The 60,948-nt window shown below is 49.7% G+C and overlaps 1 pseudogene and 4 gene segments (V, D, J or C); all 5 read right to left on the bottom strand.

Moving 5' to 3' along the window:
- Positions 1–6,608: 6,608 nt before the first annotated feature.
- On the bottom strand, positions 6,609–7,359 carry LOC120380460. The segment is given in 2 exon segments: positions 6,609–7,163; positions 7,266–7,359. Coding segments are annotated over 2 exon segments (420 nt in total).
- A 6,286-nt stretch (positions 7,360–13,645) lies between these two features.
- LOC120380795 lies at positions 13,646–14,376 on the bottom strand. The segment is given in 2 exon segments: positions 13,646–14,166; positions 14,261–14,376. Coding segments are annotated over 2 exon segments (567 nt in total).
- A 457-nt stretch (positions 14,377–14,833) lies between these two features.
- LOC120380793 lies at positions 14,834–24,502 on the bottom strand (annotated as a pseudogene).
- A 16,252-nt stretch (positions 24,503–40,754) lies between these two features.
- Positions 40,755–41,603, bottom strand: LOC120380456. The segment is given in 2 exon segments: positions 40,755–41,423; positions 41,518–41,603. Coding segments are annotated over 2 exon segments (429 nt in total).
- Positions 41,604–60,319: 18,716 nt separating this feature from the next.
- On the bottom strand, positions 60,320–60,780 carry LOC120380792. The segment is given in 2 exon segments: positions 60,320–60,618; positions 60,735–60,780. Coding segments are annotated over 2 exon segments (345 nt in total).
- Between the last annotated feature and the right edge of the window lie 168 nt (positions 60,781–60,948).

Genomic DNA, 60,948 nt, shown 5'->3' with positions numbered 1-60,948 from the left:
CCCTAGCCTCTGTTCGTCAGAGGATGGAGATGGATGGCAGGAGAGAGATCACTTGATCATTGCCTGTTAGATTCACTCCCTCAGGGGCACCTGGCATTGGCCACTGTCGGTAGACAGATACTGGGCTAGATGGACCTTTGGTCTGACCCGGTAAGGCCTTTCTTATGTTCTTATGTTCTTAAGCAGGGAGCTAAGTAACCATATTTGCATATCCTGGTCTCAGTAAGGGGCTGATAAACCCAGACTTTAAATCCCAAAATCGGAGCTCAGACATGAAAGTGTGTGACTATGTCATTAATACACGCCTGATACTTGATCAAAGAGTCAACGGTGTCCCTAACAGAGAACTCTTGGTACCCAGGTCCTATGGAAAGTGAACGGTATTAGGGCCCCAGCCTGTGTTACACCTTTGAAAATTTCCCCTACAGCAGAGATACATGGTAAGCAATATTTTGGTCTAGTTCAGCCCCTCATTCTAAGCCAGGGAACGGCTCATGAAGTTGACATTCTATGTACCCGGGCTTGGTGGAGATGAATAAAGTTCAGCCTGTGAAATGTTACTAACCCGTTTCTGTGGAGTCTTCACCAGCAGGTTATTTATGTTGTGACTCCGATCACCTGACAAATTGGGTTTCTGCCCCTGTTCTATACATCAGTTGATGTCGACTCTAGAAATGAGAGGTGAAACTTGATCCTGTTCTTAAGTATAGGAGGCGCTGAACATCAGAACAGGATCACATCCCATCTGCTTTGCAGAGGTTAACAATGGAGCACATAGGGCAGAGCAGGGGAGAATCTGGATTGTTCATCTCTGACATCTGCCTGGGATTGGGAAATTCCTCTGGGTGAACTATGCCTTGTGTTTGGAGGTGATGGTATAACGGAGGCAGCCGAGTGCACGTGTAAAAGTGGATCTCCGTAAACATTTATTTTGTTATGAGTTGGTTCTATGAGGCCGAATCTTGGGCAGAGAAGGCAACACCTTAGGGGAAATGTGGTAAAAACAGAGAAGTTGGCTCCTGTAAAGAGGGCAGGACCCGGCCTGTGAAATATTAAAGGACACATCATACATAGGTGGGGCTCACTAGGGGTCAGGCCTTTGCGCTGGGCTCTTGGCACTGGGGTGAACTTCACCCACAGAGATTTATTAATGGGTTGAAGGGGAAGAGATTTATCCTGCTGAGCACCATGCAGGCACAGAGCCAGAGTGAGGTGTTGGCTGTTTGCTCTTATCAATGTTCTCTTGAACCAATGACTCAGACTTTCTCCCCCATGAAACAGAAGGCCTGGGCTCTGTTCTCACCTCTAACATAATAGTAGGGCTCTAGTGTCTGGACTCTGTTCATTGCCTAAGCCATGGGATGGAAGAATAATCAAGTTGATATAGCCTGAGTCAAGGTATGAACATTTCTGGGGTCTTTCGTTTCACTTCTGAGCAGACTGATAGAAAAATTGGTAGAACAGGACCCCTGGGAGTCAGGACTCCTGGGTTCCATGCTCAGTGCTGGTATTTCTGAATCACGGAGTGACTTTGGGTGATTCGGGGTTTAACTCCCAAGTGCTTGTAACTTGATGTGGAATCTGGAAGCAAAAGATTAACCAAGCAGAGAGATCGCGGTCTTGGCAGCTGCGCCTCACACGGGAAGGCTGCTTCTCTGCAAGGTTGGTATTAGTGGGGGCTGTAATAGGTTTCCCCTCACTGTGTGTCCGGCACAGTGGTACACGGAGGTGTCTCCGGGCTCCAAGCCGGTCAGTTGCAGGAACACTTGGCTTTTGGAGGTGTCTCTGCTGATGGTGAGCCGATTTTTGAAAGCATCATTATAGTTATTGCTTCCATCAGTCCAGATAACTCCCAGGCAGTCCAGCCCTTTCCCCGCGGGCTGGCAGGCCAACTGCACCGCGTAGCTAGTGAGAGAGAATCCGGACATGGTGCAGGCATGACTGCGGCAGGTCAACCGGAGCCGCGGGACCACGGCACCCGCCGCAGTCATGCCTGCGGCAGGTCCAGTCGTCCCGGGCTCCGGTCGACCTGCCGCAGCGGGAGCTCAACCGGAGCCGCGGGAAGAGGGGACCCGCCGCAGGACCGGGGAAGGGCGGCGCAGCGCACCGTGCTGCTTGGGGCAGCGTGATTTCTAGAGCCGCCCCTGTCCATCAGCAGCTGGGAACGGGTACCTGGGACAACCGCTGGGAGAAATTACCCTTCAAGCTGCTACAATGAAAAGGAATTGCAGCCAAAGTCTCATTTTGCCTGGTGTGGGAGGGGAAAGTTCTCAGGGGGTTGTTGAGTGTTGGCTGGTAACCGCTTGTCTCTAGGCCCGCAGCCTGGGCATGGAGAGAGAGAGATATTTAAACAGGAACCTGTCACCCCTATTTGCATGTCCCCCTCCTTATAAGAGACTCAATCTCCTTCCCTTACTGGTATGAATGACTGCACTCGGTTCAGAGACCAGTCTGGCTCTTGCAGGGAGCGGCGAGTTCCTCATTTTTCCTTTGCATAAGGAAGACATGAATGTCTTTAAAGACACCGCTCCCCATAACATGTGTTCAGGGCCTGCTTATAATGAAGTTACCTGGTAGTGGGAGACTCCTGGGCCGTGAGGCTGTGGAACGGCCGGTCACTGGGGGTCAGTGACTCGGGTGGGGTCAGGTCACAGGATCCAATTGGGCTGAGACTCTCTAGCAGGTGAAAATTCCTCGGTGCACTGAGCGAGGCCTGGGACTGAATTCCCTGCCCATCCGCCTTCCCAGCAATGTCCGGCTCCGCTGGAAAGTGCAGGCAGGGAGCAGAGGGAAATGTGTCCTGGGAAGTTCAGACAGGACCGGCTGTAGGAAGTGTGGGGCCCGATTTAAACAGTTTCCTCGGGCTGTCAGGGATGACTATAAAAAAATGTAAAAAACCACACGGGGCTTGTACTCACCGGGCAGGGCTCTGGGTCTTCCGCCGGGTCCTTCTCTCACTCCAGATCTCCGGCGGCACTGAAGGACCCGCTGGCAAAGTGCTGCCGAAGACCCAGAGCAAGCGAAGGACCCACCGCGGAAGACCCAGAGCGCTGCCAAGTGAGTTAAAATTGAAAAGGGCCTCTAGCCAGGGAAGGGATCCTCACTGGGCACGGGCCCTCTGAGGTGTGGGGCGATTCTGGGGAATTGGTGGAATTGGCCTAAAGCTCTGAACTGTTCAGATGTGGGTCAAGGGCCAAGTGCTGCTTTCTTTCCTCTCTGGGAGTTTCCCATTTGTCTCAATGAGGCTTCTGGTTTGAGGAGAGCTGGTAGCGCTCAGAGAAGGGTCCAGAGCTGCCTGCGGGGGAGAGGGGGAAGTGAGGCAATTTGCCCAAGGCCACACAGTTTTTCGGGGCCCCCGGAGCCTCTTCCGCTCCGGGTCTTCGGTAATTCGGTGGCAGGGGGCCCCCGCCGTGGGTCTTTGGGGCACTTTGACAGCGGGTCCCGGAGCGGAAGGACCCTCTGCTGCCGAATGGGGCCCCCCACTGCTGAAGACCCCAGGCCCCCTGAATCCTCTGGGTAGCCCTGGAAGGGTCTGTGCTTTGAACTGCAGGGGGCTACACCCCCCCCTGGAGTTAAACAGTGAAAACATAAAGGACAGTGGGTTTTGTTTGGTTGTTTTTTTGGAGGGGGAGGGAGGTATTGGGTTTTTTTACCCAGGGCTGCCCAGAGGATTCAGGAGGCCTGGGGCAAAGCAATTTTGGGGGCTGCTTCCATAAAAAAAAAGTTGCAATACTATAGAATCCTGTATTCTCGTGGGGACCTGGGGGCAGATTGCCCCACTTGCCCCCAGGGCGGCCCTGCTCCCCTCAGGTGCCTTACTGCGCTCTCACGTTATAAACGTTACAGGGATTGGCAACATTTGCACCAGGCCCTGGGGTAAGCACACTGGTTGGCCGGGCTGTGGCTGCAGGTTCGGCCCATAGTGCTGCTAAGGCCACTGGGGGCGGCGGGAAGCGGCGGCCAGCACATCCCGGCCTACGCTGCTTCCCGCTCCCCCCATTGGCCAGGAGCGGCAAACCACAGCCAGTGGGAGCCGCAATGGGCTGAACCTGCAGAGCAGTAGGTAAACAAACCGGCCCAGCCAAAGGTTGCCTATCCCTGTTATTAACCATGGCAGTTCCAAGGTATCCCAGTGAAGGGACCCTGCATTGGCTGACACATCTGTGCTAGCCCCTCTGTGCTCTCCTCTTCCCAGATGTGCTGGTCCCTCGCACACCCCTGAAATTCAGGACTGAGGGCTTCTGAGCTTGATGCAAACTGGTTAGCTTGGAAACGGTCCCGATTTCCATTTAAACCCTACATAGATTCGAGCCCAGAGAGGCAAACCTGATTGGAAACAGTGAGCTCTGCGCTCAGAGAGGTTCTTGATTTCAGCTCCATTGGGATTTTGAGAGTGGCCCTGCAAACGCTTCCTAGCCTAGTAATCCTTGCCCCACAAATTGTTCCCCCGGAGCCAGTGGGGTCAGTCCCATTAGTAGGGATGGCAAGATCTTAAAGAGAAATAGACCCTGCAGACGTTTGTCTGGTCCAGCCCCGGGCTCTGTTCCTGGCACTCTGGGGGCAGTGCAGAGGAAGAGCGGGATGGAGGGACCCGGAATTCCAGGGGCAGCAGTCCAGGAGGTTGTTTTATTTTGCTTCGGTAGTTGCTCTCTGGGAGGGTTTTTTGCTCAGGGTGGCAAAAGACCTAGAGCCAGCCCTGGCAGAGATTTATCAATGGGCTGAGAGGGGAGAGATTTAGCCCGCTCACAACCTTGCAGGCATAGAGCCAGACTCCAGAGTGGGGTGTTGGTGGCTTTTTCCTTTCTGTCCACAGGCCCTTGAGCCAACGACTCAGACTTTGTCCTCCAGGAAACAGAAGGCCTGGGCTCTGTTCCTGGCTCCCATATGACAGCCGGGCTCTAGTGCCTGCAGCGGGCACCAGTGTAAAGACTCCGTGTGTATTACCCCAGCCATGGTGGGAGGGAAGAATAATCTAGTTGCTATAGCGTGAGTCTAGGTATGAATATCCCTGGGGTCTTTCCTTCCCCTTGTTAGCACAATGATAGACACAGGGGTGAGCTGCAGACGGTTCGCAACGGTTCGCGCGAACCGTTTGCTAAAATTAGATGCCGGACAGAGAACCGGATGCTAAATTTTAGCAAACGGTTGGCGCGAACCGTAGCGAATTCTGCCTCCACCTCCTGCCATGAAGCTCCTCCTTGCTTCTCCTCCCCCACAGCTTCTCGCGAATCAGCTCTTCGCGCGGGAAGCCTGGGAGGGCTGAGAAGCAAGCAGGCTTCCCCGGCCCAGGAAGACGACCCTAAGGTAGGAAACTAGGGGGGCGTGTGCCCCGGCCGGTCCCTGGCCGCGGCCCGTCCCCACCTCCCCGGCCATGACCCTGCCCGGCCCCGTCCCGACTCCCGAACCCCTCCCGGCCGCCCGGCTCGGCCGCACCCCGGCCCTGCCGTGCCCCCACCTACCGTCCCCGGGTCCCCGCCCGACCCTCCCTGGCCGCGTCCCCCCCCGCGTTCCCGGCCCCGCGTTCCCGGCCCGGCCCCCCCCCCATCCCCGGGTCCCCGCCCGACACTCACCGGCCTCCCTGGCCGCGTCCCCACGTTCCTGGCCGCGACCCTGCCCAGCCACCCGCCCCGGGTCCCCGCCCGACCCTCACCGGCCTCCTGGCCGTGTCCCCATGTTCCCGGCCGCGACCCTGCCCGGCCACCCGCCCCCCCGGGTCCCTGCCCGACCCTCCCTGGCCGCGTTCCCAGCCCCGCGTTCCCGGCCCTGCCCGCCCCGTCCCCGGGTCCCCGCCCGACCCTCACCGGCTGCGGCACGGCCCCGGGTCCCCGAACCCCCCCGAACCTCTCCCCAGCCGCCCGGCTCGGCCGCACCCCGGGCCTGCCGTGCACCCACCTACCGGGATGCTCGGCTCTGGACACGGCCCCCACCTCCAGCCCGGCCTGGCCCGTGGCTCCAGCCGCCCCTGCTGTTTTGCCAGGGGCCGGGCTCCGCAGCGCGGGTCTGGGCGTGGCGGCCCCCGGCTTCCCGGCTCCAGCGCTGGCCGCTTCCCTCCCTGGCTCCTGCCGGCCAGCCACGTGGCTCCGGCCGCTGGGCTCCGGCCGCATCCTCCGGCTCCGGCCGCGCGACTCCTGTCCTGGCCCAGCCACATCCAGGCAGCGCAGTAAGGGGGCAGGGAGGGGGTGTTGGAGAGAGGGTAGGGGAGTTTGGGGTGGGGGTCAGAGGGCAGGGAACAGGGGATTGAATGGGGGCAAGGGTCCGGGGGAGCAGTCAGGATAGAGCAGGGTTGGATGAGGTGGTGGGGGCACTCAGGGACAGAGAGAAGGGGTAGTTGTATGGGGTAGGGGTTCTGGAGGGCCATTGAGAATGAGAGGAGGGGTTGGGTTGGGTGGGGCGGCAAGGGGCAGTCAGGGGACAGGGAAGGGGGGGATGGGTCAGGGGTCTCGGAGTGTGTGTGTCAAGGAACATGAGGGGTTGGATGGGGCACGACCCCCGCCCCCCCCCAGGGGAGGGGAAGGAGGGAACCCGTTGTTAAAATTTTGGAGGGAGGAGGGAACCCGTTGTTAAAAATTTGGCAGCTCATCACTGGATAGACACATTGGCAGAGCAGGGCCCTGGGAGTCAGGACTTCTGGGTTTTATTCCCAGGCTCGGTGTCGCTGATTCACTGTGTGATTTCGGGCGATACAGAGTTTATCTCACAAGCGCTTGTAACTTGCTGAGGAATCTGCATGAAGCAAAAAACTAACCAAGCAGAGAGACCGCGGTGCTGGCAGCTGCTGCTCTCGGCGCGTCACACGGGAAGGCTGGTTCTCTGCACGGTTAGTTTTAGGCCGGGCTCGGATAGGTTTCCTCTCACTGTGTGCCTGGCACAGTAATACACGGAGGTGTCTGCGGGCTGCAGGCCGGTCAGTTGCAGGAACACTTGGCTCTTGGAAGTGTCTCTGGTGATGCTGAGGCGATTTTTGACAGCGTCATTATAATCAGTGCTTCCACCCGACCAGATGGCTCCGACCCATTCCAGCCCTTTCCCCGCTGGCTGGCGGACCCAGTTCACCCCGTAGCTCGTGATAGAAAATCCGGACACGGTGCAGGTCAGTCTGAGGGTCTCCCCGGGCTTCTTGACTCCCCCACCGGACTCCACCAGGTTGATCTGGGAATAGACACCTGCAGAGATAAAGGGGGAATATTGCAGTGATTCCCGGAGTCGCAGTTATTAGGGAAAACGCGGTACCGGGCGCCCAGTGGCAGCGCAGATCCCGCCCGTACCAGCGGGGAGCAGCAGGAGGAAGGCGATGGCCAGGCTGGGGGTCATGTCTGCGGCTGGCGGCTCGGTCCCCAGGCGGGATGGGAAGCTGAAGCCCGGCGCTGGCTCTGAGCGGGGTGAGCGGCCAGAACTGGGCTATGAACAGGGCCCCGGGGAGCTCATTTGCATGGGCCGGGGGGTGGGGGCGGGGGGCGTGGAGACAATATAAAATGGGATCCAGGACGTGTGACGCTGAATCGTGTTGTTAAATGTAACGGCAGGTGGGTCACAGAGTCCACTAACTGCATTTCCTTTGCACCTTTTAATTTGAAAATATATAACCACTAAATGAAAGCAGTTGAGTGATCTATCTATCTATCCCCATCCACCCCCTCTATCTATCTAATCTCTGTCTTTATTCCCTTCAGTGCTGTGGCCAATGTTACATACGAGCAATTATTTATATCACCGAGCCATTCCTTTGCAGGACGATTTGCAGAATGAGTATGGAAAGAGTTTACAAAGATGCTTCATGAAACTTATGCTCCAGGTTATAATGATCAAAAGGATATTGGAGTCAAGTTGCTTAGTGCCACAGACAAAGAATAAAAGTCACGCAGCCACGGGCGGCTTAGGTGGGGTTCAGTAGGTGCAAAGGCCTTTGTGTTGGCCCCTTTACAAAGAAAGTCCTTTATCACAGCCCCCTCCCTTCCTGCGATAAATGTGTGTGGGGGGGTTAGCATCCTTGTGTAACTCCCCAACCATTCACTTTAGCTACAGAATCCTCCTTAGCAGCTGTACCCTAATTGCCTTACCTGTAAAGGGTTAAGAGGTAAACTTAATGTGAGTTGGCACCTGGCCAGGGGAACCAATAGGGAAGCTGAACCCTTTCAAATTGTGAAAAACTGCTGGGTGTAGGGGTCTTTTGTTCTCTCGCTGCAGAGGGACAGGGCACCAGCTTTGCTGTAAGAAGCTTGGGCCCAGGTATAAAAAATCATCAGTATCATACCTAGAAACTACTCATTTGGAACCCCAGATATGGAAGTAGAAATGTTAGACAGGAAATGTTAGAATGACACAACCAGAGATCTTCTTATTTTGGTTTGTGGATTCCTCTGTGCTAACCCCAGGTGCTTTAGTTTCCTTGTTGTAACCTTTAAGCTGGACCCCAAGAAAGTTATTCTTGGTTCTTAATCCTGGCAGTTGTTCTTTTAAAATCTAGCAATAGCCTGAGTGCCCAGATGTATTTTTCTTTTCTTTTATCCCCCCCCCTTTTTTTCTAAATTACCTTTTTAAAGAACATGATTGGATTTCTGTGTCTTCAGAGGTTTGTGAACTTTTCTTTTTAGTTAGCTGGTGGCAACAGTTGATTTTTTATTTTTATCTTTTCCTTTCTCAGCTCTTCAGGCTGTGTGTGAAAAGGCTTGGGTGTACCTCACAGAGAGGAATTCGCAAGTGCACCTTCCTGGGCTCTGAAAGGGGTTCTGCTCTTGGGTGGTGTCAGCTCTACTAACCCAAGGCCAGGTAAAGCTGTGACCTTGGGAGTTTAATACAAGCAGGGAGTGGCCAGTGTTAATTTTTAGGGTCCTTGCGGGCTCTCACCTTCTGCACTCGGAGTCCCAGAGTGGGGAATCAGCCTTGACACTTCCAGTCAATGATCCTCTCTTCAGGAAGAGGTTTTTGTTTCAGCTCAGACTAGCTTCCCCTCGCTGTGTCTCTAGCACAGTAATACAGGGCAATGTCCTCGGGTTTCAGGCCAGTCATTTGCAAATATACCGTGTTGACAGAATTGTTTCTGGAGATGGTGACTTGCCCTTGGACAGCCTGAAAATGCCATTGGCTCTATCCACTTGGGGAGTTAACCCTAGCCAGCCACTCAAGACTCTTCCCAGGAGCCTGATGGACCCAGTCCATATCCATAGTTTTCTAATCTGAACCCGGAGGCTTTGCAGGAGAGGCAGAGAGAGTTTCCCGGCTTTTGCACATCCCCTCCGGACTCCACCAGCTGCACCTGAGACCGGGCACCTGGGAATAAAGACACTTTATAAATGTTAGTATAAAAAGAGTGAACATTCAATTGTCACCTTTAAGCTGGACCCCAATAAAGCTATTCTTGGTGCTTAATCCTTGCAGTTGTTCTTTTTATGACTCTGCAAATTACTGAGGGTACAAAACTACCTTTAAAAGATGTTATAGCAAAAAGTGAGTGAATCCAAGGTCCCATTTCCCCCGGTGATTGAAGGGGAAGTTCTCGGGGCGGGGGATTGGTTGGTAATTGCACAATTGCAGAGCTCTGGATTATCTCTGCGGGTGCAGCCTTGGCAGAGTGAGACAAATTTAAACAGGAAAGTGTCTTCTCCATTTGCATATCCCGCTTCTTATAAGAGACACAAACCCCTTCCATTGATGTTCTGAATTACCTGCACAGGAGTTCAGATAGAAGGAGTTAGACTTCTCCGTTGCTATATGTTTCCAACCAGTGATGTGATGTTCTACCTCCGTTGCAGCAGAGAAATAATGACAGGAGGTCAATGAAATCCCATTCTGAGACATTAATGGCTAGAGGTTGAACCAAAATCTTTTGTGGTCAAAGGAAATGTCCTCTCTGGCCTGAGTGGCTTTGGATCACCCCCGAGAGATAAGAATATTTGGCTACCTACCTGGCAGGACAGATGAAAATTAAAGTACCTGTGGTTATTGGAGTCAGATATGTGTGACAATTTATCCTCTCTTTTTAGACGGGATTGGAAGTAGAGCTGTAGACTTGCAATTCCAATGGAGGATAACGGAGTTAGGTTCCCAACTCCCCCTGACCATCACAAGGATTTTGGCACCTAACTCTCTTAGGCTCCTTTATAAATCAGAGCCAGAGTTTATAGCTCATCTGCAGTTTTCACCCCCAAACAGTCTCTGGCTGCATTGTGCATTTTCAATGTGGTGTATAATCACCTTTCTGACCCTTCACTGCTGCTGTGATTGTCAAAGGAACCTCAGGGAGTCAGGCACTCAGTAAGCCCTGCGTTCCAGCATCAATGGAAATTAAAGGCCTAATTCCTCCAATTCCCTTTAAAAAACACTCCTGTAAATACAACTATTTTCTTTTAACTGATTCCCGAGTGATAATGTACCAGAACAGTGGAAAGATGGTGGAAAGGTTAATTTTCACATGTAGCAGAAATCCATTTCTGTATATTTATAATAGGCTGGATCACCCAGGTTTCCCTATCTGGCACAGTAACACAGAGCAGAGCGGTCAGATCTCAGGCTTCTCATTTGGAATCCAACGGGTAGTTGTATTATTGTATCATGCTGTTCTTTGGGGGAGGGTGTTTTTGTGTTTTTTAGCCTGCTATAAATTCTCGCCTCTCCTACCCACATTCCCTGTAAGCTTCCTCTTCATTGTTTTGGTTGTGTTTTTCGTACAGGGTGTGGTTTGGGGCTGTAATGAAATGATAAAAAGGCTACTTAAATATATCAGAAATAATTCCACCACTCCTTGAGGGGCAGAGAGATTGTGACTGGTGGGAAAGGAGGGGGCGGGGTGCTTCAGAGAAGTTTTATATTTGTATAAACTGCTCACTGTTATCTGATGTTTCTGTTAAAAGATCCCAAAGAAATAAAGAAAAGAAGCAATAATTTGGGAGGCTATGGTAACATAAGTGACTTCCTACAGCCTTTAGAGAGGCTAAAGTTTTCCTTGGGAAATTGATAACGTGACCAAAATCTCATCTTCCTGGAGGTGGAGAAATGAATGTGTCCAAGGATGGGGAGTAAATGAGAAACTGTTGAGAAGCCAGAGCCCCTGTATAGGGGGAGATTCAAGACTGATTCCCCACTCTGGCACTTCAAGTACAGAAGGTGGGGGCCCACAAGGACTATAAAAATTAATACTGGCCACCAGCGGCGGCTCCAGGCACCAGTGCTCCAAGCACGTGCCTGGGGCAGCAAGCGGCGGCGGGCACCCTGCCGGTCCCTGGAGGGCGGCAGTCAGGCAGCCTTTGGCGGCACGCCTGCAGGAGGTCCGCCAGTCCCACGGATTCGGCGTCAATTCGGCGGTGGGTACGCCAAAGCCGCGGGACTGGCAGACCTCCCACAGGCAAGCTGCCGAATATGCGGGACCGGGGACCTCCCGCAGGCAAGCCACCAAAGGCAGCCTGCCTGCCATGCTTGGGGCAGCAAAAAAGCTAGAGCTGCCCCTGCTGGCCACTCCAGGCTTGAGTTAAACTCCCAAGGTTGCAGCTTTTCTCTGACCTTGGATTGGTAGATGCTGCCACCACCCAAGTGCAGAACCCCTTTGAGAGCCCAGGAAAGTGCACTTAGGAATTCCTCCCTGTGGGGTACCCTCAAGCCCTTTCACACCCCACACCCCCTGGAAGAGCTGAAAAAGGGAAAGAAAAAAGAATCAGATGTTGCCACTAGCTAACTAAAAAACATGTGCACAAACATCTTAAGACACAGAAATCCAATCATGTTCTTAAAAAAGATAAATTTTATTTAAAAAAAGAAAGAAAGAAAATACATCTGGAAACTCAGGCTATTGCTAGGTTTTTAAAGAGCAACAACAAGGATTAAGCACCAAGAATAGCTTTCCTGGGGTCCAGCTTAAATGTTACCAAGCAAAACAAAAAACACCTATGGTTAGCACAGAGGAATCCACAAGCCATAAAGAAATAAAAAGAAACAAATCTAATCATGTCTTCCTAGACATTTCTTGATCTACTTATATATCTGGGGTTTTGAATGAATAGTTTCTTGGTATGATACTGATGATTTTTCATACCTGGCCCCAAGCTTCTTACAGCATAGCTGCTGCCCTTTCTGCCTGTCGAGTCAAAAGAATAAAAGACAGACAGACAAAGGGGGAGGACCCACCTCTGTCCATTTTCTTCCATCCATGTAAACAGGGTGGCCTGGGCCTCCTCTGGTCCCCTCTGGCTGGAACCAGCTGGTTAGGTCACTGGGGTCCTCTCCTCACAGCCCATTGTCCTTTCACTAGCCAGAACCAGCTGCAACTCCTGAGCTGGGCCTCCCGGTGAACAGTTGCTGGGATATGAATTCTCCAGGCCATTGGCTGGGGTCCCAAGTTCCCTCACTGGTCCTCTGTAGCAACATACTCCCTCGCTCATCTTCTCCTTAAACCAGTAACCCCCAGGGAAACAGTCCCTCCCCCTCTGCATGCAAACCATTAAAAAACCAAGAAAAACCAAGAGAACCCCCACTTCCTCACAACTGCATGGGGAGGTTTTGTCCTAGCTCACAGCAGCTTCCCCTCACTTTGTGTCTGGGACAGTAATACAGGGCAGTGTCCTTGAATTTCAGGGTGGCCATTTCCAAACACAGCAGGTTGTTGGGATTGTCCCTGGAGATGGTGAATCGGCCTTGGACCGAGCTGGCGTAATGTACAGCACTGCCAGCCCAGTAGCTTATACAAGAGATTCACTCAAGGCCCCTGCCAGGAGCCTGATGGACCCAGCTCATCCAGTAGTCTCCAAAGATGACTTTTTCACACCCCCTCCAGATTCCACCAGCTGGACCTGGGGCTGGCCACCTGTCAATAAAGGCATTTTAAAGCATATTGATGTTATATTCAGCAACTGAATATTCTTCAGGGCATTCAGGGGAGAACATATCTTCCAGAGCTGCTACAATGAGAATGAAATGGAGCCAAAGTCTCATTTCCCCTGGTTTTGGAGGGGAAACATATCAGGTGGGTTTGTCTGGTAACTGCATAGACAGCAGAGGGGCCATGGATTGTCTCCAGGTGCAGCCTGGGCAGAGAAAGAGACAGATTTAAACAGGAAACTCTCCCCCCTATTTGAATATCCCGCTCCTTATAGGAGACACGAACCCTGTCCCTGAATGCTCAGAGTTATTTGGCTGGTGGCTGTAAGGGAGGGAGTCGGACTCATGTGAACTCTGTGTCTGGGCAGCGCCCAGCGAGTGCGGAGCCATCCTGACCACACTGCTGCACAAAGAGCTCCATTGAATCCCCTCCCATCCTTCCAGGTGTAAGGGATGAGCTACAGTCTGTTGAAGAGATGGAAAGACCCACCACTGGCTTTAGTGAACTCTGGATCAGGCCCCTAGAGGGAAGTGAAAAGGGAAGAATCGGGGGAGAATCTGTTTTTCTGTTGAGTCTAGAGGTGTTTAGAGCCTCATGTACCCTTTTCAGTGTGTGTTAGAGCTACACTGGCATTTTATTGTTTTTCAGAGGGATTTGAGAGCAATTCTACCCATCCCCCCAACAAACAACAAAAGCATTTGGTCAGTCATCACTTTTAGGCAGCTTTGGAAGCCCAAATTCTTATTATCACACAGAACAATCGGGTCCCCGAATATTTCTCTGGTGCAGTCTGCATTGTTACTTCCGTGTCTGACGAGTGCCACTGTAGGCGTGTGATAGTCAAGTTGTTGCAGTTGTTATGGACACGTGATCATATATGCATACAGAGATCTCAAACCTGACGAGAGATGATTTTTTCGCTCTGGTTGTAGCTCCCGTTCCTGTGCCCAGGGCTGGATTGTTCGGGGAAGTGCTGCCCCCGCGCGGCGCACGGGAGAAAGAAGATTCTGCATCTTGAGTTTTTGTATTAGCAGTATCGGGATTCCCCTCACCGTGTCTCGCACAGTGATACCGGGCGGTGTCCTCGGGCTTCAGGCCGGTCAGTTGCAGATACAGCAGGTTGTTGGGGTTGTCCCTGGAGATGGTGAAACGTCCCTTGAAGGGCTGTGCGTAGTTGATGGTAGATGAAGTTGGGTGTATTTCCCCGATCCACTCCAGCCCCTTTCCGGGAGCCTGGCGGACCCAGCTCATCCAGTAGTCGGTGAAGGTGAACCCGGAGGCTTTGCAGGAGAGGCGGAGAGAGTCTCCGGGCTTTTTCACATCCCCTCCGGACTCCACCAGCTGCACCTGGGACCGGACACCTGGGGATAAAGATGAATTACGGAGAACATGAGTATCTAGGGAAACAGAATAACAATTTCCTGACTATCCAACACACGGGAAGGGAGAAAATACCTTCAAACGCTGCTGCAATGAGAACGAGATACAACCAAAGCCTCATTGTCCCGTGTTTGGAGAGGACAGTTCTCAGGATGGTTGTCTGGTGAGTGCCCAGAGACAGAGGCTGCGGATTGTCTGTCCGGCTTCAGCCGTGGAAGTGAGAGACACAGTTTTAAACAGGAAACTCTCACTGCTATTTGCATATCTCCCTTCTTATAAGACACTCCAATTATTTCCTAGAGCCAATTCAGTTTCTTTGTGTGTGGCTGAGAGATGGGCCCGCAATTTACTTCTGGGGTACCCGCCTCTCCCAGTCGGTGTATCTGAAGAAGTGGGGTTTTTACCCACAAAAGCTTAGGCCCAAATAACTGTTAGTCTTTAAGGTGCCACCAGTCTCCAGGTTGTTTTTGTGAATACAGACTAACAGGGCTACCCCCTGATACAGAAGGATTTAGGCTCTATCTTGTTCAGTGGGAGCCCCGCTCTGTGTCTTTCCTGCCCCCACCTCTCTCCAATCCACGTCTGCTTCCCCCTTTGCGTCAGACTCTCTCTGAACTGTTCCAGTAACTCCTATCTTAGAACCCTTAGTCACGTGATTATCCTCATTGACCTGAGGGCCAGCACTGGGTTGAGAGGCCCCTGGACAATTGCCCCCTTTGCCGCTGCCTTTCAGCAGGCCTGGCAGAGACCACTCAGCTGCTAGCACAGGGCTGGGAGTTTCAAAGGGGCCTCATGGCTAAAGGAACCCACCTCACATTCTGCAATCACAGTCCAGAATTTCTGCTGCTGTCCCAGGGGAAGGTAAAGACCCAGATATTTAACATAGTAACCGGGGACCGGCTGCTCTTAATTACAGAAAGCTCCCCAAGGTTGGTGCTGAGGGAAGTGGCTGGTGAGGGTACCGGGAGGAAGTCTGGTAGGGCTTACTGGGATCATGCAGAGACAGGCAGCAGCCCCACAGAGGAGGTGTCAAGGGTCTTTGGGTCAGAAAGTGCAGGGCTGGAGGCCTTGTCTGCTGGCTGCTGGCCTGGGGACCCTCATTCCCCTTTCGATAGATCTGCTCTGGGGCTGATGCACCCCAGCCATGACATGCAAGAAGAGAACTCTGTACACGTAACGAAGCTATGAAATCCGCGCTTTCAAAACAATGTCAGAAACACAGAAGGGGAGGTCTGGAGAGGAATGGGGGGAGCAGGAAGATGAGGACTCTCGACTTTTTTTTCCCTGTGAACTGGCCACCAACAAACACCTTTCCAATATTGGTTCTTGCCTGTCACTGGAAACAGGGGCGGCTCTAGGAATTCCCCCGCCCCAAGCAGGACGGCATGCCGTGGAGCGCACTCTGGTGGTCGCGGGTCCCGCGGTTCCGGGGGACGTCTTGCAGACGTGCCTGTGGAGGGTCCGCTGGTCCCGCGGCTCCGGCGGACCTCCTGGCAAAATGCCGCCCCAAGCGCGCGCTTGGCGCGCTGGGGTCTGGAGCCGGCCCTGACTGGAAACGTGCAGAGATGAGAACGCAGAAAGCCTGGCAGAGTGGGGCAGGTTCCTTTCCGTGCTGTCATACCCTGACAGCAGTTACAGACACTTCCCTGATTGCCAAAGGGAGACTCGTGTCCACTTCAAGGGTGTCAGGGCTGGGACTGCAGACCGAGCATACACCATCTAGCAAGTTGTCAAGGCAGCAGCCAAGGCTGAGCGTCTGTTAAACCCTTGAGGAGTTCAAAGCTTCTCCCAACCTTTTTTCTCCAGTAATGAGTCTAGCTCCCACTCTTGGATCCTCAGACCAAGATGTGAGATCATAAGAACTGAAGAACGGCCAGAGACCTTTCCCCTCCCACACCAGGGAAAATAAATCTTTGGCTCCATTTAGCTTTCGTTACAGCCGCTTTGGAAGGTGTTTTCTCCCCTTGTACGGATAAGAGAGACTGACCTGTACCACCTCAGGGTTCAACATAGACAGCTACTGAATTAATTGGATCTCTCAGGGTGGGTCCCGGTCAGGGGCTGCAGTGGGTATCAGCAATTTGTGGAGCAACCACCTGCTATGGAAATTCTGTGAAAGGGCGATTCATCCTCCGCCCCCACCTGTACGAACACTCCAGCTCACCCTTCCCTGCACGCTGCGCTAGGACACGTGTCTATGTGTGTCTGTGAGTCTATGTAGAGATGGGGAGAGAGAGAGAGAGAATAGTTAGATCAGTGGTTTGCAGAGGCCAGTGCCTGTCATGCTGACTAATATTAACTTTTTGTTCCTTGTGATATCCCATCTGTTCTCTCCTGTTTTTTACCTAGATAATAAAGTCTTTGGGGGGCAGGGATCCAATATTAACTAGAATATTAAATGTTATGGAACCTTTTAAATCTGAGCCTAGAGGCTTTAATTCTTTCCAGAATAAAAGCACAGCTGTGAAGGGGATGTTTATCTAGTTCTAAATGTATAGCTGGAACCTCTTCCTATGAAAGAGTCGATTTTTCAAAGGAACCTAAGGGAGTTAGGCACCCAAATCCCATTGGATGAATAGCTCCCATGTGTTTATTAGAGTGTTTAACTGTTTGAATAAAAGTTCCAGATTGCCAGATGACATAATTGGGGGTAGCTGCTATATTGAATTCAGTGGATCTGTGATCATTGATTTCAGCTGTGGATCTGCTCTCATCGTGTAGGTCTTTCTTATGGCCACAACAACCGAAGTTGTGTGAAATCAGAGGCGAGAGTTTCATTGGTTCCAAAGGGCTGTAGATCAGCCCCATCATCACCCATTTCGGTTCTCTGAGGTGACAGCCCCTGCCCAATGAGTCTGAGGGTACGTCTACACTACGGGATTATTCCGAATTTGCATAAACCGGTTTTGTAAAACAGAATTTATAAAATCGGGTGGAGCGCGGCCATACTAAGCACATTAAATCGGTGGTGTGCGTCCATGGTCCGTGGCTAGCGTCGATTTCTGGAGCGTTGCACTGTGGGTAGCTATTCCCTAGCTATCCCATAGTTCCCGCAGCCTCCCCCGCCCCTTGGAACTTCCGGGTTGAGATCCCAGTGCCTGATGGGGCAAAAATCATTGTCGCGGGTGGTTCTGGGTAAATGTCGTCAGTCACTCCTTCGTCTGGGAAAGCAACGGCAGACAAGCATTTTGTGCCTTTTTCCCCTGGATTGCCCTGGCAGATGCCATAGCATGGCAATCATGGAGCTTGTTTTGCCGTTTGTGACTCTCACCGTATGTGTACTAGATGCCGCTCACAGAGGTGATTCAGCAGCGCTACACAGAAGCATGCTTTTGCTTTTGCATGACAGCAGAGATGGTTACTAGCCATATTGTACCATCCAAACCCTTCCATAAATTGGAACTGAGGATGATCATGGCTACCAGTCCTTTTGTACCATTTACTGCTAGTGCCCCTGGCCGATCAGCCAGGGGTGCAAAAGCCAAGATTGGTTACTAGCCATATTGCACCTTCCATCGTTTTGTACCATTAGCTGCTGTCATAAGTGCCCCTGGCTGATCAGCCAGGGGTGCAAAAGCAAAAATTGGGAATGACTCCCTGAGTCAATCTCTCCTTTTTGGTATCTAAAAATAGAATCAGTGCTGCCTAATATAGGCAAGTGTACTAGAGAACCACCGTATCATAGAACCAGAGAGCACAGCTGCTCTGTGTCAGAGCCTGCAGAAATCTGTATGCTATTCACAGGGGGTGCTCCTGTAACAACCCCACCTGTTGATTCCGTTCTTCCCCCAGCCTTTCTTGGCTACCGTAGCATTGTCCCCCCACTTGTGTGATGAATTAATAAAGAATGCAGGAATAAGACACACTGACTTGTTAGTGAGAAATGAGTGGAAGGCAGTCTCCAGCTGCTATGATAGTCCAGACAGGACATTAAGCAGTGTGTAGGAGAGAAGCCCAGCATCCCACTGCTAGTCCAGGGGCAACTGAATCTTTTCTTTACACATGAAGGGTGGGGGCTGATGGAGCTCAGCCCCCTGTTGCTATGATGAGGATGGTTACCAGCCATATTGCACCATCCATCCACCAGAAAAAATTAGGGCCAATAGGCTGATGATGAGGATGGATTTCCAGCTTATTGTACCATCAGCTGAGGCTGATGATGAGGATGGATTTCCATCTTTTTGTACCATCAGCCACCCATGGCGGGGGGGGGGGGAGCAAGGATACTGGTGTTGAGTGCTGCACTATCGCGTCTATCTGCAGCATTCAGTAAAGATTGGGTGACATGTAAAAGAGTCAGAGGATTGTTTTACCTTTCGCTTCTGGGGGTGGGTGGGGGGTGGGTGAGTAGATTGCCAAGCTATGCCCTGACCCGCGGACACTGTGTTTGACCCTAGAAGCATTTGGAGCTCAGCCAAGAATGCAAATACTTTTCGGAGGCTGCAGGAACTGTGGGATAGCTTCAGTCCTCCAGTCCATGAGCATCCATTTGATTCTTTGGCTTTCCGTTACGCTTGTCACGCTGCAGTGCGCTGAGTCCCTGCTATGGCGTCTGTCTGGAGATTTTTAAAAAAGGATTCTGAATTTCATCTTCTGTAACGGAGCGCTGATAGAACGGATTTGCCTGCCCTTACAGCGATCACATCTGCATGGTCCATGCGGGAGCTCTTTTTTTATTTTGATTTCGGACTGCATCACCACCCGTGCTGATCGGAGCTCCACGCTGGGCAAACAGGAAATATTCAAAAGTTCGCGGGGCTTTTCCTGTTTACCTGACCACTGCATCTGAGTTCAGATTGCGGTCCAGAGCGGTCACTGGTGCACTGTGGGATAGCTCCCGGAGGCCAATACCGTCAATCAGCGTCCACACTAACCCTAATCCGATATGTTAATACCGATACTAGCGTTACTCCTCTCGTTAGGGAGGAGTACAGAAACCGGTTTAAAGAGCCATTAAAATCGATATAAGGTGCCTCCTAGTGTGGACGGTTTTGGCGTTAAATCGGTTTTACGCTCCTAAAACCATTTAAACGCCTAGTGTAGACCAGGCCTGAGATAATAATGGCCAGAAGAGTGAACGTTTCCCTGCTACCAGGAGCAGGGACGTTTGTGTAAAAGGCCCCTGAGTGTATGCATGGAACTCGCTTCCTCTTTTTGTGCCAGTCCCTGCTCTGCTCTGTGTCACTGTGTCCCTGGCGCAGTAATAGGTGCCGGTGTCTGCAGCTGTCAGCGAGCAGAGCTGGAGATAAACTTCACCCTTCGAGGTGTCCCTGGTGATGGTGATCTGGCTACTGAAAGCTGAGCTGTAATCTGTGCTGCCTCCCCCTGCGGTGCTCTGGATGCGCCCCATCCACTCCAGCCCTTTCCCTGATGGCTGCCGGACCCAGCTCCAATAGTAGCTGCTGACAGAGACTCCAGAAAGCTTTCAGGGTGATACTGAGGGTCTCTCCGGCTTTCACCGCTTCTGGGCCAGTCTGGACCAGCTGCACCTGGGAGAGGACACCTGGGGAAAAGAACAGAGCTGACTCTCACCTGGAACTGGTGCATTCCCCACCTCGGTGTTTCTCAGCGTCCCATGAAATACTCACCTGACGGGGCAGCGAGTAGGAAAAGGGAGCAGAGCAGTGACAGTGATGGCTAATGGAGACACTCCCCAGGGTGCAGGACCGGTTCCGTGTCTGGGGAGAGACTGAGGATCCTAGAACTAGGGGTTGGTATTTAACAGAAACCCCCCGGGGAAGGGATTTGCATGAGGGTTTCCCAGGGTGGCTATTAGAGGCAGCAGAGGATGAGCGCTCAGTACATGGTGATGTCCCCTTTGGACAGGGGTCCCCTTTACACCCCAGAGAGACCAGGCGCTCAGCTCAGCACAGCTCAGCACAGCTGTGCATTAGTCTGTTGAATTGCTTGGAGCCCTAGAGACAAGACAGGGGTGGCAGGGTCAGTTCTTAAATCACCCACTCGCTCCCTGTTGCCGTTGGGTAAATCCGTTTAGGGGCTCTGTGTGCACAATTCCCACTCTTGTTAGTGGGCAGTGGGTGCCCCAAACCCCAAGGCAAGTTGGTTAATTTCCACTTTTGAGACTCTGGGACTTATTTCCTTGTCTGTAAAATGGGGTTAATGAGACTTCCCTGCTTCACGTGCGGACTAGAGGGTGAAATCCAGGACTGGTTGTGAGTCGTTAAAATGTTCCGGTGACAAGGAGCAGAGAAGAATAGAGGCAGGTAGGTGGCTGCGCATCCAGCCGCCAGTGAAATCCAGTGAGATTGTGGTTCCTAAATCCTCCAGGCTTCTTAAGAACATAAGAACTGGTTAAAAAATAGCTACAAAAAGATCTCACAAAACTGGGTGACTGGGCAACAAAATGGCAGATGAAATTTAATGTGGATAAATGCAAAGTAATGCATATTGGAAAGCACAATCCCAACTATCCATACAAAATGATGGGGTCTAAATTAGCTGTTACCACTCAAGAAAGAGATCTTGGAGTCACTGTGGATAGTTCTCTGAAAACATCCACTCAATGTGCAGCTGAAGTCAAAAAAAGTGAACAGAATGCTGGGAATAATTGAGAAAAGTATAGATAATAGGACAGAAAATATCATGTTGCCTCTATATAAATACATGTTGCTCCCACATCTTGGATACTGTGTGTAGATGTGGTGCCCCATCTAAAAAAAAAGATATATTTGAATTGGAAAAGGTTAGAAAAGGGCAACAAAAATTATTAGAGGTATGGAACGGCTTCCGTATGAGGAGCGATTAATAATACTGGGACTTTTCAGCTTGGAAAAGAGACAGCTAAGGGGAGATACAATTGAGGTATTTAAAATCATGACTGGTGTAGAGAAAATAGATAAGGAAGTGTTGTTTACTACTTCCCATAACACAAGAACTAGGGGTCACCAACTGAAATTACTAGGCAGCAGATTTCAAACAAACAAAAGGAAGTATTTTTTTCACACAATGCACAGTCAACCTGTGGAACTCCTTGCCAGAGGATATTGTGAAGGCAAGACCATAACAGGGTTCAAAAAAGAACTAGATAAATCCATGGAGGATAGGTCTATCAATGGCTATTAGCCAGGATGGGCAGGGATGGTGTCCCTAGCCTCTCTTTGCCAGAAGCTGGAAATGAGTGACAGTGGATAGATCACTTGATTATTCCCTGTTCTGTTCATTCCCTCTAGGGCACCTGGCACTGGCCACTGTCAGAAGACAGGATACTGGGCTAGATGGACCTTGGGTCTGACCCAGTAGGGCCATTCCTATGGAATAAAAGCAAATACATGAATGAGAGACAGAGTTATAAAGAGAAACCATTCATTCCCTGCTGAAGGAAAGACCAATAGAGGATAAAAGTCTGTTAGGATTTCACATTTATTTGCAGATATTGTGGAAGACTGTGTGAAGGAGATATCCCTGTATGAATATTGCTGTGTCTAGAATCAGAGCTTTGTATTTAAACAGGGACCCACTCAGGCAGGGCCATACAGGTTGGCTTGACCCAACTGAGGGTGGGGGCGAGAGGTGAAAGTGGCTGACAAGATTTCAGGTTAAAAGAGGCTGCGCTCTCAGGGACTTGTCCTCATTTTACAACAGAAGTAGAAAATACATTTCAGATTTGAAGGACTCTCGGCCCAAAGGAATGTGGGGTGGGGGTGGGGGGTATAACATAACACCTCCACGGGAGTTAGGTGGCTAACTCAGGAGCTTTTGAAAATACCACTGGGTGTCTCTCTTCATCTTTGAGCACCTCCATATATTTGAAAATCCTGGACCAGATGTCACAGACTCACAGATCGTGCCCACTCATGGTCCCGTGTGGTCTGTGGGCAGTGCCCCTTTCAGCGCGACAGCCCTTCTCGGGGGTCCACTCTCTCTCTGGGGGTCAGGCCCCTACACCTCCTGGAGCCGCACCTTTCTGAGCCTTAGCACATCTGTCTCTTGCCGTGGGCCCCCTCAGGGAGTCCCCTCGCTCTGGACTACCCCCCCCCGGGACCTCCTCATCCCCAAAGGGGTTGATGCAACCCTGTTCTCTAGAACAGAGTGACTCTCAGCCAGCATAAAACAGCAGAGTTTATTAAGAGTTGAACACAGCACAGGAAACTCTCAGGGCCTCAGGCCTGGCCTCCCTCAGCACCGCACATCCCAGTTCCCCTGCAGACAGGTGGGCTTTGCCTGCTCCGCCTCTCCAGCCCAGAGCCCCCCTGCTTCCTAGCTGGGCCTCCGATATCCCGGGCCCCAAGGCCCGCCCCTGTCCATTGTCTTCTCTTCAGGTAAACAGAGTCGTAAACAGGAAGACCTGGGTCTCCTCTCCTCTCAGCCCTCTTCTGACCCCCTCTGGCTAGAACCGGCTGGTCAGGTCAGCAGGGTCCTCTCTTCACAGCCCATTGTCCTTCCACTGGCCAGAACCGGCTGTGACTCCTGAGCTGGGTCACCAGGTCACCAGTCGCTGGGGTCTCCATCCTCCAGGCCATCGGCCGGGGTCCCGAGTTCCCTCTCCGGTCCTCTGTAACAACAAACTCCCTCTCCCCTCCCCTCTTTAAACCAGTAACACCCAGGGACACTGAGTCCCCCTCTCTCTGCATGCAACCCACTGGAAAATACAGTAAACCCAAGAACCCCCACACACACACTTCGTCACAGATTCTTTGCTGTTTGTTATTGTGATTATAAAGTTGTGTTCCTTTGAGATATGAGCCTTTAATTTTCAGAACGCTCTTCGATTCCTTGTCCTTTCCCTACATTGATAAGACTTGTCCCGTCCCCCGGAGCCCTGGGAACAGGGGATGATATGACAGGACCCTACGAATTATGAGCTGTCCCCACCCAGGCTGCTGCATAATTGACTCCGCTCCCTGCCTGGTCCTGGCTGCGGTAGGATTCCATTCTGCTTGGGAGCAGCGCCCCCGTCTGGCCGCATCCAGAGCTGCAGCTGCTACTGCCAGAGAAAGGCCTCACGCATCGCTGTCTGGATGTGGGAGTGAGACGCCCAGGTGGGAAGGGGGGATTTTTGTAGGTGGGGACCGGGCAGGGAGAGAGATGAGCTGAGTTACCCACTTTCTCTCAGGCAGTGTCTGGCAGAGACCGGAACGGAACCCGAATCTCCTTAACCCAGTCCCGCGCCTTTCCCCTAATCCTACCCCGGCTTCATCCCCTAACGAGCTGCAGCGGGAGGGCTGATTTTTGGAGGTGCTGGGCCCCGGCAGGTCTCACTGACTTCAGGCAGAGCAGTGCCCGCTTAGCGCCTCTGACACTGGTTCCCCTGGGGCAACGTTTCCTACCCGGTGTCTGAGTCTGGGAGTGTGAATTGTTCGGTGCCCAGCGCGAGTCCCAGGGAGCCGGATTCCCAGAGGTGGATAATCGCCCACAGCTGTGACTGACATCACTCAGCGATGCAGGCGCGGAACATGCTTTGGTATTGAGGCCCGGAGTATCTCACCGTTCATGTCACCGTTACCCCGGTCTCAGTGAGTCCCCGGTGCACATTTCAGCGGGAGGTGCAGGGAAGCGAGCGTGTAAAATCCCTTGGCGGAAGGGGTTGGGAGGGTGGGATGTAGGAGGAGAAACACGGGTGGCTCCTGAGATCCCCTGTCGGTATTGCCCCGCCTGTCTGTCTCATCCCCTACATGATGTCGGCTGATTATTACGAAATTCGCTTCTCCTTTTTGTGCCAGTCCCGGCTCTGCTCTGTGTCACTGTGGCTTCCCTGGCGCAGTAATAGGTGCCGGTGTCTGCAGCTGTCAGCGAGCCGAGCTAGAGATAAACTTCGTCTTTAGAGGTGTCCCTGGTGATGGTGACACGAGGCTTGAGAGCCGAGTTATACTCTGTGGTCCCTCCCCGTTCAGTGCTGCGGATAAAGCCCATCCACTCCAGCCCTTTCCCGGGGGGCTGCTGGTTCCAGCTCCAGTAGTGATCACTGACAGAGACTCCAGAGACTTTACAGGTGATACTGTGTGGGATTAGAATGTGAGATACTGAGCTGATTATGCTGGGAGTTGTGTGTGAAGGACTGGCCTTGGGCTTGTTCTCATTAGCCAGTTAATTGTAAATAGGATACAGGTGTGTAGGATAATTACCCTATGGGTTATAGCTGCAGCTGTGTTGATTTGATTAATCAATTAGTAATTGATTGTCTACCATATTGTATATAAGAGCATGCTGGGAAATGAATAAAGAGAGATGTATACACACACACGCTGTCTCTCTCTGCTTGTGACCACACTTGACTGTTAGACTTCGTTCCTGCTCCTGTGATGCAACAAATGGTGACCCCGATGTGATGCAACAAATGGTGGAGAAGCTGCGGGCCATGGTATCGCTGGCCTGAAGAAAAAAAAAAAAAAAACACCCCGGCGTCCGAGATCCCCCGCCGCAGGAGGGGGAGAGAGGCGGAGGAGCCGCGCTCCGGAAAACTTCCCGGCGCTGTGAAGACGCAGCGGGCAGGGGGCTAAGACAGAAAGGGGGGCTCGGGTCCCACCTGGCCCCTGTTCCTGAGCCAGCGCTGATGCCTTGCGGTATCGTCCCTGCCAGGCGCTTGTCACAGGCGCTGGAGCGGTGTTCCCGGAGCAGCGGAGTCTAACAGGGCTCTGGTGTCACCTGCAACAAAAACAAAATGCCTTTGCAAGGGCTTTTCCGAAAAGCTCCAGTGAGAAATGCCGCGCTCAGCCTGGGTGCGCTCAGTGAATCTTCAACTAGTGTCTGCGCGGCTCCCTTTTGGCAAGTTTGGAGCGTGGCAGAGAGAGGAGAGATCAGGAACGGGAGCTACGTGCGTTTGTTACTTACAGGCAATTTGAAAGGCCTGGAGAAAAAAAAATCCGTGTGTGTGGAGGAGAAGAGGCAGAAGTCAGCCAGCCAACAGCCTGTGTATGTGTGAGAGTTTATAAGGGAGCAATATTTTCTGACGTGCGAATCTACACTTGGAAACAAAAGTGAAGCATGTTGCATGGGGCAGATTTTACCTTGTGTTTGTAACATGACTTTGAGGTCTAAGAAATAACCCGTTGGTATAAAAAAAAAAAAAAAGGGGGGGGGGCGCACCTGAGCTCAGTGTTGAGCGGCAAGCTGCAGGGCGTCTGAAAAGGGAGGCGCACCTGAGCTCAGAGGTGAGCAGCTAATATGGGAACTGCTGCGTCAACAAAGGAGAAGACGGTGACACACATCACGGAGCGGCGGGGAGAAAAGTTCCCCTCTGATGCGTTATCCCGCCTGTTGCAGTGGGGACGAAGAAGGGGACTTTCCGTTAAAACTGTTTGGGATCGGCTGGGCTGTGAGCTTTGGAAATCGGTGACTCAGGGTGATGAGGAGGCTTTCTCCCTGAGTCCAGTATGGCTCACCGCGCAGAGAAGACTGGAGGAGTTTGAGGCCAAGAATGATACGATCCAATATTTGCAGAATGAGAAGATTGTCTTAGAGGTAGCTCTGCAGGCAGCGAAAGCAAGCAAAGAAGAACTTGATGAAGGAGTAAACTTCTTAGGTGAAAGTACTGAGGCAGCATCAGAAATCTTGGCACAATTGAGCCAGGTGGAAAATCTGCAACAGGAAAGTGCCAGCCTGAAGAAACAGACCCAAAAAGTAAAGGAGCAGTTCCTACAGCAAAAGGTAATGGTGGAAGCTTATCGAAGAGATGCAAGTTCACAGGACCAGCTGATTAGTGAATTGAAATCTACAAAGAAGCGGCTGGATTTGGAAGTGAAAGAATTAAAACGGGAGCTACTGGAACTTCAAGGTGAAAAGCAGTCCATTGATGTTGAACGCTCAAGACTTCAGAAGGAAGTATCCCAGGTTCACCAGCAGATGGTGGAGTTAGAAAGCCACCTCCAGTCAGTGCAAAAAGAACGGGCACAAATCGCTGATGGGGGAAATAACCAGGCTTCCCATGAAAGGATTCAAGCTTTGGAGATAGAGCTGCAGGCTGTTAGCCACAGTAAGATGATGTTGGAGACAGAGCTGCAAGAAGTAATTTCACTCACCAGCCAGGAGCTTCAGGAATCTAGAGGTTTCAGGAGGAAGATAAAACGTTTAGAAGAAATAAACAAGAAGTTGGCCCTCGAACTGGAACATGAACGGGGGAAGCTCACTGGTCTTGGTCAGTCTAACACTGCTTTGCGAGAGCACAGCAACATCCCCGAAACAGTACTAGCAAAGAGAGAGGCAGACCTGGTGCAGCTGAATTTCCGGGTTCAAGCAGTCCTAAAGCGTAAAGAGGAGGAGGATCAGCAAATGAGGCAACTTATTCAAGCCTCACAGACTGCCTTAGAAAGAGAAAAGTTAAAAGTTAATAACCTTAAAAAGCAGGTTGCGGCAGCCAAAGTAGGTGCAGCGCATGACCGTCGTCATTATAAAGCTGCTGTTCTTGAGCTGAGTGAAATTAAGAAAGAGCTACAAGCCAAAGAACTGCTTGTCCAAGCCCTTCAGGCTGAAGCAGACAAACTACAAGCTATTATTGAACGTGCTCACGCCTCTCTGAAGGCGCTCCTTTTAAGACAGAAAGGAGGGATTTGCAGTGAGCGGGCAGATGCCTTGGATAAGACGCCTGCCGCTCGGTTGCTGAAAGCTCTTCATGTGCTTAATTGGTTACATCTTGGTAAAAACAGCCAGGTGCCCCCCGCGATTAAACATGTCAGCGGGATGACTGGGGAAGAGCAGGGTGCGGCCCCCCGACCCTCGGTCAAATGGTTTGATTATCAGCAGCAAATATGGAAAGGACCAGTTGACTTGCTAACGTGGGGCAGGGGTTATGTGTGTGTTGCCACTGATGCGGGTCCCAAGTGGATGCCAGCGAGGTGGGTCCGGCCTTGGCTGCGTCCTCCGGAGCGACGGTAGGCAGATATGGAGGAGCTTTACGAGATGCACCCAGACGCCGTGGAACCAGAGCCCATGGAGGAGAACTGTTTATTAGCTCTGCCAGGACTTTTCCTGTTTGATCCTCCGTGAATGAGTTACTTGTTTGAAATGATTTTTGCTGTGCCTGAAAGAAATTGTGTTGGCTGTATAGCATTTAGTATTTATGTCTTGTGTTTTTGTTATGTTTTGTGTTGTTTGTTTTCTGGCCAGAATTGTTGTTGTGTTGTTATGTGGTTTGATGTGTCTAGGATCTCCCCCCACCCTCAGTGTCAGTTTGATCGCCTGACATCTGAGGGATACTCTGGTAACAGCACAAGTTGGTGTGCAACAGAGAGGGGGGAATCCTGCAGAATTTATATCATTTGTTTGTTGTGTTTTGTTTTTGTTTGTTATAGAATTTGAGTGTTGAAGCACCCTTCTGAATAGGGAACTTGAACTATTTTTTTAAAGGTTGTCTAAGGTGCAAGGCAGAGTTTGGACTATTCTGTTTACTGTTCTGCACTACAAAATAGAGTAACTCTTGAAAACAGGTATAAAATTTTAATTTTGATTTGTGATAGGTTATAGTGTTATGCTGTTATGAGTTGGAAATGTTTTCTTCTTCTCTTTCTTTTCCCCTCTCCTTTTGATTTTTGAATACAGGGGGGAGGTGTGGGAAAAGAAATGTGAGATAAGTTAGACAGGTGTGCAGGCTAAATTAATTAACCAATTAGTTATTGCCTGATTTGATTGTATATAAGAGCCTGCTGGAGTGGAATAAAGATACTCTACAGATTATTTAGTGGTTGTGTATTGTGATCTTATTTGAAGGTTCTGAGGCAGATCATCAGCTGGTGTTACTTTACACCAGCTGAGGACCTGCACCTATTTGTTTCCATCATAATATTTATTATGATAATTTAAACTTCTTGGACAAGACTAAGATAGATTGTGGTGTTATGTTGTTATAAGTTGGAAATGTTTTGTGAATGTTTTTTATCCTCTTTTCCTTTCCCTCTTCTCTATTTTGAATAGAGGGGGGAGATGTGGGATTAGAATGTGAGATACTGAGCTGATTATGCTGGGAGTTGTGTGTGAAGGACTGGCCTTGGGCTTGTTCTCATTAGCCAGTTAATTGTAAATAGGATACAGGTGTGTAGGATAATTACCCTATGGGTTATAGCTGCAGCTGTGTTGATTTGATTAATCAATTAGTAATTGATTGTCTACCATATTGTATATAAGAGCATGCTGGGAAATGAATAAAGAGAGATGTATACACACACACGCTGTCTCTCTGTGCTTGTGACCACACTTGACTGTTAGACTTCATTCCTGCTCCTGTGATGCAACAATACTGAGGGTCGCTCCCGGCTTCACTGCCCCCGGGCCAGACTGGACCAGCTGCACCTGGGAGAGGACACCTGGGGAGAGGGAAGCAAAGCAAGGAAAGAATTAGCCACCCAAAGAATCTGTGGATCTGGTGATACTTTTCTCGCTCTCAATAAACACTCACAGGAGGGGGCAGAGAACAGGGAAAGGAAAAGCCACAGAGATTTAATTCTCGTGTTCATGCAGTGAGGGGAACTCCCCAGCGGGCATGACCGGGCAGTTCTGTGTCTGGGGAAGAGACTGAGGCTCCTAGAACCAGGGGTTGGTATTTAACCAGGAACCCCCGGGGCAGGGATTTGCATGCGGGTTCCCCGGGTGGGTATAAGAGCTGGCAGGGGGTGAGCGGTCAGTACATGGTGATGTCCCCTCAGGGACAGGGGTCCCTTTTACACCCCAGAGAGACCACGCGGTCAGCCCAGCGCGGCTGTACATTAGCCTTTGGTGGTTCGCCTGTGGCCCCAGGAGACAGGATCGGTTCCTACATCACCGCACTCGCTCCCTGTTGCCCTTGTGTGAATCCACCTAGGGACTCTGCGTGCACAATTCCCACTCGTGTCAGTGGGCGGTGGGTACCCAAATCCCCTAGGCGAGTTGGATAATCTCAGCCTTACTGAGTCAGGGCCTCAGTTCCTCCTCTGTAAAATGGGGCTAATGACACTTCCCTGCTTCACCTGTGAGGGAAAAATCCAGGATGCGCCAGTGACAAAGGGCAGAGAACAGTAGAGACCGGGTGGGGGCTGGGCATCCAACTGCCAGTGAAATCTGTCTGAGGATTGGTTCTGCTTTGAGCAGGGGGTTGGACTAGATACCTCCTGAGGTCCCTTCCAACCCTGATATTCTATGATTCTAAAGGGGGTTCGGCCCTGGGAGGGTGAGGGCGGCTCCCTCTGTCTGGATCTCGCTAGCTAAGAGGCCACCCCGGCTAACCGGGAGAGGGAGAAAGGTTGGGTTTCCCAAGTAGCACCAGCCAACAGCTTTCAGGGCAGGAGCAGGAGGGAGGGAAGTTGAGAGACAGGAAAGTTCTGGGCTGTATCCACAGGAGGCCTGTGATTGTGGTGGGTCAGGAGTGGGGCTGGGAAACACACTGGCAGGGGAAGGGGAGAATTTGGCAGGGATATTAAACCTTGTCCCTTAGGGTTCAAACCAGTGATACTCAGATCTCAGGGGTTCAGGAGCCAAACTATCCATCAGTATCACCCAAACAGCCACGTAGTGTGAATGACAGGGAAAATATCTAGAGTGTGTGTATACACATAGACACACTCGATCTATATACTGTATTTAGTATATGTATACAAATATTTATATAGAATATAATATATTATCTATCAATCCCCCTCCACCCCCTCTATCTAATCTGTCTGTATACCTATATCTGTAAAATTCCCACAGTAAGTTAATAACTTAGTGCAAGTCGATAACTTCATTGGTTAATAACATAATGAACACGTCCTGATTGGTTAATAACTTGGATGGGTTCGTAATTAAATCACACCCAGGTGCTGCAAAGGGCGGCAGAAGACACATTAAAAATCCCCCCTGCTGTTGGAGAGCCACAGTCTGGGTGTCGCTGGTTTAACCCAGGGCGAGACCCGATGGGGGAGGGTGGATTCTCTCACATCCTCAGCTGCGGGGTGTTGTCAGAGCGGTACCGGTGTGGTGCTCTGCTTTCTCCTTGTTGATATCACTCGGCTGCGTGTGTGAGTTCCCTCTGTGTGCTGCCCCAGCTCTGCAGATAGCTGACACAGCAGACCCGACAAAAATCCCCAATGACCACAGAGTCCAGTAAGATGCAAAGCCACGTCGGCTAGGTTTATTGCGACCTCGGACACAATTGCAGTTCCCTGTAGGTTTCTTAGCCTAACTCAGGGCATACTACGAGAAAGTGCCTCTTGGCAAGGACCCGGCTTAGTGGCGGGACTTTCCACTCCCCCTACGGCCGGACAAAGACACCGCCCCAGGGATGCATTCTTATACACAGATACAAACAAGTTACACATCACACCTGACGTATTAAGGTACAACCTCTCTACGTAGCAAGTTACAACCTTTCTACGTATTAAGGCACCGCCTTCTCCCTTGTACATGTTGGTTCGAACAAAACAACTCTATCCATCATTTTACCCTTTTGCCCCTGTCATTGGGATGGGTCAGCCTGTCCTTTCGTTATCTATGGAATGTTTTAGCATAAAATGTTCTATATTGGTATGCTAGGTGAATATGTATTTCTGCAGCATCAGCCTTTTTCCTTGCCAGCTTCTGTGAACCGGGCCGGCTTCTGGCTCACAGCTTAACTTTGCTTTATGTTAGCAGAGTCTTGTCCATTACTTTAGTTCAGGCCTCAGGCCTCATACTAGGCCTTTATCAGGGCCTGCACTTACTACATTCCCCCGCTTTTTGTCTTTTTATGGGGAGGATGTTTACCCATCGTCCCGGAAAAGCATAATGTACGGACTAAAGATAACCCAGTGGGCTAAACACTGTTATGTGGTTACCTTATTTTACCATCCATACACTCATGCCCCATCTGTCTTTTTAGTCTGCACATTCCCTCGTACGACTATTAGGCAGATTTTATTATCCAATTATTTTTTAGTCCCTTATGGTGGGCCTGGGAATGTTAGGCCCGGGACCATAGATTCATAGGGGGTAAGTAGCCTTTCTAGTATTTTCTTGAGGGCCTCGTGAAAACATACACATATAAATGTAAATATAAAATATAACTATAAAATATACATATTGTGTGTATATGGGTATAAATATGTATATTGTATAATATAAAATATGTTATATACTAATCATTACACCTATATATAGGTATATAGCTTATAAATGATTATTATTAGTTAATTAATGTGCTCTAACTTCTTACTCCATGACATAATTGTTTGGGTGTACCACAGCGGTGTTGATTGCCATTTCCATTCCTTTGTTCACTCTACCTTCCAACTTGGCTTTCTTTGTTTGATGGAACATATAGCAACACATGCCTATTACCACCACCACTGTTAAAGCCTGGATCCCCATTAGGAAGATGCTTAAAGTGCGAACTACTGGATGTAAAGTCACATCCTCGGGGATTGCCCACCAGGGTGTTTCCACCGCTTGTTGAACCTCATCCACTTCACGCATTTGCTGCTGTATTAAGTGGGCTATTGGTATGAGGGATTCCTTAGTCCTTGTTACTAATTCATGTATATCTAAATGTAAGAATGTCACTGGTGGAAACAAATCTACCAGTAAGTTTTCCAAATGTTCATGAATAATGACCGTTTCAGTGACAGCCTTACCCTTTTTTGTTGGCCAAAAGGCATGGGCTCCTATTTGAATAGTGCTAGTGATGGGTACACAAAATCCTGCCTCACTTGCAGGGCAGATATTGCCATTTATAGAAAAATTATGATACCCGATGGCACAGGCCATGTCTTGAATGCGCACTACTTCATTAACCAATTCCTTTTGTACTAGTCGTGCCCAGCCTTTTTTAGTGGTATTAATGTCAATTTTAGCATAACACTCACACAACCACCATCCATTGTGTTTTGTACAACATGCCTGATTGATTTCTGAACCAGTTTCTGTTACTAAACGCACAGTGGGGTAGTGTTGCACGTATGTTTTATCTACCAAAGTCCCCACACTATTTGCATAGTATACTTTAACTGGCTCCTGTACCCATCTAGGTACTGCCATCATGAGGTGTATGCATTTGCGTTCCCCTTGATTTCGTTTTGGAATGCTGTCAAACTTAGCAAATTGTAGGAAAATAGGCATCATATGTTCTATGCCCTGTTGTTGTATTTGGTTCATGATGGTGTCATGATTTAAAATGCGTGGCCAATTTTGAAGCTGCAACTGCAGTAAACTTTGTTGTACTATCTCTATTACCCTATTGCCATAGGCTGTGCAGGCCACTGCCAATGAAACGTCATTGTTTTGTATACTGTTAATAAGAGACAAAATAGTGGCATTTAGGTGTTGAAACCCTTGTGCGATTACATGCATATTGTCAATAGTGATTGTGTGTTGGTCCATTAATAAGCTACTAACACCTCCCCCTGTTTTTACTGCTTTACCTATTCCATCCACCACAGTACTTATTTTCCAATTAAGATTCTCGATGTCTGCCGAATTCCATAGGGACATACCAAGGCCAGAACCTCCCAGGGCTGTTCCTAATATATCTCTTTTGTTTCTATTTTGTTGTGGGATAATTTGGGAGCCCTTCCAGAGTTGTAACTGCATTTGCATCTCTGAATTAAACCAACTCTTGTAATGACTGGGACATTGCTGTGGCATGGTTATTCCGGCAAAATCCAGTTTCAGTGGCACGTAAAGCCACCCTACATTTTCTACCATATATTCCGTAGTGGGGTGTAGGAAAATTCCTGATGTAGGCCATGGCTGTGTAGTTAGGCATCCTTCCTCTAGTTCAATATCCATGTATGGAGGAATAGAAGGAGATGGTGTTGGGAATGTAGTAGGACAAATATCCTCACAAACCTGTATATGGTAAATGCATTTACTGGTACTTGGAGTTATAGACCAAGTTCCTGTGTATGTACCTGCATCCTTTAACTGTATGTTGCGAATGCGGATTGATGCACTCCACTTGTTTTGTATGTTTGTGAACTCCACTCTATTCACCCAATCCCCATATGTTTTTACTTGTTCATTGACGTAACTGATTACTGGGTTTGATGCTTGAAACCAATCCAAATAAACGGTAGTGGTTTGAAGTAAATGTGGTTGTATAATGCATGTTAGCGTGAGATCTTCCCCCACCATGACTGTACGGTAGTCTTCCATAATGTGCTTTGGTGCTACTAGAGCGCGCCCCATATCCGGAGTACCACGCTTGCTTCCCTTATTTAAATTGGGTTCCAAATGTTGTGGTGGAAAAGCAGAAGGACCATTGTTGGAATCTGTGTGAGGAAGGGCAATAATATCAATTGGTTTACAGTTAACAACAACATCAACCTTCCAACAGCATGCATACTCCCCCTCTGTCTCTTTACTTAAAATCAGTTCCTTTTCAATTCGTTTTGTCACCTCCTCCATCTGTGGGGTGGGAACACCTTGTGTTTGGCTACCGTTCTTAACTGTCCATCCCCATGCCATTAGGATTGCAAAGGGTGACCCCCTGAGGATGATTCCTGTTTGTTGTCTTCCTTCACTTTCACACACCAACTTTAACACAGTCTCAATAGGGTGCTGCTGACTTGTCTGCTCCCATCCATCTGGGTTGTCTGCTGTCTCTACCCGGAAGGTCCTGGTCACCGAATGTGTTTGGTTGATCTTGACCACATCGACCAGTCCCTTTGAGTTCTGGACTGCTACCAGGAAGCCTGTCACAATCCATATCCAAGTTGGCATCTTAACCTGTAAAACATAAAGTACACTCTCGCTTCTCTTTTAGTGGTACATAACAATTTTTTTTTTTAAAGCAGCAGTATCACATAGCCATTGTATTTAATATGTGATATAGGACCAGTTTACACCAGCTTTTGTTTCTTTTTTGCTGGCTCCTGCCGGGTGTAATCCGTATTTAACAAATCCAGTATGATTTGATCACTTAGTGGATTTAAGAACAGAAATCTTGTCCCTAAAGGGACATTAGGTACGTTATTAATCCATGTGATGCCTGGCCCCAACATCCATACCGGGTGTTTTCCAACTTGGTCCAGTATCCACACGGAAGTGTCCTTGTCATTCCACCAGATGGTGATCATATTACCAATACCCCAAGTAAACTGGCCTTTTGCACATAATTGTCTGACTGGATAGGGTCTAGACAATTCAAAGCGTTTTAATTGTCCCCAAGCCATGTACAATAGCGCACGGGGTGCAGAGGGAGCTCTGAGATTAAAGCTTGTAAAACTCCCATTATTTAACTGGAAGGTTTCCATGGTACTTACTGTTCCTGCTTATTCTGTATGTTTTTCTGTAAAGCAAGCAAAAACATGTAGCAAGAGATCCATCCTCTTTGGAACCCCCTTTCAGGTGGCTGAAAGCAGCTATATCCCTTCAATTGCATGGCATGTTTCCAGCGTGGCTGTTTGTCTATATCAACCAGGTATAGGGAGGGTCCCAATTTCTCCAGAATGGGCCAAGGCCCACACCATTCTGCCTTTGGAAATTTTTTCCTGGGACCTGGTTCAATTTTAACCATTACCTCTTCTCCAATTTTCCATTGCTTAATGTCACTGTGTTCATCAAAAGCCCGATTCATTTTTTGCTGTTCTGCAGCCTGCTGTGCTGCAGCTGCTCCTTGGACTGTGCCCAACCAATATTTAAAACTGTTCATCCAGGTTGTAGTTACAAGTGCTGTAATTGTTTCCCAATCTGGAGGGTAAAACAGATTTTCCCAACCTGGCATAGGTCTTCCAAAAAGAATTTCATATGGGCTAAAGCCCGTCATACGGTTTGGCCGGCTACAGATTCTCATTAGGACCCAGGGGAGTACCATGTCCCAGTTTGTTCCCAATTCATTACAGACTTTAGATAATTCAACTTTTAAAGATTTATTCATTCGTTCTACCTGGCCTCCTGCCTGAGGATGATAGGGAATGTGTAGTGGTAGTGGAACCCTGGCCCAGGTACCCATATCCCGGTATACCTGCCCAATAAAGGCGGGACCGTTGTCTGAATCAATGCTGTGGGGCAATCCCCATTTTGGAAAAATTTCTGTTAGTAGCTTTTTTGCGGCGACCTTACTAGTCTCTCTCTGTGTAGGAAAGGCTTCCACCCATTTACTAAAGCTATCCACAATTACAAACAAGAATCTGTTTCCCCTAGGAGTGGTAGGTAGAGGTCCTATAAAGTCAACCTGTAAACGTTGAAGGGGGCCCTTTGGCGCCTGGTGCATTAGTTCTCCCCTTCTTTTCCGTCTAGCAGGGTCCTGTTTGGCACATGTTAAACAACTGTGAAGATGTAAATTTAAATCCTCTCGCATTCCAGGCCACCACCCCAATTTTTTAAGTTTTTCCAATGCTTCTTCTAGTTTGGGGTGACCTCCCACCAGTGAACCATGTACCCACTGTAACAAAAGTTGCTTCAATTGTTTTGGGACCACCATAACCCAGTCATTGTCTGGTTTAGCTAAAATAAGCTCTCCCTCTTTGTTTAAGGGGACACCCTGCCATTGTGATGGGCACTCCGTTATCCATTGCTGTATTGTATCATCTTTTGCCTGAAGCTCTTGTAAATCCTGTATCTCCTTCTGGTAGTTTCCTTCGTTTTCCTGTTTCAACTTTGCCTGTGCTCTAGTAGTTACTGACACAGGCATTGGTTCCCACAGAACACCGGTAAGGGCTGCCTCCTTAGCTAATGTATCTGCTTGTTCATTTCCTCCTTGTAAGGGTCCTTTTTTCTTATGGGATTTTATTTTGACCATCTGAATTTTTTTATACTGTTGTGACAATTTCTCCATTTGCTGCCATAGGGTTTTATGCTTGATTTCTGAGCCGTCTGTCCCTGTAAACCCCATGCTTTGCCACCATGGGAGGTAAATAGTGGTGCCCTTGTACACATAATCAGAATCGGTCCCTATCACAATTTCAGATTGCTTGCCCTTCATTCTTATTAAAACTTCCAAAACCGCTGATACCTCTGCAGCCTGCGTTCCTCCCTTAGCCAATTTATACTGGAAGGAATCACTGCTTGATTTATTTCCAGTTAAACAAATTCCTGCAAATCCAGTGACTCGCTCTCCTTCCTCATAGTACGAGCTACCGTCCACAAACCAAACAGTTTTTCCAATCACTTGGTCAATTGGGACTGCTTTAAACACAGGATGAGCTCTAGATTCCGTTTGAGGCTGACATATATGTTTTTTACCCTTCACATTTAATCCCCAGACAGATATTTCTGGTTCTTTTAGTGTGACCAATTGAACATTTTCTGACATGAGAGCGAAAACCCACTGAATGGCTTTATCAACTCTCACATGCCCTTTTGACAGATTTTCCTGACTGAGTAACTTTCCCAGTGCATGGTGACTTTTTACAATCACCTTACTTGCTCCTACAATTGCCTGGGATTTTTGTAGCGTCCAGTAAGCAGACAGAGCAATCTGCTCACAAACCCCCAGTTTGCTTTCTGGACTGGTTAGCGCTCTGCTGTAATATGCAATAGGTCTTTCCCCAGCTCCTGTATCCTGAGCAATCATACTAACAATACAGAAGTTTTTAACGCTAGGATACAGTACAAAAGGGAAGTCATTATTGGGAGCGGCCAATGTAGGTGCCTCCATTAGTCCCTGCTTTAAACTTTCCCATGCCTTAGTAGCCTCCTCTGTCCATGTCCACTGTGGTCTTTTAAGAACCTCATACAGGGGACCTGCCTTTTCAGCATATCCAACCATAAATTCTCTGCAAAAGTTAGTTAGCCCTAAAAAGGACTGCAGAGACTTGGTATCCACCGGCATGGGCAAGTTAACGATACATTTCACTCTTTCCTTATCTACAGACCTTCCCCCAGAACTGAGTCGAATTCCCAGATACTGCACTTCTTTCTGTTTAATCTGAGACTTGGAGGGGTTAAGTTTCAAGCCGAAAGCTTGGCAGCAAGTTAGCAGCTGCCGCATTAACTGTTCATGTTCCTGCTCTGTTTTACTGACTACTAAAATGTCATCTACATACTGAACAATTTTTCCTGTTTGCAGTAACCCCTCTTTCTCTAGCATATTTCTTACTACAGTATGGAAAATTGTTGGTGCGTCACAGTACCCCATTGGCAAAACATTCCAGCAGTATTGCATACCTTGGAATACAAAAGATGTTCGATACTGAGACTCTGGGTCTAAGGGTAAACTCCAGAAGCCATTTGCCACATCGAGTACTGAGAACCATTCCATTTCAGGGGTAACCACCTCCAATAGCTCGGGGTAAGCCGCCACTACGGGTGCCCCTCGTTTTGCTGTTTTGTTTAACCCCCGATAGTCAATTGTTAACCTCCATGTACCATCAGGTTTTTTAACTGGCCAAATTGGTGCTGCATTAGGTGCTGAACACCTTCTGATTAAATTTCGTTTTTCCAATTCTGTTATTACTTGCCTTAACGATCTCTTTGCTTCCTGAGGTATCGGGTACTGTTTGATAAATGGAGGTGTGTCTCCTTCTAATGTCACAGAGGTTTGCATTTTTCCTGTATCTAGGGAGTCTGCTGCCCAGACGGTTTGAATTTCAGTCCACCAGCTCTCCCAGCCTTTTGGTGCGGGAGGTGGTTGTTTAGGTTTTATTGCTTTCACCGTCTGTGTAGCCAGTCCCATAGGGATCAGATTTGTATCATTTGTGCCTTGGATTACAGTGAGAGTTTGTCTAATACACATATTGGGAAAATCCAAGATTAATCCCAGCCGTTTAATAGTTTCTGCTCCTATTAGATTCTCTTTCCCTGCAATAGCACACTTCTCATGAATAGTATGCATTCCCAACTGAAGGGGAAGGGTTTTAACATCATACGTTTGGTTAGCTCCAGATATTCCCTGTATTTGCACCGACTCTCCAACTGGATATGCATTAAAGTCATCTTTTACTATAGGAATTCCAGCCCCCGTATCCAACAAAAAATCAACCAGCCCCTCCCCGACTCGAATGCTTAAATGGGGGCGCCCCCAGACATCTACTGTCATGGGTTGCTGAAAAATGCATTCCGAGTCATGGGTAGGGCTGTCCTATGCCACTAAATCAGTAGCGACTGGGTCGTTCAATCCTGATGTTAGGACTGTTGCCCGAGCTACCTTCGTCACTGTTTTATCTTTCTCCTGTTGAGACTCCTTACCAATCATACACGCCTGCAGCTGTGCCTGCAGCCTCTCAATCTCTCCTTTGAGGTTTAAGTTTTCCTGTTTTAACACTCCAGAAGGCACCCACGCACTCTCTCTATCGCCTCCTCTGCCTCTATTCAATCCACGACCTCTCCAACCCCGGCCACGACCACGGGGAGAGTATCCAGGACCCTCTGTTTTCCATTGTCCTAACTGAGTACGCAGCTCACTGACAGGAGTTCCTTCCTGCTGCTTAACTGCCATCTCTATCTTTGCGATCCATTCATCCCAAGGTACATCTCTACCTCCATTCTCACACCAAGCATTCATCCATTCTGACACACCAGGAGGCAGCGCCTCCAAAACAATTTGCTTTAGATCTTCCACATTAGCAGACCCTCCTGTCAATCTAATATAGGTCTGAGTTCTATCTGCCAGCTTAGCCGGAGCTTCCCCTGGCAACCTTGCAATTCCTTTCAGGGTTGCTAACTCACTGGATAGCTTAAAATGCTTTTGAACCACGCGTTTAAGCATCTGTGCAACATCATCATCAAAACCGAGGGTATGACAGTTCAGGGGCCCCAACAGGGTTTGCACCAAAATTGGTTCCTGTAACATGTCAATTCCTACTGCTTTTAGCAACTGCGAGCCTTTATGGAGCCATACCATGAACTCATTAAAATTTTCGGAGGGGGGGTGTCCAACAGCTCCAGCTAATGCAGTCAGTTCATTAATTTTTAAAGCATCAAATCTGGCTGTTAAGCCGCTCACGCGTGGTTTGGGGGGGGTATTTCTTTCTTCGTGATCTTCCCTTCGCTCTACATGGGCACGACGGGGCCATGGATCTTTTATATAGTCAGATAAGTTTTTTGTTACAGTTTCCACTTCATTCCACAATTTTAATGTGGGGGGGTTTGGTGTACGTGGGGTTTTATCAATAGTGTAGTGGTTCATAGGATTTGCACTAGTAGTTTCACTAGAATCTTCAGTCCCATTTTCACCCATCTCTCCTGTTTTTACTGGAATTGATCTAGGTTTTGGGGAGGGTTTGCCCAGAACCTGGCTTACATCATAAGGTGGAGGTTGCGGTGCGGTAGCTCCTGCCCACGGGTCCTGAGAGGATGTTCCAACAGAGTCATTCCACATGCCCCCGTCACAACACCCATCCCAGCTGTCCCATTTTCCATCTTTTAAATTGGCAAGGGCCACCTGTTTCCATTTCTGTCCCCATTCTTCAGGCACTGTAACAGCACCTGAAGTACGCTGAACTTCAGGGGACGGCACCTTTTGCTTTTGCAGGTTTTCTACAGCTGTTTCCAATTTTTTGTTTTCCTGCTTTACTTGCTCGAGCATATCATGAGTCTGGACTGCCTGTTGCCCTGCTAAAAGAGCTTGGGCTTTCCAGTGCTCGACTGCCCGGGTTGCCTCTTCTACTTCTCCTGTTTTTTCTGTTACCTGTTTGGCCAGCATGCCAGCATGCTGTTTAAGCCACCTCACTGCCATAGACATGAGTTGCAAAGTTCTTGCTTTTTTACTTTTATTACTATTTCTCAGAGCCTCCGTTTCTACCATTGCTCTACATATTCCAGTCCATGTTTCCCCACTCTCTTTTTTAAATTCATAAGGACCCCCTTTACTGACAATCCAGCGGGTCCAGGAGTTATCAAACTCCATGGAGATTAAAAGGGAGGGGATCAGGGGGTTCCCTAGCTCGAGGTTTACTGCCATGTTGGATTGCGATTCTTACCACGGCAGGCTCGCTTACTCACCAGATCAGCGGTCGGGGTCACCAGTGTTGTCAGAGCGGTACCGGTGTGGTGCTCTGCTTTCTCCTTGTTGATATCACTCGGCTGCGTGTGTGAGTTCCCTCTGTGTGCTGCCCCAGCTCTGCAGATAGCTGACACAGCAGACCCGACAAAAATCCCCAATGACCACAGAGTCCAGTAAGATGCAAAGCCACATCGGCTAGGTTTATTGCGACCTCGGACACAACTGCAGTTCCCTGTAGGTTTCTTAGCCTAACTTAGGGCATACTACGAGAAAGTGCCTCTTGGCAAGGACCCGGCTTAGTGGCGGGACTTTCCACTCCCCCTACGGCCGGACAAAGACACCGCCCCAGGGATGCATTCTTATACACAGATACAAACAAGTTACACATCACACCTGACGTATTAAGGTACAACCTCTCTACGTAGCAAGTTACAACCTTTCTACGTATTAAGGCACCGCCTTCTCCCTTGTACATGTTGGTTCGAACAAAACAACTCTATCCATCATTTTACCCTTTTGCCCCTGTCATTGGGATGGGTCAGCCTGTCCTTTTGTTATCTATGGAATGTTTTAGCATAAAATGTTCTATATTGGTATGCTAGGTGAATATGTATTTCTGCAGCATCAGCCTTTTTCCTTGCCAGCTTCTGTGAACCGGGCCGGCTTCTGGCTCACAGCTTAACTTTGCTTTATGTTAGCAGAGTCTTGTCCATTACTTTAGTTCAGGCCTCAGGCCTCATACTAGGCCTTTATCAGGGCCTGCACTTACTACACGGGGTTCCGTGAAGCAGCCCCGGCTAGTCATGCTCCGAGACAGGATATTGGGCTAAAGGAACTGGACTTGAACCCCGCTGGGATTTCCTGAGCTCCGGAGGGGGACATGCAGCGCTGTGTGCTGTAGCTAGTACCCAGAAGGGTTGTGTGATGGCTGCTAGGAACGAGACCTGATTCCCCCCGGGGGAGCCGTGAGCTGGGATCTCTGTGTGTCCGTGTTACAAGGAGCTGCGTTAGGAGACGAGGAACCCCCTCCCCGCCCCCCAACCTCCTTTGGGCCCGTGTCTCACCCCGCTTCCAGTGGAGACTGAGTGTGACAGGGCCCCGAGTGACTCTAGACAATCCGCTTCCCCTTTTTGTACCAGCCCCGCTTTGCTCCCTGTCGCTGTGTGTCTCCGGCGCAGTAATACATGGCGGTGTCTGCAGCCGCCAGGGAGGCCAGCTGCAGGGAGAACTGGTTCTTGGAGGTATCCGAAGAGATGCTGGTCCGGCTTTGGAGAGACGCGGCGAACCACTTTCTCCCGTCGTGTGGGTATATACGTGCTACCCACTCCAGCCCTTTCCCGGGGGGCTGCCGGACCCAGTTCCACACGTAGCTGCTGCTAGTGATAGAGACCCCAGAGACAGCGCAGGTGAGTGCGAGGGTCTCTCCGGGCTTCACCACGCCCGGGCCGGACTCGACCAGCTGCACCTGAGAGAGGACACCTTGGGAAGAGGGAAACAGGTTATGGAAGTAATTAGCCAGGCGATGAATCTGTGGATCTGTCCCTAATTTCCCCGCTCTCTGAACCACACTCACAGGTAGGGGCGGATAACAGGGAAAGGAAAAGCCACAGAGATTTCATTCTTGTTGCCATAAAAGAAGGGAAACGCCTCAGCGGGCAGTTCTGTGTCTGGGGAGAAGCTGAGACTCCCCGACTCAGGGGTTTGTATTTAAATAGGAAGGCCCCGGGGCAGGGGCAGGGATTTGCATGCGGGTCTCCCCAGCGGGTATAAAGGGAGGGACACCGCTAGGCAGGGAGCGCTGTCTGTGGGAAGCGGCGTCCCGCATCCCCTCATGTCTTAGCGTGTGACCCAAAGTCAAGTCACCTTCACTGGAGCCCTGCAGGGAAGCAAGGGGCTGTGGATCGGGTCCCTACACTGGGAGGTTTGAATCCAGCCGCGCCTGGTGCCGAATGCCCCGGGCAGAGCTGAACAATACAAACAAGAGAGGGGAGATGTCCAGAGACGTGACACTATCCCGGGAGTGTTGGATGGGGAAGGAGCCGCAGCTGCGGGGAGCCGCCCGCACAGGCTGTTTCCAGGCACCAGAGAGCGAGAATCCGCTTCAGGGAGAGGGGAGAGCTGGGCACGGAGGGGCGGTGCGGGTTGTGGGCTCTGTCAGAGTAAAGGCCGTGATGGCAGCAACCCGGGGACAGTCTGAGCACACGCTCGGGGGAAACGCATCGCCCTGGTGTCCGCTGCTTTTCCTGTAGCAGGGACACCTGTGAGGGGGAGAGACTGCGCTGAGAGAGACACCGCTGTGCGCTGCTGGAGGGAGTGAAACTTGATCTGTGCGTAGGGATGTGTCAGTGCTGAAGCCCAGTCAGTCCCTTACACTGGCCTGTAAAGTGTCCGGAGACATTTCTGAGAAAAACAGGGAACGGCTCAGAGACAACCAATGTTCTGGGATCATAAACTCTGCTCTTTCTCTTAAACACCGTGACCGCCAAGGAGAAATCAGACTCTCACCTCTATGGGTCTCAGCCAAACCGTCTGAGAACCAAGGGCCCTGTCACTTCATGGCTCTCTCCATTCCATCCTACATCTGCTCTCAGCATAATTAAATTAATCTACCTAGATTTAAACAGGAAACGCCTGGGGAGGGATGTGCATGCATATTTCACCCAGGGAGGTTTGGAGTTGAAAGGGGCTGTGAGCAGGAGCCCTAGATTGATAGTCTGACGCTATCCACAAATGGGTATCTCCCTGGTACTGGCTACTGATATTTTACCAATTGCTATGGCCAGAAAAATTCCATAGATCAGGCTTGGCAAAGGAAAGGACTAAGTTCAGGCTTTGTCTTCCAGAAATGTGAGCATCATAGTATATCCAGGCTAATGTCGTGTTTTCATAACTAACGTTATAAAAGACGCAAAAAAAACAGGAGTACTTGTGGCACCTTAGAGACTAACAAATTTATTTCAGCATGAGCTTTCGTGAGCTAAAGCTCACTTCTTCGGATGCATAGAATGGAACACACAGACAGGAGATATTTATACATACAGAGAACATGAAAAGGTGGAAGTATGCATACCAACAGGCAGAGTCTAATCAATTGAGATGAGCTATCGTTAGCAGGAGGAAAAAAAACTTTTTGAAGTGATAATTAAGATGGCCCATAGAAGGTGTGAGGAGAACTTAACATAGGGAAATAGATTCAATTGGTGTAATGACCCAACCATTCCCAGTCTTTGTTTAAACCACAGTTAATTGTATCTAGTTTGCATATTAATTCAAGTTCAGCAGTCTCTCTTTGGAGTCTGTTTTTGAAGTTTTTTTGTTGCAAAATTGCCACCTTCAAGTCTGTCACTGAGTGGTTAGAAAGGTTGAAGTGTTCTCCCACTGGTTTTTGAATGTTATGATTCCTGATGTCAGATTTGTGTCCATTTATTCTTTTGCGAGACTGTCCGTTTGGCCAATGTACATGGCAGAGGGGCATTGCTGGCACATGATGGCATATATCACGTTGGTAGATGTGCAGGTGTACGAGCCCTGATGGTGTGTCTGATGTGATTAGGTCCTGTGATGGTGTCACTTGAATGGATATGTGGACAGAGCTGGCATCGGGCTTTATTGCAAGGATAGGTTCCTGGGTTAGTGTTTATGTTGTATGGTGTGCGGTTGCTGGTGAGTATTTGCTTCAGGTTGGGAGGCTGTCTATAAGCGAGGACTGGCCTGTCTCCCCAGATCTGTGAGAGTGTGGGATCATCTTTAAGGATAGGTTGTAAATCTTTGATGATGCGCTGGAGAGGTTTTAGTTGGGGCTGTAGGTGATGGCTAGTGGTGTTCTGTTATTTTCTTTTTAGGCCTGTCCTGTAGTAGGTGGCTTCTGGGTACTCTTCTGGCTCTGTCAATCTGTTTTTCACTTCAGCAGGTGGGTATTGTAGGTTTAAGAATGCTTGATAGAGATCTTGTAGGTGTTTATCTCTGTCCGAGGGATTGGAGCAAATACGGTTGTATCTTAGAGCTTGGCTGTAGACAATGGATCGTGTGGTGTGTCCGGGATGGAAGCTGGAGGCATGTAAGTAAGTATAGCGGTCAGTGGGTTTCCGGTATAGGGTGGTATTTATGTGACCATCGTTTATTAGCACAGTAGTGTCTAGGAAATGGACCGCTTGTGTGGATTGGTCTAGGCTGAGGTTGATGGTGGGATGGAAATTGTTAAAATCTCGGTGGAATTCCTCGAGGGCTTCTTTTCCATGAGTCCAGATGATGAAGATGTCATCAATGTAGCGCAAGTAGAGTAGGGGTGTTAGGGAACGAGAGTTAAGGAAGCGTTGTTCTAAGTCAGCCATAAAGATGTTGGCATACTGAGGGGCCATGCGGGTACCCATAGCAGTGCCACTGACTTGAAGATATATATTGTCCCCAAATGTGAAATAGTTGTGGGTGAGGACAAAGTCACAAAGTTCAGCCACCAGGTTAGCCGTGATATTATCGGGGATACTGTTCCTGATGGCTTGTAACACCCTAACACCCCTACTCTACTTGCGCTACATTGATGACATCTTCATCATCTGGACTCATGGAAAAGAAGCCCTCGAGGAATTCCACCGAGATTTTAACAATTTCCATCCCACCATCAACCTCAGCCTAGACCAATCCACACAAGCGGTCCATTTCCTAGACACTACTGTGCTAATAAACGATGGTCACATAAATACCACCCTATACCGGAAACCCACTGACCGCTATACTTACTTACATGCCTCCAGCTTCCATCCCGGACACACCACACGATCCATTGTCTACAGCCAAGCTCTAAGATACAACCGTATTTGCTCCAATCCCTCGGACAGAGATAAACACCTACAAGATCTCTATCAAGCATTCTTAAACCTACAATACCCACCTGCTGAAGTGAAAAAACAGATTGACAGAGCCAGAAGAGTACCCAGAAGCCACCTACTACAGGACAGGCCTAAAAAAGAAAATAACAGAACACCACTAGCCATCACCTACAGCCCCCAACTAAAACCTCTCCAGCGCATCATCAAAGATTTACAACCTATCCTTAAAGATGATCCTCACTCTCACAGATCTTGGGAGACAGGCCAGTCCTCGCTTATAGACAGCCTCCCAACCTGAAGCAAATACTCACCAGCAACCGCACCATACAACATAAACACTAACCCAGGAACCTATCCTTGCAATAAAGCCCGATGCCAGCTCTGTCCACATATCCATTCAAGTGACACCATCACAGGACCTAATCACATCAGACACACCATCAGGGGCTCGTACACCTGCACATCTACCAACGTGATATATGCCATCATGTGCCAGCAATGCCCCTCTGCCATGTACATTGGCCAAACCGGACAGTCTCTACGCAAAGAATAAATGGACACAAATCTGACATCAGGAATCATAACATTCAAAACCAGTGGGAGAACACTTCAACCTTTCTAACCACTCAGTGACAGACTTGAAGGTGGCAATTTTGCAACAAAAAAACTTCAAAAACAGACTCCAAAGAGAGACTGCTGAACTTGAATTAATATGCAAACTAGATACAATTAACTGTGGTTTAAACAAAGACTGGGAATGGTTGGGTCATTACACCAATTGAATCTATTCCCTATGTTAAGTTCTCCTCACACCTTCTATGGGCCATCTTAATTATCACTTCAAAAAGTTTTTTTTCCTCCTGCTAACGATAGCTCATCTCAATTGATTAGACTCTGCCTGTTGGTATGCATACTTCCACCTTTTCATGTTCTCTGTATGTATAAATATCTCCTGTCTGTGTGTTCCATTCTATGCATCCGAAGAAGTGAGCTTTAGCTCACGAAAGCTCATGCTGAAATAAATTTGTTAGTCTCTAAGGTGCCACAAGTACTCCTGTTTTTTTTGCGGATACAGACTAACAGGGCTGCTACTCTGAAACCTGTTATAAAAGACCTGAGTCATCCATTTATCTATCTCCTTTCACAACCATCACTCTCCTGTTAGCCAACACTTCCCCGGCATCACAGGACAATGTCTGCCACCTTCAGGGAGAGAAATGCTTTAAGGGGCTGATTCAATGCCCATAGCTATCAATTCTGAAAACTTTCTCTAACTTTACTGAGCTTTGGGTAAGGCCAAAGGAAGGACAATCAGTCTGGGGTCAGAGCCTCACAGATGTGAATTCTGGAAGCTCCAAGAACCCAAGGCTGCTACCCTGATTGACAATGGCTGGTGTTCTGGCCAATTATTCAAAAGATTAAAACATTAGTAACAGAAAGAAGAGATCTAGTGATACAATGAGATGAGGGCCAGGCACTCCACCAATTGAAATTGCAAGCCTGATTTAAGAGAGCATTCTTTCTATACATGTACAGATTCATTCAGTGCCCAACTATCCCGTGCCTTCTTGGCTCATACCACAGAATGCCAAATTCAGGACAAACTGCTGAAAAATAGGGCAGATACACCCCAAGATTGGTGGCTAATCCAGGAGCGGTGCCAGGGTTTTTGGCACCCTAGGCGCAGAGTCGGCTCTACCTATTTTGCCAGTCCCGCGGCTCCGGTGGACCTGCCACAGACGTTTCTGCGGAGGGTCCGCTGGTCCCACGGCTCCAGTGGACCTGCCGCAGGTGTGCCTGTGGATGCTCCACCGGAGCCGCAGGACCAGCGGACCCTCCACAGGTACGCCTGTGGGAGGTCCACCGGAGGCGCCTGCCGCCCTCCCGGCAAAATGCTGCCCCCCCAAAAAATCCTGGCACCCTAGGCGACTGCCTAGGTCACCTAAATGGAAGTGCCGGCCCTGGGCTAATCCCCCATAGGATATAACAAACCAGCAACAAAAGTAAACTTCTGTTTCACCACACTGGATAGCAAGGAGTCATAAAAGCAGTTTCCTTAGGCATTCCAGTCCTTGTATTACCACTGAAAACACTAGACTTAGCGAAGAGTGGTTCCTTAAAACCAATCTCTTCAAATTAAAGGTTCTTCTGATCCCAAAGGACCAGACACACACCCGGGTCAATATATAATTTAGATCTTACCCAAAAATCACTCTGATGACAATCCTTTAGTATCTAAAATGTAAAGGTTTATAGAAAGAAAGGAAGGTGAGAGTTAAAATTGGTTAAAGGAATCAGTCACATACAGTAATTGCAAAGTTCTTGGATTGGGCTCGTAGCAGTGATGGAATAAACTGCTGGCTTATGTCAAGTCTCTGGCTGCTTCCAAATCATTGGAAGGTCCTGAGTGCATTGGTTCGAATGCTCCCATTCGTATAAGTCAATACTCTAGAGCAGGGGTGGGCAAACTTTTTGCCCTGAGAGCTGCATGAGGTTTCCTAAATTATATGGAGGGCCAGTTAGGGGAGGGGGTCATGGCCCAGCCCTCACCTTCTATCTGTCCCCTGGACTCCTGCCTCATCCAAGCCCCCCTGTTGCCTGATGGCCCCTCTGGAACCCCTGCCCCATCCAACCACCCCTTCCCCCTGTCCCCTGACTGCCCCCCAAACCCCTGCCCCTGCCTGTCCCCTGCCACCCCATCCAACCCCCTCTTCTTCCTGACTGCCCCCAGGACCTATGCCCCCATTCAACCCCTTGGTTCCCCTGACCACCATCCACACCCCTGCCCCCTGATCATCACCCCAAATTCCCCTGCCCTTTATCCAACCTCCCCTCCCTGCACTCCCTGCTCCTTTACCACACTACCTGGAGCACTGGTGGATGGGGGTTCTACAGCCACACCACCCGACTTGAGCCAGGACATGCTGCCACCACCGCCGCCACCTCCACGCAGCACAGAGACAAGGTCATGCTGGGCTGTGCAGCTGCGCTGCCCCAGGAGCTCACAGTCCTGATACACAGAGCATTGCGCTGGTGGCAGAGCGAGCAAGCTGAGGCTGTGGGGGAGGGGATACAGCAGGGGAGGGGACACAGCAGGGGAGGGGCTGGGAGTAGCCTCCTGGGGCAGGAGCTCAGGGGCCAGGCAGGACAGTCCCGTGGGCTGGATGTGGCCCATGGGCCATAGTTTGCCCACCCCTGTTCTAGAGGTTTGAGCAGGAAAAAGGCAAAACAGAGGTGTTTCTAGGACCTTTTATATTTTCTGCCATGTGGAGGGAAACCCATGTTTCAAACAAAGCCCTCAGCACAGCTAGTGGAAAATTACAGGTGATAAGATAGCGTTTGGAGTCACATGGTTGAGTCACATTTCCATGCATGATTCCTTAGTCACTGCAGGAAGCCGTTACCTATACCCCAGACAGCAGGTTTGCAGGACAGTCCATCCAGTGAAGATGGGCATCTCCCATGGTCCACTGTCAGTTAAGTGCTTCTTGATAAGCCACTTTATTTGAATAGTCCCTGCAAGATGTGCTGGATAACTACATTGTGGGTGTTACTCCAGGAGCAAACATTTGAAATCCAGATATAGCGCTGTAACCTGTCCGGACTCACCCCTGCGGCGCCTCCTGCTGGTCGTCCTTCTCCTGGCCTCCGGGTCCCTCCCAGGATCCCGGTGCCTTTTTATATGGGGTGCTGCCCCCTGGCAGTAACCCCTTTCTCTCTGGGTCTCCCTTCCTCAGGGAACCCCCACCCTCTATCCCCACCTTGTCTCAGTATACGGCTACTGCCAGTCATTGTCTAGCCCCACGTCCTGGGGCAGACTGCAGTATCAGCCTATTCATCACTGGCAAGGAGGGTTTGGACCTGCTGCCTTTGCCTATCCCTGGGCTGCCCTCTGCAACCCCCAGTACCTCTTGGCCTAAAGCTAGGCTGCAGCCTGGGGCCTTCCAGGCAGGAGCTCCCCAGCTCCTCTGCCTTCCCCCAGCCCTGCTTCACTCAGGTACCTGGTCTTGAGCTCCCTGCAGCCAGGCCCATCTCCCTCTACAGCTAGAGAGAGACTGACTGTTTTCCTTCTGGCTTCCCTGGCCTTCTTATAAGGCCCTGCAGCTCTGTTTGGGGCATGGCCCCAGCTGCAGCCACTTCCCCAATCATCCCAGCCTAAAGCCCCTGCCCAGGGCTGTTTTAAAGCCCCAAAAGGGCAGGAGCGGGTAGCCACCCTGCTACAAGCGCCAATATGCATTAGTTCAAATACAAAAATAATAATAGCAGATATATCAATCTCCTAGAACTGGAAGGGGCCTTGAAAGGCTATTGAGTCCAGCCCCCTGCCTTCACTAGGCAGGACCAAGTACTGATTTCTGCCCCTAAGTGGCCCCCTCAAGGATTGAACTCACAACCCTGGATGTAGCAGGCCCATGCTCAAACCACTGAGCTATCACTCCCCTTGAATAGATACATTAAGATAGCATAATCATAACCAGCAAATCATAACCTTTTCCTAGCCACCTCACTGGACAACCTTTATAGCGAATATAACAGTGTTTGCAACAATTATCTATATGGTCATGTTTTAATCAGATAACATCAGACCAACAACAATGAATCAACAATAAGCAAAAAGGAATTAATGAGAAGCCTTACCACTTATTGATAAGCAGTTATCAATTACTGATTATCGATAGAAAAATCAACCACCACGACTGAAATTCTGAAAAAAAAGAAACCAAAGAGGCTCCAAGTTTATAATTTGGGAATGAGTACTTAAGCATGAGGCTTCCTGGCAAAGACACCCTTTACTCAAATGTCACTGAAATCTAGAGAGCAGGCTAGAAGTTTTTGTCTCTTATAAAGAAGGGGATATATAAATAGGGTTACAATTTCCTGCTTACATTTTTCTCTCTCTCTCCTGCCCAAGAGGTACCAAGAGAAACAATCTACAACCCCTGTGTCTCTGCAGCTACCAGCCAGTCTCCCTGAGAAATTTCCCCTCCAACATCAGGGAAAATGAGACTTTGGCTCCATTTACTTTTCCTTCTGGCAGCTCTGGAAGGTATTTTCTCTCCACAAATCCACTGCAGAAGCAGGAGACTATCACTGTATTTCTGCAATGATATTCACATACTCTGTAAAATGCTCTTCCATATTTTATTCCCTTTCATTCTTCCCTCCTCCCCTTTTCTTACACAGGGGCCCGGTCACAGGTTGTTCTGACCCAGTCCGGTCGAGAAATGAAGATGCCCGGAGAACCCACTGGCTGAAATGCGCTGTGAGCGGGCTCGCTGTTACCAGCTATTACATGGCGTGGGTCAGACAGGAGCCCAGAAAGCGGCTGGAGAGGCTGGTCAGGTGCAGAGCCGGCTCCAGTATTTTTTGCTGCCCCAAGCAAAAAAAATAAAATAAAATAAAAAATAAATTAAAAAAGGGGGGCCGGAGTGCCGCTGCCAAAGCAAACCAACAAAAAAGCCGGAGTGCTGCCCCTTGAAAAGTGCCGCCCCAAGCACATGCTTGGAACGCTGGTGCCTAGAGCCGGCCCTGGTCAGGTGTCACACACCTGCAGCTACACATTACTACTCTGACAGCATAAAGGGCTGTTTCACAGCCTCCAAGGACAGCTCCAATTTCTACTTACAAATGAACAGCCTGAAACCCCAGGACACCACCATGTGTTACTGCGCGAGACACACAGTGAGGGGGAAGCCATCTGAGCTCAGACAAGAACCTTCCCCTGAAGAGATTCAGGAAGGGATTTCCTGGGGATGGCGCTCTCATTCCGCAGAAATGAGAACAGACACAAAGTATCTCCCCCTGTTGACACCGCACAGTGACTCCGCTGACTCCATCTCTTCCCGGGGAGCGCAGGGAGCAGATGCCCAGAGTGGATTTCAGCGGAGCAGGGAGGAGCACATGCATCCGCCCTCGCTCTGTGGACACACCCAGTGACTCTCTGATCAGACATGCTCCAGTTTAAGGCTTCCTCCTTCTCCCACTGAAGTCACTGGAGAAGCAGAGCCCTCAGCAAAGAGCAGTGGGAACGCTTAGCCCTGAGTGCAGATTATGGGCTGGAAGAGTCTGGCCAATAAACTAGAACTGACCTTCCCTGGCAGCCGATTGAGAATCCTCTATGTGTGAAATTCACCCTTTGTAAAGGGGCCATCACAAGGGCCTATCCAGCTACTGAGCACCAGAAGTAACTTTTATCCTACCCCTGCAGAACTGACCCTTCTCCTCAGACTAAGCAATTTCACTCCAAAATCCTTTCCAACAATACAGCCCCAAACACAAATTTTGCAGAATTATCTTTGCACAGTTTGCATCCTAATCTGCACACACAATGTATTTTAAACTTTATTAAAACTTAGGGGCACAAACGTATAGGCCTCAGGGCCTCACCAGCACCTTTTATTCAGGCAGGGCCTGGCCCCTGGATCTGTGCTTTGTTTGAAGTGAGATTTGGCTAGAACTGGATTTTTAATGGTGTTATTTAAAAACAAAACAAAACCAATTTATCTTAAACCTACAAAACAAGAGTTTTACAAACCAGAAGTGTTGATTAAGGTCCTTAAAACCTCACATATTTACACAATATATATTTACACACATACACACAAATATATACATATTCTTTTTCTTAACATTCCTTGCACTGCTATTATTATTTTTTACACAACTGTACCCCGATTATACTCCCATCTTGTACACTCAGAGACAGCCAAGTTAAGTTCCGATAGAAACTCCTTATGTTCCATTAGTGAATTTGATTAACTCATCCAATAGTCAAAAAATATAGCGCAGAGTATCTGGCTGCCTGCTACCTGCAGCAGGCTTTACAGACCACTTCTTTTGGGAAAGGGCCCATTTCCCTTCAGAATAGCTGTAAAGGCTTCTTGGGACAAAAACATAGCGGTGGTAGTAGCCACTTTGCTTGACCCCCTTGTATAATTTAACTACCAAGCTTCCACCGAATGTGACTGCACAGAGATGCCCATATAATTACATTTTATATCTGGGTTTTATTATTAAACCTAGAATTTCCTTTTTAGAAAACCACAGTTGTTACCCTTTCACATTTTCACAACCGTTACTTTTAACATTTTTGTCCAAACGAACATTTCCCATGAGTTATGAGTATCCAACAGACCCTCCATTAAAACCTCATAAAACAAAAGTGCGGAAAGGAGGGAAGGAGTTGGGAAGCAACGAATTAACCCTGTGAGGTCACTTTAAAGTACACGGTAACAGCAGCAAATTAAGTAAATTGAAATAAAAGGATATAGTTAGCTCTGAACCAAGAGTAGGCTCCCGCCAGGTTTGTATCCTGGCTCTGGGAGAAGAGTGGGGGTTGTTACCTACTCCTGCCATTTGTTCACTTTGAAACCTCTTTATATCTTCACTTCCCTAGGCCCAAGTCCCAGCTCCTGTCTCTTAAGCTGGTCTGTTAACTCTGCTTTTGACTCCAAACCCTGTTGTCCCAAATCATCTTTAACCACCAACTCTAATTTACAACCTTCCAGTAGCCTTCGCTGGAGTAGCACCAAACTTGAAAGATTACTGGCTGCTTCCCATAATGCTGCCTTTACTTCAAACCTCTTACAAGTGGACATAAGTGCCTCCTTTCCCTGGAAGGCATCCTGTCCCCATGGGCATGGACCTCTTTCTGCTACTCATTTACCAAGGAGGGTGGGCTCCTCAGCCACCCCTATCCCTCTGGGTCCCTTAACACTGCTCCCATTTCCTTCTTAGTCTCATCCTAGGTTGACCTCTTTACCTGGATTATAATTTGAAATGATCTGGAGAAACTGGAGAAATAGTCTGATGTAAATAGGATGAAATTCAATAAGGACAAATGCAACGTACTCCACTTAGGAAGGAACAATCCGTAGCACACATACAAAATGGGAAATGACTGCCTAGGAAGGAGTACGGCAGAAAGGAATCTGGGGGTCATAGGGGATCACAAGCTTAATATGAGTCAACAATGTAACACTTGTTAAAAAGAGCGAACATCATTCTGGGATGTGTTAGCAGGAGTGTTGTAAGCAAGACACAAGAAGTAATTCTTCTGCTCTACTCCACACTGATTTGGCCTGAAATATTGTATCCAGTTCTGGTTGCCACATTTCAGGAAAGAGGTGGACAAATTAGAAAAAGTCCAGAGAAGAGCAACACAAATAATTAAAAGTCTAGAAAACATAACCTATGAGGGAAGAGTGAGTTTGTTTAGTCCAGAGAAGAGAAGACTGAGCGGGACGTGATAACAGTTTGCAAGTACATAAGAGGAGGAGCACAAGGATGAGGGTGACAAATTATTCTCTTTAACCTCTGAGGATAGGACAGGAAGCAATGGGCTTAAATTGCATCAAGGGAGGTTTGACATTAGGAAAAAGGTCCTAACTGTCGGGGTGGTTCAGCATTGGAATCAATTTCCCAGGAAGGTTGTGGAATCTCCCTCCCTGAAGATTTTAAAGAGCAGGTTGGACAAACCCCTGTCAGGGATGGTCTAGATAATGCTTAGTCCTGCCATGAATGCAGGGGACAGGACTAGATCACCTCTCGAGGTCCCTTCCAGTTCCAGGAATCTATGATTCTATAGATGGATACTGACGTACAGGCTGGTATGGAGGACTGGTAAGAAAAGGTGCAGTAGCTACCAGCAAGAAAATGGAGCATTCCCTCCCTCTCTGACTCCTCCTCCTGGCTCCAGAAATATTGAGGGTCTGGGGGCCTGGCTCCATGAATGTTAGGGGCCAGATCTCCCACCTGGCCCCACCTGCTGCCCCCCCACACCTCCCCTGAGTGTGTCCTGGCCCCCCTTTACTGCCCCCATGCACCTCCCTGGGTCCGGCCATGGCCGGAGCCGTGTCTCTCCCCTGAAGCTCCATGCTGCCTGCCTGCATTAACTGCCACTGCAGGGTCCTTTTGCCCCCCCTCCACTACTGCCAGGGCAGGCTGCCCTTCCCCCTCAGACCCTTTCATTTCCAATGGGACCCTCCACCATTACAGCCTCCCCCCCCCCCGCCTGCAGTCACCACTCTTGCCCCACGCTGGACAAGGAGCAGCCCCATTCCCCACCCCCAGTGAGGCTACAGTGAGGGTCCGTAGCAGGGGAGGTGGTACACATATGCTGGCAGCACACCCCCCCCCCGTCATGGCACCCCCAACAGGGGAGGAGAGGGGGATTCCTGGACCTGAGAGGGGCCCTAGGAGGATGTGCAGTGACGGTGTGGGGGGTGAGTGTGCTGCCAGGAGGGAGAAGGGGGTCCCTACCCCAGAGCTCGCTGCTGCTGGCAGGGAGAGAGCTGGGGGGAGTCCTCCTGTCTGGCTCCAGTCCCAGAGCAGCCTGCCTGCACCCCAAACTCATCCCCAGCCCTGCCCCACCCCAGAGCCCACACCCCAAGACAGAGCCCTCATCCCCCGCACCCCAACACTCTGTCCTAGCCCTGAGCCTCTCCAACACCCCAAACCCCTCATCTCCAGCCCCAGCCAGAGCCCTCATCCCCATGCACCCTAACCCTCTGCCTCAGCCCTGAGTCCCCACCCACACCCCAAACTTCTCATCCCCAGCCACACCCCAAATCCACCCCCAGCCTCACCCCACAGCCCTCACCCCTGCACCACCTCCCTCTGCACCCCTTCTCATCCCCGAACTCCCTCCCAGAACCTGCATCCCCTCCCTCCGCACTCCCTCCCAGAGCCTGCACCCTGCACCCCTCCTGTACCGTAGTCCCCTGCCCCAGCCCAGGGCCTGCACTCCAGACCTCCTCCCCCACCCAAACTCCCTCCCAGAGCCTTGGGCAGGTGGGAGGGTGGAGTTGGAGGGGCAGATTTTGGGCAGGGGCAGGTTCTGGGCACCACCAAAATTTCTACAAACCTACCACCCCTGCTGGCAAGAGCTGGTGCGCCATACCAGGGTGGACCGGCTTCCTGAGGCAGCAATTTAAAGGGCTGGAGCCCAGGGTCCTTTAAATTGCCACCAGAGCCTCACTGCCAGAGCCCTGGGGTAGCAGCGGCGGGGCTTGGGTGGCAATTTAAAGGGCCCAGGGCTCCTGCTGCGGCTACCGCCCCGGGCCCTTTAAATTGCCTGCTTTAAATCGCCCCCGAACCCCAGGGCTCCCAGACACCTCTGCAGCTGGAAGCTCAGGGGGTGATTTAAAGGGTTTGTGGCTCCCACAGCCTAGCCCTGGGCCCTTTAAATCCTGATTTAAAGGGCCTGGGGATTTAAAGGTCCCACCTCCTCCATGTTATATCCTTGGGGGCAGCCGGTTTAGGAAGAAATCACTTGAGGCCAGAGAGCAGACAGCTAACAAAACTACTATTTTATTTACAGACACAGAGCTCACCCAACTGGCCAAAGCTGGCTGGGCTATCCCCTAATAATCTAACTCAGTTGCCATAGGAATAAAAACCATGACAACCAAATACACAACACTCCAGTGGAGGCCACCCTCTTCCGGTGGAGGCGACGCCCCTCCTCCAGACCCCGGAGTACCAGAAAGTGCTTTAAGTTATTTTCACCCCTGAATACTGAGCTCTGAAACCTGAGGACTGATTTGTTTTTCGTTCTGGTTGTAGATCCCGTTCATGTGCCCAGTGCTGGATTGTGTGTGTCACTGCTGCCCCCGCGCGGCTGCCGGGAGAAGCGCGATTCCGCAGCCTGGGTTTTTGTATGACCACAAACCGGTTTCGGGTCACTGTGTCTCTCGCACAGTAATAGCGGGCGGTGTCCTCGGGCTTCAGGCCGGTCATTTGCAGATACAGCTCACTCTTGGGATCATCCCTGGAGATGGTGAATCGGCCTTTCACTGAATCAAGGTAGTATATAGGACTCCCATAAGTGCCTATATAAGCGACCCATTCTAGCCCCTTCCCGGGAGCCTGGCGGACCCAGCTCATGTAGGCGCTGCTGAAGGTGAACCCGGAGGCTTTGCAGGAGAGGCGGAGAGAGTCTCCGGGCTTTTTCACATCCCCTCCGGACTCCACCAGCTGCACCTGGGACCGGACACCTGGGAATAAAGACAGGCCATTAATATCGGTATAAAAACAGCGGTAACACAATATTCTTCTAACTCTGCGAGTTATTCAGAGGATGTAAATACCTTCCAAAGCTGCTACAGCGAAAATGGACAGGAGCAAAAATCCCATTTTCCCTGATGCTGGAGGGGAAAGTTCTCAGGGACTGGCTGGTAACTTCACAGACCCAGGGGCTACGGATTGTGTCTCCGGGTACAGCCTGGGCAGAGAGAGGCACAGATTTAAACAGGAAATTGTTTCCCTCATTTGCATATCCCCGCTTTATAAGAGACACACCCTCCTGCTGCCAGTGATCTGTGTGACTTGTCCTAGGGCTCCGCGTGCGGGAGTCAGACTATCCCGTCCTGTGTGTCTGTGCAGCGCCGGGCACAGTGTGCTGGGCTCCTCCTGACACTTTCGGACCCCTGGGAGGAATGAACAGCTCCCTGCAGTGACTGTATTTCCTCACCCAGGAACTGAGGGCCTGGCTATTGTGAGGTGATATTGGGGATTCGGGGGGACTCAGCTCTGGAGCCCTGTTACACACGCACAAGGGCCATGCAGCGTCCGGTCAGGGGGGTCAGTATCTGGGGATGAGTCGTGTCCCAGGGATCCACTGGGCTGGGCCACCCGCTGGGGAGGGAAGATTCCTCATGGCGCTGGGAGGGATTGGGGACGGAAGCCCCTTTCCCTTCCCGGCAGTGACCGGCTCCATTGAAATGATCCGTGACACTAGGAACGTGATCGGAGCAAGCCTGGCTCCTGCTTTGGGCTGGGTCTGGGGCCCGCCTGTGGGTGCAGGTGGGAGAAGCTGGGGGAATGGGGCAGTCTGAGAACAGAATTAAAGGTTTCCGGCGGAGCCTCCCTGACATTAGTGGGCCAAGAGCGGCGTGTCTGGGAGTTTTTCTTTAGGGGAAAGCAACAAAGAATCCTGTGGCACCTTATAGACTAACAGACGTTTTGCAGCATGAGCTTTCGTGGGTGAATACCCACTTCTTCCGATGCAAGTCACTCTTGCATCCGAAGAAGTGGGTATTCACCCACGAAAGCTCATGCTGCAAAACGTCTGTTAGTCTATAAGGTGCCACAGGATTCTTTGTTGCTTTTACAGATCCAGACTAACACGGCTACCCCTCTGATACTTTCTTTAGGGAAGAGTCGAGGGAGGATTCAGACTACAGTAAAGGAAGATTATTCTGCAAGTAATTACCGAGTGATCCACCCCGTCTCGCCCATTCACTGCTAAACATCATCATCGAGATAATTTACTCAGTTAATTTTTAATAAGCAATAAAGTGTAGACCAGAAGCTTTCTCCTGGTTGTGTTTAAAGAACTTGTGTGACATGAACTCTACGTGTTTCTAAACCATTTCCATTGTGTAATATTGAGAGATAACAACAAAAATATTTCCATTCCCACTGACTTTCAGACAAGTAGCAGCATTCACGCTGAAACACAGATCTCCATTCCCATGACCATTCGTGTTCCCTTTCATATCCCCTTATTCATTCACACACACTGAAGACAGAGAGAGAGAGAGAGAGAGTTTAGGGGAAAGTTAGATAGTTCTTGTGGTCTTAGCCCACGAAAACTTATGCTCAAATAAATTTGTTAGTCTCTACGCTACCCGCCAGATCGGCAGGTAGTGATCGATCTATCGGAGATCACCAGAACTCCACCACAGTGAGACACAGAAGCGGAGTCGACAGGGGAGTGGTGGCCCTCGATCCTGGCCGCAAGGATGCAAAGTAAGTGATTCTAAGTCTATCTAAGATATGTCAACTTCAGCTACGCTAGTCTCGTAGCTGAAGTTGCATATCTTAGACTGTATTTAAAATTTATTTTGGTTTAATTTTATAGTTTATATGCTTTTCTCTTGTTATGTTATGTTATGTTAATGGGAAGCAATGGTTGTTAAGGTTTGTGCTTCTAAACAGTTAACAAGAATGAAGTTGGTATCACAAGCAAATTAACTCTAAAAAGCTAGTTAAAATTATGTTACTAACTCTTTTACTGAAACAAAGTGTTCAGCAAGGGAAAGAAATATACCTTCTCATGGAAGATTGTAAACATTTATTTTAGCCGTTAAGCATTACATTTAGTATTAAATATTAGTAATGCACCCCAAATAAAAATGAATGTCTATACAACAATTGCAAAAGTATAGCTTGTGTTATAAAAGGCTTGGTCCCTATTACATTGTTCTTACTACATTGTAAACAAAGTTAAAACTGTGTATTAAGTTTGGGTTACTGAAAACAAACAAACAAAAACTTTACTATATTAACTAACAAAAGTTGTTTAAGTTGCATCCCACAGACCAAAGACGCCAAAAAATATCACACCCTGAAGACACCAGTTCATATCTGTATACAGTGAAGAAACCCCCAAGCATCAAGAAAAGAAAAATGAAGTGTTTTATAAATAAGAGACTGGTCATATACACCTCTATCTACCATATATGGACAATTAAGTTAACAATCAGCTAAAACCCACTAGCTGGACCAGAAAAACTGTCATTTAATTTCCGGACACGTCGGGGTCATCAGTGTTGTCAGAGTGGTACCGGTATGGTGCTCTGCTCTCTCCAATGTTGATATCACTCCGCTGCGTGCGTGAGTTCCCTCTGTGTGCTGCCCCAGCTCTGCGCAGATAGCTGACACAGCAGACCTGACGAGAACCCCCAATAAGCACAGAGTCCAGTAAGATGCAAAGTCACGTCGGCTAGGTTTATTGCGACCTCGGACACAGATTGCAGTTCCCCATAGATTACTTAGTCTACCGGGCATACTACTAATAGGTGCCTCTTGGCAATGGACCCGGCTCAGTCAGTGGCGGGACGTTCCACTGCCCCCTCAGCCGGACAAAGACACCGCCCCAGGGGTACATTCTTATACACAGATACAAACAAGTTACACATCACACCTGACGTGTTGAGGTGCCACCCCTCTACGCAGCAAGGTTCAACCTCTCTACGTATTAAGGTGCCACCTTTTACCTTGTACATGTTGGTTCAATCAAAACAACTCTATCCATCATTTTACCCTTTTGCCCCTGTCATTGGGATGGGTCGGCCTGTCCTTTTATTATCTATGGAATGTTTCAGTATAGTGTATTCTAGTGCTGTGTTTATACTTCGGTATGCTAGGTGAATATATGTTTATGCAGCATCAGCCCTTTTCTTGCCAACTTCTGTGAACCGAGCCGGCCTTCAGCTCACAGCCTCACTTTGCTTTTTAGTTCAGGCCTCAGCCTCATACTGTGCCTTTATCAGGGCCTGCACTTACTACAAGAGGATCTGCTCCCTTAACTTTCCCCTTCAATTCCCCTATCAGAACAATTTCCCTTTTAACCTTGATGACAAGGGAGGAAAGGTGTTCCCATGCTGAGCCAGACTCCTCAAAACTGTGCAGTGCCATCCAGTTCTATTTTGGAGGGGTTTTCATTCAAACTCACCATTCCCGAAATTGTTTTCAGCACAAAAACAGTGAAGTACCTGGAAAATCTCTCCCCGTCTGACACTTGGTTAGGCAGTAGGCAGGAAATGGGGGGAAAGACAGACAGGCCTTCAGCTGTGTCTTTCTATGAAATTGAAAGTCCCTGTGGTTTTCAGAGCTGACCGCAGCTGCAGATGACTTGAGAACCTCCAGCTAAAAGACACACAGAGCTCTGCTGCCGTCATGTGCTCATTAATGCATGTTGCTGTTTCTGTCTCATTCCTCCGCATTGGAGAAGGGTCAGTGCTCCAGAGATAGGACAGAAGGCCAGGCCGAGGTTCAGCCAATGATTCAATCGCACTATGAGGCTTAGGTGGGGCTCGCTAGGTGCACACGCCCTGCTACTGGCCCCACTACAAAGCAGCAGATTTCATTTCACACACAGAGAGTTATCAATGTGCTGGCGAGGGAGTCAATAATCCTCCCCCAGGGTTCAGTATCTCGCTGATGGCCACTAAGGTTTCAGCTTCTCCATTGACTTCAGTGGGAGAAAGACGGAGCCCCGCTCTGGACCCCCGGGGATATTCACAGAGCTGGTCCTCCCTGCTCCGCTGAACCGCACCCTGGGCATCTGCTCCCTGCGCTCTGCGGGGGCAGATGGGGCCAGCAGAGCCTCCCCCCCCCGGCAGCTGGGTGGGGAGTCGACAAGGGGAGATCATTGTGTGTTTCTTCTCATGGCTGCCGAGCCCGAGCGCCACCCCAGTGAGTCCAGCTGTAATAGGAAGAGTTGAGGAAGGGCGAAGGAATGTTCCTGAGGCCTTTCCCTTCACTTCTTGGCTGACCGACAGAAAAACTGGGAGAGCAGGTGCCGGGTGGCAGAGCTCCTGGGCTGGATTCCCGGCCCGGAGGCGCTGATACAGGGCGCGGCTTTGGGTGACAGACAGTTTAAATTCACGGGTGCCAGTAACTCGCCATAGAATTGGGATGAAGCCAGCAGCTAACCAGGCAGGGAGAACGCGGTGCTGGCAGCTGCTGCTCTGTGCCACTCAGGCAGGGAACCGGGTTCCCCGCGACGCTGGTTTTAGGGCGGGCTCGGATAGGTTTCCCTCACTGTGTGTCTGTGGCACAGTGGTACACGGAGGTGTCTGCGGGCTGCAGGCCGGTCAGCTGCAGGAACACGTGGCTTTTGGGGGTGTCTCTGCTGATGCTGAGGCGGTTTCTGAGCGCATCGCTGTAAGCAGTATTTCCGGTGTGCCAGATAACTCCGACCCAGTCCAGCCCTTTCCCCGCGGGCTGGCGGGCCCAGTGCACCCCCTCGCTAGTGAGAGAGAATCCGGACACGGTGCAGGTCAGTCTGAGGGTCCCTCCGGGTTTCTTCATCCCCGCAAAGACAGCACCAGGCTGACCTGGGAATAGACACCTGCAGAGATAAAGGGGGAATATTGCAGTGATTCCCGGAGGCGCAGTTATTAGGGAACACGCGGTACCGGCCGCGGAGCTGCAGCGCAGGTCCCGCCCGTACCCGCGGGGAGCAGCAGGAGGAAGGCGATGGCCAGGCTGGGGGTCATGGCTGCGGCTGGCGGCTCGGTCCCAGACGGGATGGGAAGCTGAAGCCCGGCGCTGGCTCTGAGCGGGGTGAGCAGCCGGGACTGGGCTATGAACAGGGCCCCGGGGAGCTCATTTGCATGGGCCGGGGCCGGGGGTGGGGACAATATAACGGGGGACCCAGGAGGTGT

Source organism: Mauremys reevesii, linkage group 13, assembly GCF_016161935.1.
Source record: "Mauremys reevesii isolate NIE-2019 linkage group 13, ASM1616193v1, whole genome shotgun sequence".
Classification (NCBI taxonomy): Eukaryota; Metazoa; Chordata; order Testudines; family Geoemydidae; genus Mauremys; species Mauremys reevesii.
The sequence above is the reverse complement of the archived record's forward strand: the minus strand, read 5'-3'. Positions and strand labels throughout refer to the sequence as shown.